The sequence below is a fragment of the Eleutherodactylus coqui genome, chromosome 2 (assembly GCF_035609145.1).
Source record: "Eleutherodactylus coqui strain aEleCoq1 chromosome 2, aEleCoq1.hap1, whole genome shotgun sequence".
Taxonomy (NCBI): domain Eukaryota; kingdom Metazoa; phylum Chordata; class Amphibia; order Anura; family Eleutherodactylidae; genus Eleutherodactylus; species Eleutherodactylus coqui.
In genome coordinates, this window is record NC_089838.1 from 286,893,470 (window position 1) to 286,959,766 (window position 66,297).

General features: G+C 46.5%; 1 protein-coding gene across 1 annotated transcript; it reads left to right on the plus strand.

Moving 5' to 3' along the window:
* The first annotated feature begins 22,104 nt into the window (after positions 1-22,104).
* On the plus strand, positions 22,105-45,766 carry TGOLN2 (trans-golgi network protein 2). Its single transcript, XM_066593170.1, has 4 exons — positions 22,105-22,232; positions 31,918-33,398; positions 35,107-35,190; positions 39,649-45,766. The coding sequence occupies exons 1-4, from the start codon at positions 22,163-22,165 to the stop codon at positions 39,652-39,654; spliced, it is 1,641 nt and encodes a 546-aa protein (XP_066449267.1). The 5' UTR covers positions 22,105-22,162; the 3' UTR covers positions 39,655-45,766.
* The last annotated feature ends 20,531 nt before the right edge of the window (positions 45,767-66,297 follow it).

Below are 66,297 nucleotides of genomic sequence, written 5' to 3' on the forward strand. Positions count from 1 at the left end.
TTATATGAATGAACAAAGGTGTCAATAATACTGTATAGAGGCACAAAGGAAACACTAATACAGTATGGGGGACCAAAGAAGACACTATGATTTTATGAGGGCACAGTTATTGCATAGTTGGGGCACAATGACAACAATATTACTACTTGGGGCTCAAGGAGGGCACTAATATTATATCACGACAAAAGCACAGCACTATCAATATATAGGGTCACAAAGTTGGAACTATATGGGGGCACAATTGGGCTAGTACTTTTAGGGTGAATGCACACGGGCGGATTTGAATTGCGGAATCTGAAGCGGGCGACCGCCTCTGTATTCCTCATCAGATACCGCCCATAGCATGCTGTGCAAAAGCGATTCTTCATGCACACGAGCGGAGACCAATTGTGGTTTCTGCTTGCAGATGAAAAATCGCAGCATGCTCCATTTTCCTGCAGGTCTCATGCCAACGGCTTCCATTGATGTCAATGAAAGCCGCTGACTTGCTGTCCACAATGTTAATTGACATTGTGGGTGGGCTGCGAATTCTGTGGGAAAAGCAGGAGCTTAAAAGAAAAAAATCTGTACTGCGCGTGTCTGACGGCGAGCCATGCGGATCATCCGCAGTACAGAAAAGAAGAAGAAAATACAGGTACATGCGGACCCTGGCCGGGCACATGGCGGGATTCTGTGTGGGTTCCCACATGTGGAATCTGACCCGCCGGTGTGCATGCGGCCTTACTGTGTGGGACACCAAGGGAGGCATTATTACCAGCTGTGGATGTTTGTGTAGAGGTGGGAATGTGCTGGAAAAGAGAGGAAACAAAAATGTCTATGCATTAAACTATACGGAGATAAGCCATGGCTGGAAGAAATCATCATGGGGGCTATGTTGGATGGAGAAGAAAAATGAAAGTGGATGACCACAATCAGAGAAGATGGAGATAACTGTACTATAATTACTTATACATTCTGTAGACTCTATATATGTAGGTATAAATTGTATTACTTTATTGGGGGGCAGACATATACCTTTATAGACCATAGCAGTACCATTGGGACCCTTACATCCAAAAACTGGGGCGGACTAGGTCTTACGTTTGCCCTGGGGACCATAGGACTGTAATGATGCCCTCTAGGGGATCTGACATGACCTGTAGCCATATATGTTATTCTAGTCATAATCCCCAATCATTCTATGATGATATGGCATTGTTATTTGTGTGATTTCCTCATATATAATTTAAGGATGGAGCTTTGCTTTGAGATGCGTGCTGGATGTAGAACAAAGTATGTATTGTGCAGAAGGAAGCTGCGCGGTGCCTAACCCCCTCAGTGCACACGTATGATTCCGTCATGTATGACTGTCAGTCACAGCGCACTGAAGTGCCATTGTGCGGAGACAGCTCAGCTGCACCATTCATTATTTATGGGCGCATGTGCTCTTCATACCGTGCTTGGGTGAGTCGGAGTTTGTACACTGCCTGTATGTCTACAGCAGCGGGGTAGCATCAAATGCAGACACTTGTTTTTCAGGGACTGTTTTCTTAAGCGTATTAACCATTTATATTCTGGGTGGCTAGAGACTATTTTCCAATTTTTGATTTGTATCTCGCATTTAAGGTAGTTTTCCCGTAGAAGAAAAAAAAAAATCACCAGCCAATAAAGTTCCGGGCAGGTCTTAAGGGGACGTTCTGGAACGAATCGCTTCTTCAGACAACCGTATTTTCACGTGTTTTTGCGTGCGTAAAATATATGCAAGCAATGTGCAGGGAATAGAATATATTTATGTCAATGGGTTCGTTGTCATGAGCGTGTTTTGCATGCGCAAAAAAAAGAAGACCTGCTCTATCTATCTGAGGATTACACAGTGAAGGCTCCCATGGAAGTCTATGGGAGGTGCACAAATGCGCAATACGCTGTGCAATTCTATGAAAAAATGAACACATCTGGACCTCATTGGGCTAGAGAGCCTTTTAGATAGGAGCGGTGGTGTTCTGCGTGCGCATATGAACAGGCCTTGTGAACACAAAAAGTACAGTACGATGCGCCAGTCTACCTTGTTGACTGCGCAAATACATTGCGCTGAGGTCAGCGTATTTGGTCTGGAGAAGCCCTAAGGGTCCTTCGAACAAGCGGAACGAGTGGACAAGCGAGTGACGTCACCGCTAGCTCATCAGCTCTTGTGCAGCCTGTTTAGACCAGCAGATACATCGTTGGCTCGCTCGTACGAGACTCGCTCAGTCATTCACATTCAATGTATAAGTAAATGAGAAGGACTGAATGAGCCATGTTCAAACAGAACGATAAGCGAATGAGCGAACAATGATTTTTAATGATTACCAGCATAAAATGAATGAACAACGAAAAATGAACAATTATCGTTGGCGCGTTTAGATCGAAAAATTATTGTTCCCTTTTGCTCTTGTGAACCATTTTTTGAATGATAACCGTTCCATCTAAAAGCACCGATAGATGCTGATGACCTATCAATATCAGATTGGTGAGAGTCTACCAACCAGGATCTATGCTGAACAGCTGATTGAAGGGGCAGGGCACTCCAGTGAGTACTATGGCCTCTTCTCTGACCTGTGTAGTCACATTCACTAGTCACATGACCTAAGAGTAGTTCAGTGAATGAGACTGAGCTGCTATACCAGGCACCACCACTATGAAACATACAGCACTGTGCCTGGAATGCAGTGAAGTCACCGTGGCGTTACTGTAAAATTTAAAGGGGTTTTCCGTGGACAATACTGTTGATGACTTATCCTCAGGACCCCATCCGATCAACTATTGATGACCTATCCTAAGGATAGGTCATCAATAGTATTTTCCATGGAAAACCCCTTTAAGGTTAAAAGCATATTCCCATCTTGGATTTTCATAGCTGAGAAGGGAAACCGCTTCCATAGTTACTGGCCAGTCGGAAAGAGCTGAGCCCTTAGTGTGAACTGACATGAATGGGAAGTAGCGCTCGGCTCCTTCTGATGGGTGGTCGTCACCAAGCCGGATTTTCCCATTTTGGCCCTGAAAAGCCGAGATGGAAGTACGTCTTTAATGCTGAGCCGCAAGGAGGAGGAAATAGCAAAGGACAAGAGGAATCCAAGCACAAATGGCCGGGTCATAAAAACAGGATACAAAGCAGAAAGCCCGCAGTCAGGGGTTTGGTCAGAAGACGAGACATCCACCCCATGATAGGATAACAAGATCATTCACTTTCCTAGCGGAGATCTCGTTAAGAAGCAATCAGTGAACTTGAAGACGTCACATTCTTGTGGCGGTTTATAAGGCTTGTGGTTGTAGGAATACAAGATCCCGTTGACTGCAGAACTATGAAGCCAGCTCATGGTAATCAGCCTCGTTAGGAATGTCCGCCCGTAGTGTTTGTCTTGTGTGTTTTCCACCACAGATATAAGCGCAAAAACTATGAAGCGTATCACCGTACAGGGACCGTGCATGAGGCTTCAGGACCTTTCATCTACTCCCTGGGCAAAAAACCTGCATCAAGCCAAGTTACGTCACGGTTTCGTTGTGCAGATTACACTTCAGATGAGGGGATGAAATCTGCGACAAATCCGCACCAAAATCTACAGCTGATATTCCACAACATGTGGCTGTGCCTTTAACTCATTAACCCCTTAACGCTCCAGGACGTAAATTTACGTCATGGAGGTTCCGGAGTTTGTGTGGAAGAGGGTTGGGGTCGGGGTCAATCCCGCTCCATACAATGCAAGTGCTGGCTGTTTCTTACAGCCGCCACCTGCACATAACAGCTCCGACTAGCAGATGATCACAGCTGTTAACCCTTTAATTGCCCCAATCGATGTTCAGGGTTACTGAACCGCCCACCCACCGCAATGAGATCAAGTTGACATGACAGCCGGGGTCTTCTGAAAGCCTCCAGGGCTGCCATTGCAGATTACCTGTCAAGTCATGCCTATGGAGTGGCTTGAAAAATTGCCTGTCAGATCGCGGTATAATGTAATACTATGGTATTGCATCATACTGTGCGAGAGGATCGGAATTTCACAGATGTGATGCAAGTTTTTGACTGAAAATCGCCTCACATCAGCGAGTAAATCAAGCACTCATGAACACGATATCAAGTCGAGTTTCTTGCCCGTGTGTAGGTAGCCTCAGACAGCTATGTGGATGTGGAGGAGAAAAAACGAATATGAAAAAAAGGAGGGGGCATATCCTTAAGGGGTAAACCAAGAGCCGTAAATATACAGTGCTTGGTCTTGGGCTTCAATCTCGGCTGATAGTAAATATACGGTGCGGGATCAAAGCTCTTGCAGTTCACAGGAGCAGGTCAGGATCTGGGCTGTCAAACACAGCCAAGGACCCGGAGGAGAAGCGTTGTTAACAGCTTCTGCCTTCTCGTTTACAGGCTACATAGGGCTCAGTGAGCGCTTTGTAGACAATGCAAGAAGCAGCAATGCCAATTCTTGCATGGGACCCAGCAATTGTCGATCCCCAGCATGTCAGAGCTGCAGGGTCCTAGCAGACACAGATCAGCTCTGTTAGTGACTACTGTCACACTGGGGGGGGATGTTTTCCCCTACATCAGAGGCTCCTATGAATGCTCTAGTTACACAGGAAAAGTGTGAAATAGAAAAAAAAAGATACCTTTGTCCTCAGAGGTCTTATATAATGTCATGGGGAACATAGATGTTTAAAAAATAAGTTACTAAAATTACCAAATAAAATAAAAATATGTCTGAGAACTTATTTAGACGACCGTATATCGGCCGGATATTCACTATTAGGAATGGGAGGGGTGGGCGGGGGCGGAGCCAAGTCTCAGAATTTAGCTCCCCCCCCCTCTCATTGCAAATAGTGCCGAACCGCGGATAGGGGGTGGGAGCTCAGTGCACTGCTCTTCCAGACTCCTCCCCCTGCAGAGAGGAATGCTATATATCGGCCATCGTGAATACCCGACCGATATATGGTCATCTGAATAAGCCCTTAAAAAGAGAATGATCAACTGCCGACGCCAAGCACAACCATTCACCCTGTAATCAGAGATTATACAAATTATATATCAAAATGTCCGAAACAAAAGGGTGAACCCATTCCTGTACTTTATTTTAAAGTAAATATAACAATTTAAAAAATAAAGAACTGAAAATTTAAAATATTTTTTTTTTGTACACATCACCCCAATTAAAATTAAAAAAAAAAACGGAAAACAATTTCAGTTAAAAAAAGGTATTAAAAAAACACAGTAAAAATAGTTTTGGTAGGCCAGGAAAAAATATAGGGTCATAAAACCAGAAGATGGGTAGTCTGTAAGGCCGCTCTCACACAGGTGGTTTTTACAGCGTTTTAGCGGGTATTTGAAATGGCTGTTAAAAACGCTGTACTGAACCTCAGTTGATTTCATTGGAGCTTCTTCGACGAGCATTTTAGCGCAGCGTGTTTAAATGAATGCTGTCTGTTCTGTTTCAGTGCATTGCAGCGCTTTTTAACGCACCACATCACCCATTGTAAAGATGGGGTGCGATAAATCCGCTGTTGAATACTTTTTAAAACGCTGTAAAACGCGCCCTTTTTACAAACGCCATATACATTCAGAAACGCCATCATAAAGTCAGCACGGCCAGCTGCATAGCTCTGCGCTACGGCACCGCAGACTCTACTGGATTGTCAATCAAATCTGACATGGCCCATTGAGAGTGATGGAGGCCGCCCACTTCACAGAGTCACAGCACCAGGTGCCAGATCTAAGAAGAGCTTGTATGGTTAAACGGGGGTTTAGTATGAAAAAAAGAAGAGTGGCGACAGAATCAGTGGAGCCGTGTGCAAAGCTATGTTAAGGTGACCAGATTTTCCCAAGGTCAAAGCGGGACAGAGGGGTGTGGTCAGGGGCGGGGCTTATCACAATGTATGATTTTACCTCCGTCGTTATAAAAACTATAGGGCCTGTTCAAAAAAGACAGGGAGCAAATTCTGCATCTAAAAAACTGCCCAAATCCGTACTATTGGTGTGGATTTTGACTAGAAATACTATGCAGTGCTCTCCCTCATCTTCTCCAAAGGCTTCCCGCTCTCAGCTCACCCCGGCTTCTGGTTGTCAGCGACCTGTAGTGGCCTCACCTGACCAGTGGTGCCGCACCTGACGAGCTGTACCAAACCCGAGAGAGAGCACAGACAGCAATAAGCCTTCAGAGGAGGCGAGGGGGAGCACCGCATACTATGAAATCAACTGCGGATACGCACCAGGGGTATGTAAACATACTCTAAATCCTCTTGAGGTATGCTGCCACGTGCAGAGTGGCCCTAGTAGTTATAGTGTCCCCCAAAGTGTCCCCAGTAGTAATAATGAGCCCCACGGAGGCCCCAGTAGTAATAGTGTGCCCTATATCAGCCCCAGTAGTAATAGTGACCCCCGCAGTGGCCTCAGTCATAATAGGGTCCCCTATATTGGGCTCAGTAGTAACAATGACCCCCACAGTGGCCTCAGTAGAAATAGTGACTCCCACAGTGGTCTCAGTAGTAATTCTATTAATACTGGGGCTGATATAGGGGACACTAATACTGTCCCCTATATTAGCCCCAGTATTAATAGTGACTCCTACAGTAGCCCTAGTAGTAATAGTGCCCCCCTGAGACCAATATACTTACCTCCTCGTCTTCAAATCGCAGCTGCTCCCCTGCTCGGTGCTGCTGTGGGCAAAAGTGTGTGCGGCCGTACGCCTCCTTCCTTTTCTCCTGCAGAACCAAGTTGGAGAGGTCAGAGGAGGAAAATCCCGGGTGCACACACTGCCATGAGTGTGTGCATCTCACAGCAATGCTGCTGAGTGATTACCAGCTAGGCACACCGGCTGGTAATCAGCTTCATGGTAACCAGATGTCCCGAAATCCGGACAAAAGGCTGTCCCGCTTAGGGACCCTGGGGAAATTGGAACACTGGGTCCCAAAGCAGGACTTTTCCGCCTAAATTGGGACGTCTGGTCACCTTAGCTATGTAACCAGCCCCACTGCCTTTACAATGTGACAGAAGTTTTCTGGTTTTATGTTAAAATGACCTTCTGGTTTTTGGACAACATTCTGTCCCTGAGAAGGAAGGCGTGAATATGTTCTTCTCTGCAATACTTACGATCCGCTAGTTCCGGGTCATGTTTTAGCTCTCCAAGATGACCAATACAAGCTTCAGACTACCTAATCCCCACAGTGGCAGAGTTAGGCCGCTCTCACACAGCCCGTTTTTTACATCGTTTGGCACGGCATTTCAAATTCTGCGCTAAATACTGTAAAATGTCTCCAATTATGTCAATGTAACTTCTCAGATGAGTATTTCTGGCAAACACGTTTAAAAAAAACACATTTCAAAAACTTTGTAAAACACATTGTTTTTTTTACAGAAGCCAGTGTGAGAGTGGCCTTAGACTACTGATACACTATATCTGCTCTGTGATTGGCCAGAGCTGCTCAGGTGATCAGTACAGGCCAATCACTAAAAAATTGAAATTGCTGCAGCCATCTTGGACAGCCAAAAATGGCTCCTAAAACTGGTTGATAGGAGGGGCGGTAGAGAAAATCAACAATACAGTCAAATATTGATAAGTTCTGGAGCTTTTTAATATACTTTTGTTTTAAATTCTTCCCAATTTTTTAATATCTCTGCTTGTTGTCATTGAGTCAAGACTGAAAACCTATACAGGCCTAATGTGAGAGTCTGCTTCAGATTCATTCCGTCTCACGCGAGATTCGTGCATTGTGAGACTCACAAATCTCGCAAGATAATAGACCCTATTCTTTTGAATGGGGTCATACACATGAGCGATTTCTTCCTGCATCACTTGGCGGTGTGGGAAGGAGAGCGCGGCATTTCCTATCTTGCTCTTGCATCGCATCTACCAATGGGGTTGGCGACAGCATCGTGCCGCATGCGGGGTACACGCGAGTGCAGTGCAAGGCGAGGTTTCCCACTGAAAACAATGGGGAACACTCAGCAATTCTCTGAGGATCGCTACTTCCCCGAAGTGATGCAATGCGGTTTTGATAAAAAAACGCCTGGCATCGGCGGTGAAATATCTTGTTGGCAAGCACGATATTGGGCCATGTTTCATGATCTGATATCGCACTCACTCGTGTAAAATGAGCTTTAGGGTGCTCTCACATCTGTGCTGGGGGTTCTGTATTCCTGCTCTGTTATAGGACCATAAAAGGGAAATCCCCTGGCCGAACGGATCCATCCTATGACTGAACCGACCAGTGCCGAAATGACCCCATTCACTATAATGTATAATTGCTATCCTGCTATCAATTCCCGAGCTTAATTAGTGGTGAAATTGCCCATTCACACGATTGGGAGCTGCGTGTTGCAGAAAAAAAAGTGCTGCTGCTGCGGCAGGAGAGAGAGATGAAGAAGAGCTTCTCTTCATTGCTGGGGACTCCCTTAATCTCAGCGGGGAGAGAGGGGTTCCCCTGCAGGGGAAAAAGAGGAACTACGCATAGTGGGGAGAGAGGAATTCCCCTGCAGGGGAGAACGAGTGATATCCCTGCTATCCCTCCAGCTTCCCTGCAGGGGAATCCCTCTCTTCCTGCTGCAGGGAAATCCCTCCAGCTCCCTTTGCCATCCGACTCGCATAGTCTTCGCTTTTTCAAAAAAAATCCACTAGCAGAATCCATTAGAGATCTGAAAAATGGTGCTAAACGCCAAGTACATTATAAAGCTCTAGAGCATTATCATGCTGCACGCAGGAGATCCTGTTGTAGACCTGCGACAACTTCACTGTAGAAGGGTCTGTAAAGGGCAGGACATATCCATTTCCGCACCATTTTTGCGACTTTGGCGTCATTTTCCTGATTAAAACCATTTGACAAAATTCCACCGAGCGCCCGGTGCTAAGGATTGTGGGAAATGATTGAATGCTAAAGAATACAATGAGCTCCAGACATCAACCCATTTATTTCAATCAAATCAGCGAGCAATTTGGTTACCCGTATCAAATACCCCTGAACCTCGCCCAATGTCTGTCTTCATTATGAGGTCAAAGACTGACCCCAGAAATGCGCTGTGATGGTGGCCATGGGTCATCGCTTGACCCAGTTTTCTACAATAGTGGATTAAATCCAGACTAATGAGAAGAGACTGTAACCAAATATGTTGAGCCCACGGAGTAGCGGGTCGCTTTGCCTTAATTAACTCAACTGATAGCAAAAATATTACCATGTGTGGAGAGTCTTATCTTCAGCGTAGAGGCCCGGCCCCACTGGCGGAGGGGTTCTGGAGACTTACGGAGACACGTGCTTGGAAGTAGTAGGAATATACTACATAGTATCACAATGTCCTCAGTGACAGGAAGGGATAAGTACGACACGTAGGAACATGAAAAGTATGTTGATTTCTCAAAGGGTTCTTTCACTTACAGCTCTTTTCTATATGTCCTCTTATGCTATATGGATATCATGGGGGAGGGTCCCGCTTTTGGACTAGTAGCACTATGGCGGACGCAGCTTGTCCGTATATTTACACAGGCGGCCAGTCATCTGAATAGCCACACAATATTCTGTTCGTGTACTTGGCGGCTCCTCTATCGTAGCTCCTTACCACATCGCTATGTAAGCGCTCATTCACACGGGCGTATGCAGTTTTCAGTCCAAGGACCAAGTAATAACAGCGTAATTCATACATGCAAAAAGAAAAACGCAAGCGGGACCGTTGATGTCATGTCTAGATAGGTGCGTCATGCGTAATAACTACATATTGCATTTATTTCAATGGGCTATTTCAGTCCATAAGGGCGGACTTACATGGATGTATTTGCGTGTGCAATATGCAGAGGATAGAGCTCATTGCTTTCAATGGGTTCATCCTCATTTTCACTTCTGCGCGCAAAAAAAAATCCAACTGCAGCGTGCTCTATTTTTGTGCGCATCTACGCACCATAGGAATCTATCGGGGGGTGCGCGAAAGCACATCCAATCCCCGCGTAATTGCACAATACGCTGCGCAATTTCATGGGGAAAAGAACACACCGGGGACTAATTTGGCTAAATAGTCTGTTGACTCTAAGCATGGTTGTGTCCCGCACCCATATGAACGGTCAGCGCAAAAAGTACAGTCAAATGCGCAGACACACGCGCGATTTTGGCCTAAAATAGGTCATACTGCGATTTTTAAAAATATTTTGTACACGCAAATTCAATTCGCATAAAAAATGCACATTGAATACATCGATATACATCAGCGGGTCCGTGTGTGGTCCGTTTTCAGTTACAAAAAAATACGGACAGCACAAAGACAGAAAATACCGCCATGTGAATGCACCCTAATAATATGCACAACTTCTTATTACATGCATGACATCATCATTTCAGGTCGGATACAGCCCGCAGACATTTAGCTCTACTATATACAGTATATTATCTTGATTGTGCAGCACCCCCTAGTGGACAAATAGGCCATGACACAAGGACTATATACCAGGGCTTGTACAATGTCATTAGTGTTGATAGTATAACACATTAGCTAAAGGAGATATAAAGGGTTTTAGAATTGAGCAATATCTCATTGGTCGGGATCTGACTCTGCTGATCAGCTGATTGAAAGAGCCGCGACGCTCATATGGGCACTGTGCCCTCTTCTATGTTTACATCTGTGTGACAAAATGCTGTTACTGAAAATGCTGTACTTTTAGTTGTCGTTGTTCCGAGTATTGCAGTGTACGTTTAGCAGCAGTTCTGAGTATTGCAGTGGACTCCCATTCACTTCTATGGGACAAGGCTGCAGTACTCACAGTGGCCGCTACTAAAATACTCGTGGCATATTTTTGGCACTGGCGGAATGATACATGAACCCCTTAGATGTATTTATTAGCAGCCTATGTGTTTATCATTTACATTATAGGTCCAGTACCTGCATCCCCTCTGCTCCTGTGACCTCGTGACAACACTTCCTCCTCTTCTCTGAGGTTTTAGGCTTGTCACAGAGATTTTTAGACCTTGTGTATCAAAAGTGGTGGCAGTGACGTCCAGAGAAAAGAGGGACCCATAGCAAAAATAAAAATGGGCCCCTTATTAAGGTGCTAGGCTTTGGCACCCAGGACAGAAGGGTCCGGTGTTTCTTTTTCCTTTGGCTCCCTTTTAAGAATTTCTCAACCCCCTTGTTTTTGAGCAAATCAGTTACTTGGAGAGAGGGGTCCTGCGCTGGTTCCAGCCACCCAGTACAAAAGGGACTGGGGACAAACATTCTGGGCTCTCTCTCTTCATGGGACCCATAGAAGCCCCATGGTATGCCTCTGTGGCACGTATGCCCTTGAGTGGGGGGTCTTGTGGTTCCTAGTAACTACTCAGAAGCTAGCAGGATTGGCAAACTATCACATGCTTGGAACTCACCAGACTTTCCCCCCGGACTTCTGTACGTAGATTTCAACATACCGGATCCTTTGTTTGCACAGGACATAAGCCGCTGCCTGGCTCCTTAGAAGGACTCTAGTACTGAAATGGTGCATGAAATGACACACAGAATTATATTTGGCATGTAACACTTAGGGTATATCTCCGTTACAATCCCTTTCAGCCGGGCCGCAACAAGTCACCTTCGGACTATTACTGCACGTGTCCGATGTTGACTTTACTAGGAGTATCGTAGACCTTTACCATCCCATTGGGGACATGTCTTTGACATAAAATGCCCAATGTCATAGACATCACATTACCAGTTTACCTGTGATATCTCCCCGTCTATTTCATCACCAGGTGTTTGTTGTGCCCTCATATTCGCCATACCCATTAGCATTTGGTGCATCACATCTGTAATTCCTTCATTTATAGTGGCAACAAGACATCCATACTTTGGGCCTTTACAACCTGCGCCTGCTATCTTCATCAATTCCGGTACTCACCTTCTTAGGACATACCGACCTTTTGCGTACCACAGGGGCGATGTCCTTATACTAGGATGCACAACGTCATAGACGTAACCCTACTGCTGGAGGTTTCACAAACTATATTTTAGTTTGCTCTCCTTTCACATCCAGTGTCTTGCAGCAATATAATATTTCTCATGCATATATGTGAACTGCTAACGATACTCACGGACAGACATAAACCAATGACTGACAAATGCTCAAGACACTCACCATACCTACCTGCACACATAACGGATGGAATTGCTATAGAATGTACGAGGTATTAGTTCATGGATTGGCCAAGTCACTTAAGCCCACGAGCCTACATCAAGGGCCTTTTCTTGTCTTGCGGGTCTCTACCATGGGCGTAACTATAGAGGATGCAGGGGATGCGGTTGCACCCAGGCCCAGGAGCCTTATGGGGCCCATAAGGCCTAACTTCTCCATATAGTAAGCCTAATAGTATGAATAAAGCTTTATAGTTGGGGGCCCCGTTACAGCTTTTGCATTGGGGCCCAGAAGCTTCAAGTTACACCTCTGGTCCCTACACTAACAAGACAACTTCCACATGACAACTACCTGCATGCGGAGCAATTGTCTCGACAGACGGCCCCATGCTGGAACCAAGAGACCTACCTTGTCCTAGATAGCAAACAATCCATAGCAGGACAGGATGCAGATCACATCAACACGCCAAGAATTTGCACGCAAGACAGAACAGGACTGTTCATACAGCTAGTCTGGTCACCTGCACAGACCCAACAAACACATCACTATTCACACCTCATGTCTGGCCACCTGCGCAGACATACAGAACATGGCACTGTTCACACAAACACGGAGCAAACACCAAGGTGTTGGGAAACCAGCTTCCTCTAGCAGTGTCCCACACCTGTGAAGCTGTGCTACTGGAAATCCATAGAACAACAGATCCCAGCAGCATAACCTAACACATAGCTCTTGTATTCTCTATGCATTATACTATCAGCTATAAAAAGGTTAAACATCACTCATAAGTAACACTTTGCTCCCCACATTACAATAGCTCAGGAGTAACTCTTAGCAGCCCTGCTGACTTACTAGTGTCCCATTATGCTGTGCACACTGGTTGAGCCTCACTTACAAGTCCTCTCGCCAAGTAGGGTGTCCACCACTGGCCCATGAAAGTCCAGATAGACATCCTGCCATTGGTTCCACAGTGATGCTCATTGTTCCTTTGACCCTTGGTCACCAGGGCCCTTTCACTATGCACCTTCGGTCCTCTAGTCATTAATGCCCTTGCCTTATCTCTTTGGCCCCAAGCCATTGGGCCTTCTCGCTGTCTTGTTGCGGTGCTGGTCATCAAGCTCACTGGCTGTGTCTCCATATTTGCACTGCTCCCCAGCATGGGTATAATGTAGCTCCTTCAGCCACTTCACTAGTCTCTCATGCTGGCCTGCTCTCTGTGCTGCATCAAACTAAAAGTATGTAGCTCCCTGCATCCAGAAGCTACTACCCCACACACTGCACAAGGCTGTCTATCTCTGTCCTAAAAGGTCTGCTGGCTCTTCCCCACAGTGTCATATGGGATCACACATCTGTGGGCACCCATGACTTTGTCACTAGTTCACCTGCTGCCCTTACTTGCACCACTTTGGTAGGTACTGACCACTGCAAACGAAGAACACCCCACAAGACCTGCCATTTTGAAGATGCACTTACCCAGTCTAGTCATCAAAATTTGGCACTTATCAAAATGTCTCAGATCCTTACACGTTTTCATTTTTCCTGCTTCCAACACTGCAACTTGAAGAACTGACTGATCACTTGCTGCTTAATATAGCCCACCTCTGAGAGGCGCCACTGTCATATTGTTATTCCCCACATCTGTCAGTAGGTTTAATGTTATGGCTTATTGGTGTACAGTAAATTCTGAGGATCACTAGTAATGAGTATGTATTGGATCTCCATCAGCTAAGGCAAAGTAGCTGGCAGCCACACACAATGTTGTGATTTCTGGTGGCCCAGTAAATAAGCAACCATATAATACTGTACATGGTCGTGCCATAGCTGGGGGGTAATGTGTAAGCGGGGTGAGCAGTGCCCTGCTCCCCTCCTGTGGATTATAACAGTTATGCTGCCATGTATTGAGTAGCCCACTGCTACTGTCAGCCACTCTGTGGCATCCAAGACAGGTTACAGGCTGAATTATTGAAGTTGGCCAAAAGAGGAAGCCCAAAGCTCATAAAAAAACTGTGATATTAGAACTAATTTGAAATATACTAGAAACTTACAGAACAGGACTCTGATTGGCCGTGTGAACCCAGGAAACACCTTTTTTAGGGGTCATTGCTGCATTCAAAGCCCCCAAGTTCTGTATTTTTCATTCTACTCAGCTGTTTGTGGGCTTGTTTTTTGCGTGATGAGCGCTAGTTTTTATTGGTACTACTCTGGTGTCCATAAGAGGTATTATATAACTTTTATTAAAGTTTTTGGTGCGGATGTAGCGAAAGAATATTACCGTTTGTGATTATTCGTTCTTACAGCGTTCACAGTGCGGTATGAACGACGTGACACATTTCTTCTAAGGCCCTTCAACAATTCTGATGATACATTTGTTTGGGTTCCTTTTTGGTTTTCCCACTTTGGGATTTTTTGAAAATGGTTTTTGGAAACACCATCTTTTTTTTTCAGGGTTCATTGCTGCATTCAAAGCCCCCTAGGGCCTCATGTCCACGAGCGGGTCAGATTCGGCATGCGGGAGCCTGCAGCGGGATCTGACCTTGCCCACGACAGAGGCAGTACTTATCTGTCTGGGTCTTCACCGCGGAAGCGCCGGACAGCGCGAATGCGCAGTAGAGATTTTTGTTTTAAAGTTTCCTGCTGTTCTGTGGAATCCGCGTCCTGTCCGCAATTCAATTGCGGATGTGCCGCGAGTCGGACGGCTTCCATTGACTTCAATGGAAGCCATCCGTGCGGCTTGAATTGCGGATCGTCCGCACGGTTTCAGTTTTGCCTGTGGATACTAACCTCTTTATTCTTCATTCGGCGCGGCCGTTTGTTGGCTTGGTTTTGCGGCCACAGATGGTGCGTTCCCGTGACGTCAGTGGCCATCTTATAGACACAGTGATTAGCCACTAATAGAGCAGTGTGTCTCCTCAGTAATGGGTAAACAGAAGGATTACATGGCTGACTGGCTTGTCTTTATTGCTTGTTGAGTTAGCTTTAATCTGTTTTAAAAGGTAACAAATAAACATGCTTCACTGGGGAGCGGCGCAAATAAGAGCTTTGTTAGCAAAATTAATTTCTGTGAATAATTACATATTTCCAAAGGGTTTAACTCACCTGCTACTCGGTGCATCAGTAATGTGGCTGCGCGCCGCGCCGTGAATCCCTACACAAAAGCCCCCAACGTTCGGGTGGAGATTAGTAACAAGTCACTGTCTTGTCTCTATAACCCTTTCCTTCCCACAAGGGCCACAGATAGACATTACATAGAGACCCCCGGTTAGGCCGGCCTCACACGGACATATTTGCGTGTGCAATACGCAGAGAATAGAACCCATTGATCGCAATGGATTTGTAGATAGTTCCGTATTTTGCACACGCATTTTGGCTGCGCCTGAAAAATAGAACATGTTCTAATTTTCTGCAGATTTGCACAGCAAAGGTCCCCATAGAAATCAATGGAGGGTGCACAAAAGAGCGTGCAATGCGAAAGGAGATGCGTGAAACACTGTGAACACATCTGGAACTCATTAAGACTAATTAGCCATTTCAAAAGTAGAGTAAAATACGCTGATACGTGCACAAAAAAGCTTTGTTTAGTGTTTAAATACGTTACGCTGAAGTGCACAGAATTGCGCATATTTTCGTGTGAAGCCGGCCTTGCATATATGAACATCACACAACTCTGATATCCCCAGTATAAACCACATCTGCCCCCATAACAGTGTGCCAGCCTTATATGCCCCATCATACTGTCCTATGCCCGCATATAAATGTGTCAGCCTCAGATGTCACCATAGCAGAGTGTTAGCTACACATGGGGGCCCCGGATCCAGCAGGGCCGCCCCAGTTTTGAATTGGCATCCCGCCATCCTGAGTGGTCTCTTGTTTGTCCTGGCTGCTCCTTCTACCTGCGCCCAGCACGGTCCTTTCATCATGCCTTCCTGGCTCCATTGCCTTCTATATGACAAAGGTGGTGCAATGATCTTATTGCGTTGCCTGCGTTGTTTTGTGGAATATTAGCCGGAACAGGCCAGAAAGAACCGTGGAGGAGGTGAATATGTTTATAATTTTACTATAGGGGACGTTATGGCTACAAGGGGACAGTATGGCTGTATATTATTAGAAGGAGACATTATGGCTACATATTATTACAAGGGGACATTATGGCTGTATATTATTACAAGGGAACATTATGGCTACAAGGGGACAGTATGGCTGTATATTATTACAAGGGGACATTATGGCTACAAGGGGACAGTATGGCTGTATATTATTACAAGGGGACATTATGGCTACAAGGGGACAGTATGGCTGTATATTATTACAAGGGGACATTATGGCTACAAGGGGACAGTATGGCTGTATATTATTACAAGGGGACATTATGGCTACAAGGGGACAGTATGGCTGTATATTATTACAAGGGGACATTATGGCTACGAGGGGACATTATGGCTGTATATTATTACAACGGGACATTATGGCTACGAGGGGACATTATGGCTGTATATTATTACAAGGGGACATTATGGCTACAAGGGGACAGTATGGCTGTATATTATTACAAGGGGACATTATGGCTCCCTACTTATTACGGAGGAGAACAGTGCGGCTTGTCATTCATTAGTTGGGGCGCTGTGAGTTGCAGTGTTATACAGTATTTAGGGAAACCACGTGTGGTACTAATAAAAGCTTATCTTCATATAGGAAATATGGATTGTTGTTGTTAGCCGTTTAGTCGTTCACGACCCTAAAGACGAGCTCCCTCCATGTTTTTCGGTTTTGCACCAGGGGACTTTACTTTTACCATCAGCTCTGACAGTATCAGCCATTGTGTCCTTTGGCAGCCGGGTCTTCTTTTGTCACTGATCTGTCCAAGCATTATAGATTTTTCTAGTGACTCTGCTCGCATTACATGGCCAAAATCCGTGAGCCCGAGTCTGGCCATCTTACCCTCCAGTGATATATGGGGTCTTATACGAGTCAGGACTTCTCTGTTTGTTACTCTCGCCATTCACAGGATACGCAGCAGCTTTCACCAGCACCACAGCTTAAACGCATCAATCCTCCTTCTATCAGCTTTTTTCACAGTCCAGCTCTCACATCCATACATGGCTATGGGGAGAACAATGGTTTGCACTATCCTCATTCTCACCCCGGTTTCCAATTCGTCTAGGCCCATTTTCCACATGGTCACTTCCGCATATAGGTTAAACAAGAAGGGTGAGAGCATGCAGCCCTGTTGGACGCCTTTGCCGATCCCAAACCAATCTGTGTTCCCATACTGTGTTCTCACAGTGGCTTCTTGATTGGTATAAAGTGATTTTTCAGCTTGACTAGATGTGCCGATACGCCCGGCTCTTGTAGGGCCTGCCATAGCTTGTCATGGTCTTAATGTAGTCGATGAAACACATCCAGATATTCCTTTTGGTATTATTGAGCTTTTTCCATGGATGTGAGGAAATAAAGAACCAAAGACGTCTGCGTGACAACCTCTAAAGAGACAAGCTGTGTCTGGGAGAAGCTGTCATGTCGATATGGAATGGATGGAGAAGAAAACCACAATGCTAATTAGAAATGTCATTGTTTATTTAGCCACTGCTCAGACCTGTAGTCCTTGTATAGTGTGTTGAGTGATGATGGGTAGTAGCATTCTTCTTTGTAAACTGACAACTCCCACCATACAGGTCATACTAAGGCTAGTTCCACACAGGGGCAATCGCGATTTTGCCGCCCACGATAAAGTCGATAAAATCAATTTTTTTATCACGAAAGTCAAGTTTGTGCGCTGTGATTCGATAAAAAGGAGACTCCATAGGGAAACATGGAAAATAAAAAAATCAGTGAAAACATCGCTAAAGGGAAGAAAACCATTGAAAATCATTGGTTTGATAAATCTCGCTTTCTTACTCTCACATCGCTCAAAAATCGCACAATTTTATTGTCCCATGTGAAACCACCCTAAGGCAACATTTAGGGCTTATTCAGATGACTGTATATCGGCTGAGTTTTCACGCTGAGCCAATATACGGTGTCCCCGTCTGCAGGGGGGGGATGATGGAAAAGCCAGGAGCAGGAGCTGAGCTCCCGCCCCTTCCCTGCCCCTCGCGACTATTAGCGCTGCCCCCGTTTTGCCCCCCCCATTGCAAATAGTGGCAAGGGGTGGAGAGGGGGCGGGAGCTCCGTTCCTGCTCCTGGCTCTTCCATCCCCCCCCCCCAGACAAGGACACCGTATATCGGCTCGCTGTGAAAACCCAGCCGATATACGGTCGTCTGAATAAGCTCTTATCGAGCCGAGAAGCTAGGCTCGATATTGCGCTTGCCAGCGTATGTTTTTCACACTGATGCAAGGCGTTTTTTGATTAAAAAATACCTCACATCAATTCTGTGAAATTGCGATCACCAGGCTTGTGTTTCATGCTCGGCAAAGGATCGCAAGTGTTTCTCATTGACTTTAATGGGAGACATGGCATTGCTCTCGCAAGCACATCGCCTGGAATGCGAGTGCCATGCACTGTTTTTTAAGGTCCCATTAAGAACAATAAGCGAGGCGTTCTGCGGGAATGCCAAAAGATGGACCATGCTGCGAATCTTTTTCCTTGCACGGTGAAGGTCTTCCTGTGACTGATCAAACCCTGCACTATTGCGCGAGAGAAAAAGAAGCAGAAAGATAGAGCAGGACCTATCTTTTCTCGCACGTATAAAAATACCTGTGAGAAATAAAAGGCAAGACCTTCTTTCTGCTTTTTTTTTCTTGTGAGAACAAAGCCATTGCAATCAACGGATTCGCTTTATCGTGTTTTGCGCACGTGATTTTCACGCAAGCAAACAGCTCTGCAAACACAGTTGTCTGTTTACGCCCTGAGGGTGCGTTCACACGAGCGTAGGCGTATTTACGTTCGCACGAGTGCAGCGTATAATCGCCGGAAAGAACGTTTTTCGCCGATCACGACCAGAGCTAGAAAGCGTATTTTCGTTTGTTCCTACTTTGCAAACTATCTTTTCGGCCATCGAATATGCGTTGGCGCGTATTTCGGTCGCATATGTTCCGTTTTTTTTCGGGTTGCCGTTTTTACGCACCGTAAAATCGCCCGTGCGAACGAATACATTGGAAACCAATGCCTCAGATGGTCACGTTTATACGATTGGGCGCAAAAACGCGCCGTTTATGCGCTCGTGTGAACGCACCCTTAAGTAGTAGCGGCTGACTTGATTTTACAATTTATCCCTATATCGGTCTTGGTTCTGGATGTGTTCCTGGGACTTGTGGTTCCCTGGGTTTCCATGAGCACACCGCTGCAGGTGTGGAGTTCTCCAGCCAGCCAATCACTATCAGTCTCTGCACATAAATACCAGCCCCTCTCACTAGAGGGTGCTGCTCATTATACCTCCTAATGAGTGCTGCAGCCTTGTCTGAGCTTCTGTTTTGGTTTATGTCTCATCCCCCATCTGGCTGGTAGTCAGATGCCCAGGCTATGTTTTTTTTGTTCTACTTCTCCATTGGTAGGAGCGTATGCTTTTTTGCGTGTGCATGAGGGTAGTTTTTTTGTGCGTGCAATGGTATTGTTTACTGTACTTTTTGTGTCCACAAGACCTGTTTATTTGTGCTTGGCAAATGCAGACTCTCTGATTGAAATGGCTAATTAGTCTCAGATGTGTTCTTTTACCAGCAGCATTGTATGCAAATTTGTGCAAACACCCCCCTTCCCCATTGACCTCTATGAGGATCTTTGAGTGCAAATGTGCGGGAAAATTGCACACTGCCTCTTTTTGTGTGACTGTAAAGTACGTGAAATCAATGCGTTCTATTCTCTGCTTATTGCGTGCACAAATAGGTCCGTGTATATCTGCCCTTAGTTGATTGACTTTGATTTCACGGATTGCGTGAATTCACTTGTGATAGTTTTATAATTGCCCCGGGATCTGAACGCATCGTTGTGCTAACTCTCCTTAAATTGACTCCCTTCGGCTATTTCAGCGCTGGACAAGCAGCTCCACACCGATCCCTCGTGTAATGCTGGCAGGACCTCTCCTGCCCCTGGAGGGGTAGTTCTGGGTACCCCCGGTATACACCATGGGCCTTTCTCAGTATATACACTAGGGCCGCCAGCACACGGGTGGATTTTTGCTGCAAAATCTGACGCGGGCGTCCGCCCAAGGATTCCGCAGCAAATACCGCCCTGAGCACGCTATGGAAACGTGATGCTTCATGCACACAGGCGGAAAACTGCGGTTTCTGCTCACGGAGAAAAAAATCGTAGCCTGTTCCGTTTTCCTACGATGTCCGCACAGACAGCTTTCATTGAAGTTAATTAAAGCCGTCCAACCCGCAGCCCATCTGCAACTGACATCGTGGACAAGCCGCAGATTCCACGGGAAAAGCATTAATTACAAAAATCTATACTGCGCGCCTCCACAGTACAGATGGAGCGAATTGAAGGAAAATGCGCGGGCGCCACTGCTGCCAGAGCTGGATTATACATGCAGTATCTGACCCAGCTACGTGCTGGCGGCCTGAGACTGGATTCACACGAATGTATTTGCAGTGTAGTGCACACACAAAACTTGCGCACTTGGCCAACGTATTTTACATCTTTTTTTTTTTTCACGCAGTATGTTGTATTTCGCTTCGTACTTGTACAGGGAAGGAGCACATATTGAACTAGCTGCCCGTTTAACACCGCCATAAGCGAGTTTAGGGCAGCTTGACACAGGTGTATGCGCAAAAAATTGCACTATTGCACGTGTTTTACTGTACTTTCAACGCTAGTGAGGACCATTCACATTGGCGCGGGAGGGACAATGGGCGTTGTGTATCTTACTGTACTTTTTGCACGCGCAAATTATGCACATTGCCTAAAAAAAACGTGCGGCCATGCTCCCATTCATTCAATGGGCAATGAGTTCAACATAAAAATGGAGTACGCTGCATGTTTGGTTTTTTTTCCCACATGGTGCGATTAAAAAAATCGCAACATATCTGGGAAGGCATTGCCACCTCTTTTTGATGGGATGGGTAAAAGCATCGCACAGCGTGAGGCACATGGGAGTGCGATACAGGGCTTCCTGTTGAAAGCAATGGGAATCGCTTGCCAAAGGGATGCGCCTTTTGACACACAAGCCTCGCAGCCGCGGGAAAATGACACATTGGCGAGTTCCACAGCCTCATATCGCACTCCCTAGAGTGAAATTAGCCTGAGGCCATCTTTACATGAGCACATGAGTTTGGGCGTGCCTTGGCGCAACTTTTCTGTGTGGTGAATGAGCCTTTTTTTTTTTGCATGCGCATTAGTGTATTTTACAGTAGTTTTTGCGCCCGTGAGGCATGTTCACTTGTGCGCGGCACGCAAAGACGAACCGATGGAGATGGATGATTTAGTTTAGGTTCCAGAGGTGTTCTTTTTCCAACAAGATTCTGTAGAGTATTGCGCATCTCCTTACGTATCGCGTACACCTTTGCGCACCCCCCATATCTTCTACGGAGCCTCTGGTGCGCAGAAAGGTAGCACATGCTTTTCTTTCTGTGTGACCAAAATGCGCAAATGTGAACAAAGCCATTAAAATAACTGGATTTCTACTGTGTGCGCAAATTTGTGCGTGCGAAGCTGACCTAAATGTAGCGTTTTTATAGCGAAATCTGTATCTACTAAAGCTGGGTGATGCCTCCATACGGCCGCGCCGCTGCCCACACTGGGCGACTTGGCCATCTTTCCTAGTAAATGACCTGGTACATACACTGGCGCAGTTCTATGACCACAGCCACTAACCGACCGTGTGGGGAGCCGCCATTGCTGCGCTGTCTATAATGAGGGCCAGCTTGGCTGCCTCCTAGCTTCCCCAAACATTGTCTGCCTGGAATATTAAACTATTTCATCCATGAACTAAAATAATAGTGGAAATAGCTTGTAATAAAATGAATGCTCCACATCTGAAATGGTTTCGTCACATTATTTCCACACATGACCACTAGATGGCGCTGAACACAGCGCGCACAGCGCGGCCATCTTTCTCCACCTCTAAGCCTCCGCCCCCCGGGGTGTACCAACGTGGCGTCTCGTGCTTCACCGGAAGTCCACCAGGAAGTGTCATAAGAGTATTCCACGACGATGGCTGGTCGCTGGTGGTGCTCGCTGCTACTTACCGTCCTGCTGGTGGCTGCCGTGTCTCCTGCTCCGGGTGAGAATTCACACGTTATGCCTGTTATTTTGGGGTCTGACTGAGTAGATAACAGGGGGGTCGCTGAATATCACTTTAAATGTTGCCCCTTTCACAGTTTCGGTCTGGGGGCCCTTTAACCTGTGTCCCCAGGCATGTGGGGCAGGGGCTCTTTAGTTAGATGTCCCATTGATTTTAGGGACATTTTGGTGATTCTGAAGTTACTTTGTAAATAATTGACGGATCGGGTTCTCATGCGAGCGCCTTTTACCGCGTATTACACGAACGGGCCCCCCGCCTCACTAGTCCTCCAAACGTCTGGCTGGGGTATGAATGGCGCGGTGGGCGGGTGCCCTATCACTCCGTGGCGAGTCTGTCGTTTGAAACAAGCCAATTGTCCATTCGGACGCTTCCTAGCCGTAGTTGGGAGGACGGGGGTCCCGGGGGCGGCCCCCCCATACAGTGGATGTGGAGGATGGGGGTCCCGGGGGTGGCTCCCCATACAGTGTATGGGGAGGACGGGGGTCCCGGGGGCGGACCCCCATACAGTGGATGTGGACGAGAACTGTGAGCACTCGGGGCTCCTGCGCACGCGCCAATCGAATCCCCGACACTCCTGGATTTCAATGGGTTCCCTCACGAAAAATCCTGTACCCAGCGGTATAGTTGTGCCCGCGGCTCAGTATGCGCCCGTACCTGGCCTGCACTGAATGGTGCGATTTCGTGGTGTTAATTGATGGCACCAGCGGCTAATTAGGGGCCCCGGACTGTTCAAGCGTGGCCATCGATGTGGCCCGGCAGCGCATAAACGTACAGTAAAGGAACGTCATTACTCATGAGGGGCCTCAATCCACCTTCTGCTGCGGGTAGGACCGTCAATATATGTACCCGTTCGCTGCTCCCATGCCGTCACCTTGGTGCGTGGACAGTGCGATGGGCCCGCGTACAGTACGGTTAGATGTGGGATGGCACGTGCATTCTGCAGGGACGAGACCACCGCACTGCTGCGCCCCGGCCGTCTACGGCTGCCTGTATGTAACGGGCGGTGGTCCCGTGGCTGCCTGTATGTAACGGGCGGTGGTAACCGGGCCGCCTCGCATCTGTCCTATGAGCAGCACAGCTTAGTCTTTAGTGCCTATAGCTGCAGAGTAACTAAAAGTTTAAAGAAGCTGTACCAAGATTGAAAGTTATGGAATAACTTATTGATCAGTGTGCCAATCCTGACCTCTGACCTGTGTTCCCCGTCATCCTGGCTGCGGTTGTCCAGGTGCATCACTGAAATAAACAGTTCCATAAAGCGATATTCCAGGTAAATGTAAGACGTTTATAACTTGTCTTCACAGAGAAAAACACTTCTGTCTCCACTTATCAGCCACGTCTACTCCTGCAGGTACTGATAAGGTCCCGCTGAGTAGTCAGTACACAGACATATCAGATAACGGCTACAGAAGTAGTCTGCACATCAGATAGTGGCTACAGCAGTAGTCTGCACACGGGCACATCAGATAGTGGCTACAGCAGTAGTCTGCACATCAGATAACTGCTACAGAAGTAGTCCACACACAGGCACATCAGATAACTGCTACAGAAGTAGTCCACACACAGGCACATCAGATAACTGTTACAGAAGTAGTCCGCACACGGGCACATCAGATAACGGCTACAGAAGTAGTCCGCACACGGGCACATCAGATAACGGCTACAGAAGTAGTCCGCACGCAGGCACATCAGATAACGTCTACAGAAGTAGTCCGCACGCGGGCACATCAGATAACGTCTACAGAAGTAGTCCGCACGCGGGCACATCAGATAACGTCTACAGAAGTAGTCCGCACGCGGGCACATCAGATAACGTCTACAGAAGTAGTCCGCACGCGGGCACATCAGATAACGTCTACAGAAGTAGTCCGCACGCGGGCACATCAGATAACGGTTACAAAAGTAGCCCGCACGCGGGCACATCACATAACGGCTACAGAATTAGCCCTCACGCGGGCACATCAGATAATGGCTACAGAATTAGCCCGCACGCGGGCACATCAGATAACGGCTACAAAAGTAGCCCGCACGCGGGCACATCAGATAACGGCTACAAAAGTAGCCCGCGCGCGGGCACATCAGATAACGGCTACAGAAGTAGTCCGCGCGCGGGCACATCAGATAACGGCTACAGAAGTAGTCCGCACGCGGGCACATCAGATAACGGCTACAGAAGTAGTCCGCACGCGGGCACATCAGATAACGGCTACAGAAGTAGTCCGCACGCGGGCACATCAGATAACGGCTACAGAAGTAGTCCGCACGCGGGCACATCAGATAACGGCTACAGAAGTAGTCCGCACGCGGGCACATCAGATAATGGCTACAGAAGTAGTCCGCACGCGGGCACATCTGTTCATGCCGTTCAATGTGTGCGTTTTGCCGCGGATCCTCTGCAGACTCCACAACTGGAATCGGTTTGCGTGAGCCGCCTGTAAGTGCTGAGGGAGGGGAGGAGGGAGCTGATGTTTGTGTCTGGGCTCTTGTGTACTATGCGATCACTGCTGCAGGGGGCTGATAAGTGGACAATGGGGGATTCTTCTCTGATTAGATAGAATACAAAGAGTTTTTGTTTTTTGTAAACATAAAAGGGGGTTCTCCAACCTCTACTGCTGAGGCCGGGCCCCTAGGATAGGGGCCACCAATTGTTATGGGGTCAGGCATCATTGTAGCCAAAGCTTGGAGCAGATAACATAGATTAGACCGCTTTACAATCACTGAGTGATAAATCTGTCAATATTAAGATGATCTAATCTGGGATTGTAGACAAACTGTTAGATGCCAACATTTTGACACAATTCATGGCAATTTGGCGCAATTTTTTTAATGCAGTTTAGGCCACGCCCCTTTCTGAAAGTGTCTAAAAGCACCTGATACATGTGATGTATCATGGAGACAGGTTTGTGGTGTAATGTGTGCAGGAAAACTGGTATTGTGGGTAGTGAATAAGCCCCGGCGTGGAGCCGCTCTGCGTGGACTGTACATTGTGTGAGTTCCACGCACGGTGTAAAATCCGTATGACGGCTGCTGCGTGTGATCATCCTCCACATATCACACTGCGCTGAGACCGCGTTCTAGGTAACAATATCCCGTGACGCGGCTCGCAGTTTGTTTCCTTTTCATATAATGTTTGAGAAAAAAATAAACAGTTTATAATGGCGTCGCTCAGCGGGACGCAGAACGGGGATTGTAAGGCTGGGTTCACACGGGGCGGATTTGCCGCAGAAATTCCGTGCGGAATTTCGCCGCAGCAAATGCGCATGCGGCCGCTAATCCCAGAATTATCCATCCATGTGGGCGAGATTTCTCAGAAATCTCGTCCACACGGGACGGCAAATCCACTGCGGCTAAGCCGGCAGAAGCCGCTGCTGCGGCGCGGATTTGCCGACCGCGAGATTTCCGCCGAGGATCCATCCTGTGAGAACCCAGCCTAAGGGGCTTATTTACACAGGCTGTGCGTCTATTTATTTCATGGATCTATTGACTTTAAAGGCATTATATTCACGCACAGGTCAGACCACAATGGCGCTTGCTGTGATTCTTGTTTTCCGCACTGACCATTGGGCGAAGTAGCCCCATTAACTGCTAGGAGTCGGTGTAAAGTCCCTCGGACACACACACGATAAGCCCTAAGGTAATGTACACCGGAAAAAAGGGCGCACAAAAAAACCCTCTGCAGATTAGATGGATGCTAACGCACCGCCACGGCTTCGGTTTTTTTTACACTTACCCATAGATTTAATGGACACTTTTGGTCCATGAGTATGGCACAATTTTTTAAATTTTTTTTCTCCATGTTCGATTGGTCTATTTTTTTTTTCTTCACAACCTAAATCCCCTAGTTTATCTCAGTGGCTCCGTGTGCTGTCTCAATTCATTCGGATTGAATATGAGCAGAAAAATCCGCCCGTGTGAATGGGCTCTTATCTGGCGTTGATGGAAGAAATCTCGTCCACATGGTGCGGAAAAAAATCCACGGCGCAATTGTTAGCATTTCATACTGCTGGTTTTCAATGCAGATTCTCCTTTGTGAAATGCAGTGGTGAAATCTGCACCAAAATCCATGTTACATGCGCATTTTAATGCAAATCTGCACCAAAATCGTCAATATGCTAAGGATATGTTCACATGGTGGAGCTATGTGCGTTAGGTCTGATACGAAGGTCGGGAGGGGTAACCTCACTCCTTAAGGAGAGGGAGGAGACTTATAAGCCATGCATGCCCCTCTGGGAAATATATGCAAATAAGGAAGATGGAACAATACCTCTGCAGCGCCACCTATTGGATGGCAACCTTCTTGGTGCATATTACCCAGAGGAGCATGGATGGCCTTATATAAGTCCTTACCCACCACCTTGGTGCTCTCCCTAAGGAGAGATGTTACCCCTCCTTGACTCGCGTCACAGGCCTCCCACTAGCCTAGCTAGGATCCTACTGCACACTGATGAGGGGAAAACACCCCAAAACAGCTGTCTGTGTATTGACTCTGGCCTGGTTTCCACTTCCCAATCGTTTCTCTAAAGACCTGTCTAAAGGGTCAAAGGAATGCTGCCATCCAATAGGTGGCGCTGCAGAGGTATTGTTCCATCTTCCTGATACAATGTAACAGCTCCTGAATTCGCTGTCCGCTGCCCCCTCCCAACTATTTTGGGGGCCAAATGAGAGAACGTACCATTTTACCTCTGATACAAAGTAGCGCAGCGGCCTACACATGAGGATAGTCCGGAAGAGACAGAGGGCGCAGGCGGTGTTTGTAGGACGTGCTGTATCATATCCACCCATCATGTGGATGTGACATGGGGTAAGGAAGATGTTGCTGCTTCCGCACTCTGCAGCAACGTGGCAAATGCCCTCAGGCTCGCCATTTGCATTTTAAAGAGGATTAAAAGAACAAAACTGGAATTCCTCAAGTTGTTGGGTACTCCTCCCGCTTATGGAGGAGCCTGCATCCAAACTCTGAGTCTGACGTCCGCCACAGGCGCCCCATGTCCCTGCCACTTCATACTACAGGTAGTTCTTCAGATCAACCAAGGAGATTTATCAATGAGCGCTCACATGGGCCGGAATCGGCACCGACTCCCTGCTGCAGAAAGTCCGCATCAGATGGGTTCACATGGCCAGTATTGGGGCAGATTATGACACTGATCCGCAGTAGACTTCACCCCAGCAGCTGAAAGGGGGAAATGTTCTGTGAATCCACAGCGAAATCCATACTAGATCTGCCCCCTAAATTTTCCATGTGTGCCCACACCCCTACATACATAATGCCGAAAGTGTAAGGAAACTTTTAGAAAACTTTTGACATCTCATAGTGACATAACAAAAGTTTTGATCAGTGAAACCCCCAGCGACCAAAATGGGTGAAACGCTCATCTGAGTGGATGGGAGTACCTGTGTGGCCCAGTGGTTCAGTACGGCAACGGGGCCCACAGACCTGTGCAGTCCTGATCTAATGTGTGTGGGGTCCCCGACTCTGACGATGGGGGAGAAGGCTCCGTGACTAGTACCTTGTACGTCGTGGATACATTCACATATTCAGGTCACTTCTTCCACAGAGACAGCTTATGCAAATAATGAGCTGCCGCTCCCACGCCGGCTGCCTGTATATATGGAAATGTCTATGTAAAACCCTGACGTCTGCGCTCCCTCCACGCCCGCTTTACAGGGCCGCTCACTCCCGCAAACTTTCTATATGGGCTGAGAGAATAAAGTAGCTGACTGCTGTCCCGGGACCGCGGCCGCTAATCCTGGGATTGGCCTGCCATGTGGACGAGATTTCTCAGAAATGTAATCCACACGGGTCGGCGAATCCGTCGCGGCAAAGCTGGCGTTGCTGTGCGGATTCGCCATCCGCTGCATGTCTATTCTTTTTTTTTTCTTCCTCTGCGACCGCTCTCTCCTCTATGGGAGCGCCGGCCGCAACGGAAAAGTGTACAGCCAAGCCGCTTCAAAACCCGCGGCTAAGTGACGCCGGTTTTGAAGCAGCATTTTCCCAGCGGAAATCTCCATTTTTCGCGGCTTTAAAAGCGCAAGATTTCCACCAGGAATACACCGAGAGAGAGAGAGAGAGATTTTACGTTGTTCGCCATATGGAATAAATGGCAATGATTTTATGGTGCCGCTCATTCCGAATTCATTGATACCAAATTGTTTTGTTTATTTTTTTTATTATTCCCATTTTTGCAATTATAGCATTTTATTGAAAAAAGTCGTTTTTTAATAGATTTTTTTGTGGGAGGGGTTTACACGTAAAAATATATTCATTTAAGGCCGCCTGCAGACGAGTGGGTCAGATCCGGCGGCGAGAATTCTCGCCGCGAGACCCGACCCGAGCGCCTGCAGAGACGAGCACGTACTCACCCGCGCCCGGCGGCCCCGGCTCTTTCATGTGCCGGCAGCCGGCGCATGCGCATGCGCAGACCGGAGCCGGCGGCCGGGTGAGTGACAAAAACACAAAAAACACACAAAAACAGGACATGCCGCGGTTTGTTTGCCGCACGATATTTCGCGCGGCCAAACCGCGGCCGTCTGCATAGGAGTGCGTATTGTAATGCACTCCTATGCAGGCTTTGAGCGGCGGATATCCCGCGGGAAATCCCGCCGCGGGATTTCCGCCCGTGTGCAGGCGGCCTAATTCTTCTTTTTTTTCCACCACATTCGCTTGTTTCCACAAGGCTCGAAGTACGATTGTTTGGTGGCTTAGATCATACATTGTAGTATCTGTCCTTGTCAGTTGCCCCCGGTAACCAGGGCGGTACATGTACGACACAATATGGGAACTACTGACCTGCTGCGCCATACTGTACGGCGGGTGTCAGGAAGGGGTTATGGGTGGCTTTACATGACGCAACTATTGCCCGAATAGTTGCACAATAGCGCGAACGGAAGCAGCAGTTCTTCTGCGTAAACATGGCCACCAGCAGGGTGACCAGCGAGACTTTATTCTCTAGTTGTGTCCTTTGAGCTCATCTAAACATGGTTACCGGTTGAATATTGTCTGGTGTCTTGTACCAGTTTTTGCTGTGTGGCATTGCCCCATCCATGCACAACTGGGTGGCTGGCATTGCCCGCTGCAGTGACTTAAGGTGCATTTACACCACAAAGATGATCACTCAAAAGATGGCTTTTGAGTGATCATTTTGCATAAACTACTACTTGGTACTAATGCCTATTAGTACCAATTAGTAGCCTGTGAGCTGCTGGGAGCTGTATTCAGAGAACAGACCTCCCACTGTTCCCTGATTACATTCCCTTTGTTCTGCCACATGGCTGACAGCTGAGACAATGTAATCAGTGCTCCCTTGGCAGAACACAGCATGCGGTCCTGCTTATCAGCTCTTCTGCGGAAGGATGAATTTTCATGCAGAGCTGAAATTCATTGTTCGGCAGAAAAGTGAAAGATGGGCACATTTACATGCAACGATTATCGCTCAAAAGATTGTTTTTAAACGATAATCGTTGTGTCCAAATGGGCCTTTAGGGGGGCTTTACAGTTTCTTTCTAACAGTGCCACATGCTGCAGGTTCTGGAATAGGGGCAACACTGGTGTAATTATGGGGTACAGGTGGTAACAACAATTCCCATACAATGTTTCCTCCCAGGAAGGCGGCATTCTGGTGTCCTTCCCTTCATAAGCCCCGATGTATTCTCACACAGCTTGTACATGTTCATGCCATACTGCGCCCTCTACTGGGCAGGTATGGGCAATATAAGCCTCCTTTTGAAATGTACCAGGGACTCTTCTACACAGATGTTTCTCAGGGGTGTATGCTGGGGCAAACATGGCATTAAAATGCTCTATTGGTGTCCTGATTTTTTTTATAAGCGATCATAATTGGGGTGATCACTGGTCCAGCACTGCGTATTGTCATTATAGTGCAGGAATATTATGATCACATCCAAACTCATGCTTGACATCAACATGCTGAACATTGGGGTGTGGCATACAATATCGGTGAGCTCCAGTGGGTCCTAGTGCTCGACTGCTTTACTAGTCCTATACATAATACAATGCCCAATATCTTGTGATTTCTCATGCACCTCTTGGGGTCCACTTGTGGGGTTTTGCAAAATTGGAGTTGGAGCTTTCTTTGATGCAAATCTGGGCATATAAGTAGGCTCGGATAACAGCATGGGCAATAAAATCATCCAAAAAACCCCACCTTAAAGTACCCCCCGCCCTGTTGTATCAAACCGTATCCCTGAGCTCCCAGTAGTCAGGGATCTGGCGTCTGAAAGTGTCTGGGATAATCTACTGAGCATCAGATGAATCGGGGTCTTCTGAATGGGCAGTCCTTGAATGCTTTTTTGGGGGTACGGGGGGTTCGTACTCTGATAAAGAGGATAATGTCAGAAAAGTGGGGTCCTCTTCACTAGCTGACCACGGGACACTGGGTGATCACTGGGATGCAAGTGCCTCACTTACTGCATGGGCAAAAGGTTCAAAGCAATATACACATAAAGGATTTGGTTCTACCCGCTCCCCCAGTAATAACGGCAGCCCATGTAGGGTCTCCACTGCACTCCTCCCATGGTATTCTCCACAGTCCCACCTGTGCTTTCCTCTCCAGATTCCGCCAGTGTCCTCCTTTCTAGTACAGCCTTCAGCAGTGCCCCCGTATTAGTACCTTCCCTGCAGCCCCTGTGGTGTCCTCTTCAGCAGCCATACATTCTCCTTCAGCAACTCTGCAGTCTGCACTGATGAGCCTTGACACGTTGCTTTATACAAGCAGAGCGCTGATTGGCCAAGTCTCAGCCAATCAGTGGTATGCTTAGTTGCAGCATAGTTTCCTGACTTATCTGTGTTCTAGAGACTGCGCCGCTGATCCAGAGTTCAGGCCAGGTAGTGTCCCGCATTTCCCACTGCTACTTCCTCTCAGCCCAATATTGGCTTCGACCACGGGGCGGGACTCATTTCGACTTTCACGATTCAAAGAAAAATCTGAATCATGTGGTCTTAAAGTGTCAAATTAATGAAATTAATTTGATTTAATTGACCATCATTTTATCACTTATTTTTGCATTTTTTTATTTTTTTTTGATTGGCTAGAGGACTTGAACACGTGATCACTTGATTGATTGTAGTACATTATACTGCAGTACTTTTCTATTTTTATTGCACTTTCCATTGTTGGCAGTTAAGCCCTGCCACAGGCAAGGCTTAATAGGCTTGAATGCATGGCAGGTGTGAGAACCTTCACTAGACCTCAGTCTGCCAGGGAAATCCATTGGCACCCCATGATTTCGTTGTGGGGGTGGCCAAGATAAGATAACTGAAGTTCCCCACCGGCTAACAACTTGGATACCACAGTCAACGTCAACAGCGAAGTCTAAGTTGTTAAACAGCCATGATTGGGGCTAGCTGTGCTTCACAAAGCAAGGTATGTTGCGGGCTCCGCTCTATACACCCCAACACCTCTCATGGCAACCAATGGCCTACATGTACATCATAGGTTGTTAAACGGTTAATCCACATATCTTATGCTATTTACTTATGATGGGGCTCGAATTAAAATTGAATGAAAACTACGAAAATGTTCCCAATTGTGTCTTGCAGGTCTTTCCATTATTATTGGTCTTTATAGAGGACATTCTAATGACACAATTAACACTAGGATGGATTTGTTGCTGAGCAGCTTTTTATATTGTTGTTTTTTTCTTTTAATAGTTGTGGAGTCACATGATCAAGATTCTGGGAAGAATGAAAATTCGGGCAAGTCACTAGGGGCGGACCAAGATATGTCCTTAAACGGAAATGTGGAACAGCCAGACAAGCAGGTCGCTAAGCAGTTAGACAATTCCCAACCCAAGAACCAGCCTTTACCGGACAAGGAAATTAAAGAGAAGGACAAAATACAGGAGGAAGCAAATGCTAATGTGGCAAAGACTCAGGATGGGGGTCAGCCTGTAGCACAGACGAACAAGGTAGGGTCACCGCCCGGAGTGACCAAGGAGGAAAAGCCTGCTGTGGAAAAGGACAAGAAACAGCCTGAGAAGTCCCAAGAAGAGAAAGATGAGGACAAAATACACAAGGAAGCAATGTCTAATATGGAGAAGGCCCAGAATGGGGATCAGCCTGAAGGACAAAAGAACAAGGAAGAGAAACCGCCTCAGGGGAAGATAACCCAACCTGGAGTGCAAAAGATGCAGGACGGGAAACAGCCTGAACCTGAGAAGTCACAAAAAGTAGAGAAAGATGAAGACAAAATACATGGGGAAGCAAAGTCTAGTATGGGGAACGCTCAGAGTGAGAGTCAGCCTGAAGTACAGAAGAACAAAGAAGGGGCATCACTTGGAGGGAAGAAGACTACCCCGGAGAAGGTATCGCCCGCAGGGGAAAAGACGACCCCGGAGAAGGTGCCGCCCACAGGGGACAAGACGACCCCGGAGAAGGTGCCGCCCGCAGGGGACAAGACTGCCCCGGAGAAGGTGCCGCCCGCAGGGGACAAGACTGCCCCGGAGAAGGTGCCGCCCGCAGGGGACAAGACTGCCCCGGAGAAGGTGCCGCCCGCAGGGGACAAGACTGCCCCGGAGAAGGTGCCGCCCGCAGGGGACAAGACTGCCCCGGAGAAGGTGCCGCCCGCAGGGGACAAGACTGCCCCGGAGAAGGTGCCGCCCGCAGGGGACAAGACGGCCTCAGAGAAGGTACCGCCCGCAGGGGACGACCTGATCCCGGAGAAGGTGCCGCCCCCAGGGGACGACCTGATCCCGGAGAAGGTGTCGCCCCCAGGGAAGGCCCTGATCCCGGAGAAGGTGCCGCCCGCAGGAGACAAGGCGGCCCCAGAGAAGGTACCGCCCGCAGGGGACGACCTGATCCCGGAGAAGGTACTGCCCGGACAGCACAATTCCCAGAACAGTGAGCAAACTGAAGGAGAGGGGAATCAGAAAGACCTGCCAAATGAGGAGAATGAGGAAGGAGATTTAAAAGATGATGAAGACGACAGTGTGAAACCAGAAGATGAAGGAGATAATGATGGGGAGAATATCGATGTTGACGAACAAGGCCAAGAAGAAAAAAGTCCATCTGGAAATAAAGAGGAGAATACGGTTTTGCAAGACGAGTCAGAAAGCAGCCATTTCTTCGCCTACCTGGTTACCTCAGCCATCCTTGTTGCTGTACTGTACATCGCTTATCACAACAAACGCAAGGTAAATTCTGATGATCTTTCTGTAGCGCCAGTATTTTTCCCAGTATTTTACATTTCAGATGATACATGTACAGACAAAATGAGGCATTACTTAGCGACAAACTAATTCAAACTGGAGGAGTGAGGTCTCTGCTCACAAGAGCTTACAATCTATGAGGAGATAGGGGGGACACAAAAGGTACACGCGCTTGTTCTATACAATGGTCCAGCCATCTCTTGTATAACTAGGCAAGTATACTAAAAGCTGTATGAACTGGTCACCAGCTGGTATCCGTATGCCTACAGATAAATACATTATGGCGTTGGTGGTGTGCCGGACACTGTTGAATGAGGGTAATCTTGTTCTGAGGAATACTATAGAATAGAGGGTGGAGAGAAAAGGAAAGAAGTCAGATTGTGGTATGTGAGAGGCCTGACTGAAAGTGGGTTTTTAGGGCACTTTTAAAACTAGATCTTGGAAATTAACCTGATTTTCTGGGGTAGCGCATTCCAGAGAACTGGTGCAACTCGAGAAAAGACTTGGAGACAGGAGTAGGAGGTTCATGGCTTTTATTGCTCCGGTGCCTGCTGGGCACTTTTTGCCTGACAATCATTCTTAGTAAAACTGCCCTTAGTCTAATATCATTAGCAGAGCAAAGAGGCGTGTGTAGGGCGGTAGACCGAGATGAGGGAGGAGATGTAGGGCAGTAAAGCACTGTTGAGGGCTTATGGAAAAGAGTGATGAGTATAAATTTGTACTTTAGTGGATGAGCAAACGTTGCAGTGACTGGCACAGGGTGGAGGCGTCAGTGTAGTGATTGGCACAGAAAGGAGGTGGTGGTGTAGGAATTGGCACATAGAGGAGGCATCCTAGTAGTGATTGGGATAGGGTGGAGGCATTGGTGTAAGAGTTGGATAGGAAGATGAGCTTGGCTGTTGTATGCAGGTTAGATTGGAGAGCAGAGATTTTGGGGAGGGGAGATCAATTAGTAACAAGTTACAATAAACAAGACAAGAATGGGTAATGTAATTAACGTAATCTGATTGCTAAAAGATAGGAGCCGCTGTCGGACATGCGCAGTACAGATTTCTTTTTCAAAAATTTTTTTTCCCCCCTGACGATGTGGGATCTGCGACCTGTCAATGTCAATTGCAGACGGGCCGTGAGTCGGAAAATTTCCATTGACTTCACTGGAAGCCATCCATGCGGACACCGCACAAAAATAGAGCATGCCGTGATTTTTTTCCTCCGCTCGTGGAAATCGTAATTTGTTTCTGCGAGTGTGCAGGATTAAGTGTTTTTTGTTTTTTTTTCCACAGCATGCTATGAATAGTATTTGCTGCAATTTCGTTTGTGTGCAGGCGGCCTTAAAAAGGTTTTCTGATTTAGGATGACCCGACACATCCACGGATTGCACGGACAGCCTACCAATTTTGCTATTCAAAGCTTCGCATTTCCAGACGAGGTGCTTTAGAGAACACTTGTTATCGGGTTCTGCCGAACGGTAGAGGTCCTTTTCTGAGACCGTACTCGGGAAGAGCCCGTGCAATGCAGTCATTTTTATATGACATGTCTGCACTGTATTTGAGCCTAGTCTCTATATGCTAGTCATTCCCCTATATCACTTTTAGCAATAATCGCTAGCAACATTGAGTGCTGAAATGTTTAATTAATCCGTATCTTATACTCTGAGTAACTGAATGTTTTTTTTTTTCTCTGTCTTTCTTAGATTATCGCTTTTGCACTTGAAGGAAGACGCTCCAAAAATGGTAGACGTCCAAATTCAGGGGAATACCAGAGACTGGACCATAAGGTGAGAGTGAAATGATTGTGAAGGGCAACAGATGATCTTTTCGGCCGGTTTCACATCTGTGTCAGTACCTCCGGCCGATCTGGCTAAAAACGCCATGAAAAAAAGCGCTCCATGCAGCACTTTTTCTTTCGTCCAAAAGCTGAACAGCTGGGTGGAAAGCAAGCGGCCCCCATTGTAGTCAATGAGGTCCGCCCGACGCTGTTCGGTTCAGTTCAGAGGCGGAACCAGTCAGCCGCAGGGATTCTCCTTTGTTGCTCCTCGAATAAAGCAGTAAGGTGAAATTCCCAGCGCAGATATGAAGCCAACCTTATATACGTATAATCACATAGGTGCGGTTGGGTGTAAATGGGTTTGGAAGCTGAGCCCGCTGCAAACATCTGCGATCGCAGTTGTTTAACAGCTTCTATGCGCTGTCAATCCTGAGCATGGCATATGAGTTGTCAGCTGGAATGGGGCGGGGCCCTCTGACTCACCAACGAGCCTCTGAGATGTGATCACAAGGTGCCGAGGGTAGACCTGAGCCTAGTGTAGACTTTAAAATTACAATATACTGCAGTACTGAAGTATTGAATATATTGTAGATCAAACGACTGCAAGTTCAAGTCCCTTCAAGGATTATATGTAAGATTAAGTCAAATAACATTTTTGAAAATTAAAAAGGAAGAACATTCAAAAATCATATATATATATATTTTTTTTAACACCATATGATTTAAAAAAAAACAACAAAAAAAAACATGATTGGCATTGCCACATCTAAAAAAGACTGCATTAATGAAGTATTGCATTACACATCTCATACGGGGAATGCTGTAAAAAAAACAATAAATGAAATATAATTACAATTTTTATTGGGAGATGACCTAAAACACAATAAAAAACAAACAGTGACCAAAAAGTTCTTGTACACTCAAAACTGGTGGTAGTAAAAACTTTAGCTCAACCTGCGAAAACAAGCACTCACACAGTCCCAACAGAAAACTAAAAAAGTTACGGGGTCCTGAATATGAACATAAAAAGTAGTATGACAAAGTTAACGTGTTATTTTTACTGCACTATGGACGTATCATTCGGGGACACAGCTGAAGACCATGGGCTACTGCAACTAGAAGAGGGGCTAAGGAGAAATAGTGTTCGCTCCTTCTACTAGCTATATCCATCCTGCAGGCACTAAGCTAATCATTTTTTACCATAGTGTCCATAGGAGGCAGACCTTTGTCCACATTCGGATAGATCATTAACTACCCCAGGTCTTCACTCTCACTGTCACAATGTTAGGCTCAAGCCTGTTTAATACTACCACTAAAGAAACTACTACTACTCCAGAAGAAGATATGCTCTCTGCAAACTCAGAATCCTGTGACCATTTGCCACTGTATGTGAGAGCTGGGGCTGATGATCTCCTCCCTCAAGGTGATTCTGTTTGGCCAATTTCATGCTCGGCCTCTCCAGTGAACCATCCTCTTGAAGTGGGATTACTCATGGGCTCCCTAGATCGGAAGATCCGAATACCTCTGCAGACACAGTGCTCCCAACGGTGGTCACTGAATTCTCCATGGATCCATCTAGGTTGCTCCTTTCTGACCCTCCAATGGCATGTACTCGCCATGGCCTTCAGCCTCTTTGGCTGGCTGGGGGGCTTAATCTGCAAAATCTCAAAGCGCAAGGCACTCGGACCGAATAGGAATCCACACTACCAATAAATTTATTGGAACTTTGGGCCATTCTACTGTCGCTTTATCACTTTCCACCCCAGCTCAAAGGTCTGCTATTTTGGGTCCAAACCGACAGCCATTGTATCATCAAGGTTGAACCTGCAGCTCAAAGGTCATGGCAGAAGCAGCAAAAATCTTGACCTGGGCCAAAAATCACCTTCCGGCGCTCTCGGCGTCCGACGTACCGAGAGTAGACGTCTAGATAGCTGACTTCCTCAGTAGAGAGACAGTCTACCCGGGAGAGTGTAAGCTACATTTCGAAGTCTTTTGAGCATTTTTTCGAAGGTAGGGCTAACGTGTCGTCGACCTGATGGTATCCAGAATCAGTTGCAAGCTGCCAGCCTTTGTGCCCGGGTCTCAGGATCCTCAAGTTCAAGCAATGGACGGGCTTATAATCCCATGGATGGATTTCCAGTTCCCGTAGGTTTTTCCCTCCCTACCCACTAATCTATCCCAAGACAATCAAGATAGAAGGTCTCTTGGTGACTCTCATCGCCTCAGATTGGCCCTGCTGGGCATGGTACGCGGATCTCGTTGACCTGCGCATCGACTTGCCGTGGCGTCTCCCTCTTTGAGATGATCTTATTTTACAGGGACCCCTCTTCCATCTGAGTTTGTCCATGCTTCGTTTAGCGGCATTGTGGTTAAAGGATCTTGAGAGCCCATGGATTTGCCTAACCTGTCATTCAAACCATGATGAAGGCTAGAAAACCTTCCTCCTCTTGGGTTTATCATCGCAGTGGGCAAAAATGTATTTCTATTGTGCGAACAACACCACCTCCAACCAATGCATTTTTCCTTATTCCACCTCCTGTCCTTCCTACGGGAGAGTCTGGATATGGGCTTGAGCCTTAGTTCCTTGAAAGTTCAGGTATCCGCACTATCCATACTTTTCAAACGCCCACTGGCCTCAAAGTCGGCTGTCCGTACTTTGCTTTTCTACAAAGGAGTCTCTCATGCTGCCCCTCCATAAGGTGCTCCTGTCCCACCTTGGAACCTTAATCTACTACTGGATGCGCTGAAGTGACATCGCTTCGAGCCATTAGGTGAAGTTCCAGCTCGTCTTTTGACCTGTAAGGTGGCCTTCTTGGTAGCGGTCACCTCCATTTGCTTGGTTTCTGAGCTATCAGCTTTGTCGGCCAAAGCTCTGTTCACTGTCTTTCATCAGCACAAAGTGGTACTATGTCCTGTCCTCTCCTTTCTACCTAAGGTGGTTTCGCCTTCCCACCTTAATGAGGACATCGTCCTGCCTTCGTTTTGCTCGACTGCATCTAGTGTATCCGATCAGCGGTGATAGATGCCTACCGTGCAGGAAGGTATAGCTAGTAGGAGGAGCTACTTTTTCTGCTTAGTGGTCGCCGCCTAGTGGCAGTAGCTATACCCAAGGTCTTCAGCTGTGTCCTCCCCAGTGATACGTATTGCGCCATTTTTGGGTGGTTCTGCTTCAATGATGTCATTCAATGAATGGCTATGATTGGTTAATCGAGCGCCGTCTCTCATTCCCTGATGCGTCGCTCGATTAACCAATCAGAGCACTAGCTTCCTGGAGGCGGGGTATTCAAGCCCCGCTACCAGGAAGAACTGCTCTGTTGGCGTGTGGGAGGACACGGAAGCCTGCTGCAGCGACAGAGACCAGCGTGAGGGACCCGAACGCCGGCTGCTAGTATTATAAAACAACCTCTGAAAATAAGACAGTGTGCCTCTTTTGAGGTAAATAAAAAATTATATATAATCTAGGGTCTTATTTTTGGGGAAACACGGTAGATGTGTGTCTGATATAGCTCATTTGTATATGTACGCTCCTGTCCCCATCTTCCTCCGTCCAGCTGCTGATTTACAGTTCCCTTCATGTTACTGTGCACACGGAGGGACTTGTCAATCAGCACCTGGAATGAGGGAGCAGGCGGCCGAGCGGTAAATATATGAATATTAATGAGCTGCATTGGACTTGTCTCCAGCCTCTCGCTGCTCTGTTTAAAATGTAAGTATTAAAAAACTATTTCACTGAAATCGGCATGTCCGTCTCTATATTGTGCTGGCCACAGCTAGGGCAGCTTTACGGACTTGACCGGTACCCTGTAAAGGGGTTGTCCAGGGTTAGAAAAACATGGCTTCTTTCCTCCAAGCACAGCACCAACCTTGTCTGTGGATTGTGTGTGGTATTGCAAATCGGCTCCATTAAAGTGAATGGCAGTTGAGCTGCAATACCAGATGCAACCCACAGACAAGGGTGGCGCTGCGTTTGAAAGAAAGCTGCCATGTTTTTCTAACCCTGGACAACCCTTTTAAGGTTGAAATTGGCTCAGTCCAAAGGTATAAAACAGTTTCTACGGCTGCAGGACTTCTTGGAACCGAGTCTCCGAGTTCATGTCCCAAGAGTATCTAACAGATCCCCATGTGCAAAGGAGCACCGAACAAGAAAAAAAAATCTTCTTAAAGGGATTGTCTACCACAGACCACGTCCCCAATTTGGTCATTTAGAAGCAACACATGTATCCATAACTTATTACATCTGTTAAAAGGGCAAAAGTGGCAATACGCAAATTCCACCTCTAGGTGGAGCTGTATGCTCTGAAATTCATGGAACGCATGTTTTTAAGCCATCAGAAAGCCCGCAGGACGTTTGGTCATCAGCAGCCACATGAAAGCCACCACTAAGCTGCATGCCGCCATGCTGGTCAATTAGTATTCCTTGAGAAGACCATGTCGATGAATCTTAATGCCTTTTACTTTTGTTTTTCAGATTTGATTCATCCGCTGCAGTTAGTACAATCTGTCAAATTAAGAAGTTGTCACTCTGAATCGCCACAGATTTCACCCAACACCCCACTAACGAATGCCAGTGAAGCTAGCACCCTGTGCCACCCTAGTCCTATAGATTGCCCGCTGTGCACTCCTTGCTGTCTGCGGTAGTCCACTCTTAAGCTGTATTTGCACATTCACAAAGTTCTTGTTAGTTCTGTCTCAACTCGGGAGAAATGTGAAGCAGTAAGTGGCGCCAGAAATAATATAGTATGCAAGATACGAGAATGTAAGAACATTTCTTCCGAAGAGGCATGAAATCGCAAGCAAATTTAAGTCATCTTCTGTCACGGGGGTATCACTTTTTTTTTTTTTTTTTACCTGTGCCAGTTCTGAAAAGCCGGGGTGAAGCCTATATGACCACCATTACGACCCCCTTATATCTTGTGATGAGACATTGTTCTAGTTATACCCTGCGGTTGGATTGGAGGATATAGCGTTGTGTAAACGGGCAGATTTTTTTTCCAGTTGTCAGGGTGATTGTCATTCAACCTCCCCACAAAGAGATCTGACCAAGAATTGGCCCTCGTAAATGGCGCTGACAGAAGAGAACAACTTCAGGACTTGTATTTAACTTGTGATTAGACCTTAGCAGGAAATGCTCCGTCTTGTAGAGAAATCTTACCCTATCAGTCAGTTACGGCTTAACTGTGACAAAAGGATGACCCCTATTTCCCCCTTACCCCATGTATACGTCATTTATCTCGCAATGTAGTGTTGGGAATCGCATCTGTTTTACGGCCTCTTTACACCGCGTCCTGGTCTCCGTCTTCGGCCTCTGTCACAAGTTTCCATCTTTATGCCGCAGGTTTGGACGGACCCTTAGGCTTCCATCACTTGAATGGAGACCACTAAAGGGGTATTCCCAAGATGGACTTTCATCACCTATCTAAAGGCTTGGTGATGAAAGTCGGATCGCTGGTGGTCTCGCTGCCAAGACTCCTACCAGTCCTAAGGACAGGGGTCCTGTGTTCATTAGTGAAGAGGAGCTTGAATGTGGCGACGGTTGAGTCGTTCATCTTCAATGGTAGTGAAGGAGGACATTGCCAAGCGCTTGTCCTCGGCTATTGCAGTCAACCCTATTGAAATGAATGGAGGGCGCCACTCAAGCACAGATATCGCTCCGTTCAATCCCCACATCACTGCGAGGAAAACAGGAAGACAAGGGACCCCCGTTTTAGGATCGTGCGGGTTTCGGCAATGAGACCCCCACCAATCAGACTTTTATCTATGGATAGGTGATAAAAGATCTCCGTATGTGCAACTGTTTCCGGCATTTGTGCCAAGAAGAATAGCCTAGCGGACTACATAGTCGGTCACTGACGGAAACCAGTGACAGAATTCGGGGACAGAGGCCTGGATCTGGTGGGCGCAGACCTTTAGCATTCAATCAATTTTAAGCTACATCCCCACACTTTACCACATACTTATCGTGGGGACAGTTTATGGCCATCTTGTCAACATCCCTTTTAAAGGGGTAGCTATATAAGGTCTTGTTGGACATTATACATGTTGGTACTCATAGCATCCAAATTGGATGGCTATGGGCATTCCTATTCCTCGCTCGCTGATGCCCAGCTAACCTGTACTGCTTGCCAGTAGGACCAATTACATGCACCAAATGGGCTCTATGGAAGAAGTATTCATGACCTCCAGTAAGACTAGATGGTCAGTGAATGCTTGGCCGTTTCTATATCTCCCATTTCCCATAAGGCCGTGCAACACCGACTCTTGACCTCAACAGTCGGCCAATCCCTTATCAATATATTTAGGCCATAAATGCTAGTAGCGGGAAGTAGTAAGAGTAGCCCCGGCCTAACGAATGACACACGGCCCTGTGTATCATGCACCTAACTTATGGCAGGTGCACTTTTTAAATTGTGAATAACCGTAAAATATCCCCATTTTGGGTGCAATGTTTCCTCAGGGAGTTGTTTTAACCCTTTATATCGCTTAGGGCAGAGTCCGCCCGTATTGTTCCTTTTGCTTTATACAGTGGGATAGACGTATACGCTGTGTATATGATATTTGAACAACTCAACCTATTACTGAACTATGACCCCTCGTGGTGTTTAACCTGCCTGGCCGAGCATCATGGGAAATGTAGTTCAGCCATAGCTTTGAGTCTTAACTTTAGAAGAATAGAATTTGTGTTTTGCACTATGTAAAAAAAAAAGAGAGAATTCAATATATGCCTGTTCTTTGTGGTAGACTAATGTGTCATAATACAGCAACTTGCACTAAAATGGATTATTTTGCATTTCCCTGATAACAGGGAACAATAGATTTTATTCAGCTGCGTGCAAACGCAGATAAGTATTTTTTTTCTTTTTTTTTTTTTTGTAATGTAACGCCCATCTAATGGAAATCCCTGAATGGTGATACATGATAATAGTAAAATATGTACGACATTTAAAATTTGGTTTTTTATAAAGTTCATCACAACTTTTGGGTCTGAACGGTTATTCTTCGTCGGCCCTGATATCGCTGTTCTGATCTTGAGTAGATATTGTGTCGTAGCCTATATTGTATATGTAAGGGATGCATCTCCCTAGTTCTAGTATAAAGTGCAGTCAGAACAATGTGATTGGACGAATCGATGGTACAATTAATATATACATATTTATTAGAAGTATTTCTTTCCGTTGGCCTATTGCTTTAAAGGGGCTTTCTAGTTGACGGACGAATTGTTTAAAAATGGCGGCAAATGTGCTAAAATAATAAAAATAACCATACCGACCCGTTCGTTCTCTTGGTGGTCCCACGGTCCTCCCAGTCTTTGAACATGAACAGCTACCGCCGGACCACTAGGCTGTAGTAGTCATGTGCTTTTCTCCTGGCATCGTGACACCCATCATCTGAGTTGTGATGTCAGGAGAATGGCACATGACCGCTGCGGCCTCTGATTGGCCACAGCAGTTGGGTGGTAGGCATTCCTAGACAAAAAAATGGGAGGACCATGCTGGATTACGGGGGGAGCCAATGAGTGACTGTGTTTTAACACATTTGCAGACAGTTTTTTTAAAAAAAATGGTCCGCACACACCTGGACAACCCCTTTAAATGGGATAGCTGAGATAAATTAATTTTTTTTCTAAAAGCTAGTGAAAGTGCTAATATATTAAAAAAAACCTCACTGGTTCAGCCCTCCAGTCCTCCCTAATGGGCTTCGTTTACATGGCTGCAGTGATGATGAGCCCATGCATCCACATGACCGCTGCAGCCAATCAGTGGCCTCAATGCTACGCGGCACAAGACTGCTAAGGCCAATGATTGCCACCGTATAAGCAATGCTCAGCAGCAACCACAGGAGATGGCGGGGACCAAACCGTTGCAATTTTTAATTATTTTACCACTTTCCCTACATTTTTACGGAAAAAGAATAATCTCGGACAATCTCTCTTTTCAGGCTGATAGTTTATAGTTAGTAAGACGGCACAGAAGCGTAGCGACCACACAACCACGTCTTGCTGTTTCTTAGTTATGGCTGCTATATATTGCACAATGTCATTTTTTTATCGTACCTGTATAATGCCTGGTGTAAAGCTCACTCTTCAGAGCATAGCAATCTACATAGTGTGCAGACACCGAACCAGTAGGGGCTGTCGGGAGATGTGAAGTCAGAGCTGTGGTGGTACCACAGTCAGAATTTTCCATACTAGCAGTATTAGGAACATTTCCTAGAGCCACTTCTTTATGGAAAAAAAACTGTGCCGCCATTGTGGTAAAACAGCTGCTGCCCCCTACTGGGCCACTTCCTCAGTGTGGTAGCACATTTGCTGCAGTACATTGTGTGAGCTCATAGAATCCTAGAATGGTAGAGTTGGAAGGGACCTCCAGGGTCATCGGGTCCAAGTCCCTGCTCAGTCAGCTGGGGAAATCTTATTTAGAACTCCCTTTGAAAAGTTTTCCAAACCCCCATCACCCCCCAAACTTTAGACTCTAGTCTCTGCGCTATTTTCTAGCTATTGTTTTGTCAAATCGGTAAAAACAATGTGTTTTTTTTATAAGCAGTTCGTGGCATCCAGTTTAATGCTAAGCTGTCCCAAAATTATTATTTTCCGTATAATATATGATTTTTGTGTTTTTTGTTTTTTTTTAAAGGATTTGTGATTTATTGAAGGTGTTTTATCCATATACAGCAATGATAGTTAATATGTGGGATTATATGGTAGATTTGTGGATAACGCATGGGTGGGTACACAATATCCACCTTCCTCTCTGTTTAGGTGAAAGGCTAGTACCGCATGTAGGGTCACGATCAGTGACTGGACTCAGGGACCGTTAAAGCACCAGTTCATGCGAAGAATATGATGTGTCAGCAATTAAAGCCGTTGGTAATGAGAACTTAAAGTGACCCTCTAGCCCTGGACACACAAAGATGGTGGCATGCCTTCTCTGACTACCCGCTGCACACTGGGTATTAGTATACATCGTTAGTTGCTGCACGCTGCTTTGATTGGCCATGCGACCTACTGGTGCATACTGTCAGTGGTTGGAGACGCGGTGCGGCCATCTTTAATTATCCAGAAATGGAGGGTCCAAAAAGTTGCCCCTGGGCCGGATGTGGGTGTAATATTACCTGCTGCCCACAGTTTGCACCCATCTGCTGTTTCATGGATGCCCGTTTGGTCTTCCGAGATGGCTGCTGCACTTCTATGGCTTCCATATGCACATACGTTTTTAGTGCATCAGTAGTTTAAGATATTCCCCTTTGCTCTCTGTTAGCAGCACTCGCTAATCCGAAAGCAAGATGATGTGTCTCCACCTACCGATGCAAAAGTGTGCAGAGAGGAGCGCTATGGCCATCTCTATAGACAACAGAGGGACTCTGGAGGCAAACAGAGGGTTAATATGGTGCAGCCCTTCCGGTCCTGGGACTGGAGGGTCACTTTAATCTGATTACAATGTTACAAGGATTACTATATACAGTTATGGCGCCTTAAATAGTAAACTTAAAGGGAAGCTGGCACCGGGTGCCCAAACCACAGGCAGCAGGTACCCCGGACAGGTATGCTCAGTGCCCGGTGGTAAGTGATCTGAAACGCTGGGGTGTTTCAAAGTACACTTTGATGTTTGACTCAGAACGGAGGCGGGCTGCGCCATTCTCTCCTCCCTGTCCGCAGCGTGTAGACTGACTGCTCTCCCCCTGCTTGTGTATGGTCAGATGGCAGTCAGTCTACATGTTGCAGGCAAGGAGAGGTTGGCGCGGCCCGCCATTGATTTGGAGCTTCATGCCAAGTCAGAATTCAAAGTGTACCAAATTTATTCGGTAGCGCCACAGCGTTTCAGAGTAGCCCATACATGGGGCAATGGGCATGGCTGTACCGGGTTCATGCTGCCCCTGGTTTGGGAAGCATGCACCTAGTGACAGGTTCCCTTTAAAGGCTCTGTCATCTTTCCTGATCCGTTTTAGTGAATACTTCTATTCCCTATTAAGTAACCATTTTGGAGCATCTTGGATCTCTGAGGTGTGCCATTCCTCTGTTGCGCCTCTTGGAAATGTTTGAATAAATTTGCTAACTGGGTGTTACCATAATGCCTTTTCACTGGAACGTGTACTTACACACGCAGTCTGCCAGTGTTTACTGTGTACGGGCACATCCTGTTAGCAGTGGTCATACATAGATGGTTGTCTGTTTCCAGGAGGAATAACAGAGGAACAGTACAATTCAGAAATCTACAAAAAAAAGAGGCTTGAGAATAGTTATGTAATGAGAGTTACAGGTGTTTACTGACACAAGCGGGAGAGCTTTAATAAATAGCTGACGGAAGAACTTACATTTACTAGTGTGTTTTGTTTTTTTGTTACTTTTTTAAAATTTTTCGTGAGTTTTTTTTTTTTGTATTTTACTATCTGGGAAATGCTGTTTAAATGATTAATAATTTTTTTCACGCATAACATTTAACCCTTCTAGCTGTTCTGTGCCACGTCAGGCCATGGGGGGGCTTCAATCAGGGATAAGAGAGGGAATATGGTGCTTTATAAAATTACAGATAGATGAAATGGTTAATGTTATTCTGGTTGATTTTAAATAAACCTGAGGAATTTGCACCTTTCATGACTTGGCGTCCAGTTATTTCTGTACATTCATGTAACAGTCTCCATCTTGTTGTCTGTTAGGTCGCTTTTACATGGCCAAGAAAATCACGCAAGACTTGTGCGTTGCACAAATATGGACCTCATTCTTTAGAATGGGGTTATCATACACGTCAGTGATTTATTTATTTATTTTTTTAAACCCCCCCCCCCTCCCCCCCGCATCACGGTGCAGGAAGAAATTGCGGCACATCCAGGCATTGTGGTTTCTGATGCCAGGCTTCCCATTGAAAATAATGGGAAACATTCCACTAAAAGTCGCGGCAGAGGATCATTACTTCCCTACCTCGCATCCAAGGGGACATCGCATGTTGCCAAGTGTGAGTTTCATGGCCCGATCTCGCACTCACCCCCATGTGAAATTAGCCTTCTAGTGAAGCTTGTATTGTCTTATCGGACACGCCAAGCCTTATGGCCGCAGTGTGAACGCTCATAAACTGAGCAGCCGGAGTGGATTGTTTCAGGACAGCTTGGTTTTATGGTTTGCTTCCTTTTCAGTGTTTCTGAATTACAGCCATCTGTGTTTTTCCCTACAATTATGAGCATTTACAATGCATTTAGAAAGTCCAGAATCTTCACTTTTGTGATGTGGTGGCCTTGTGCAAAAGTTTTAAAAAAATCAAGTTTTCCCCCATCATTCTGCACTCAACACCCCATAATGACAAAGTGACAACAGAATGTTAGAAATCTTTGTACATTTTTTAAAAATGAAAAACTAACATTTTGCATCGACCTAAATATTCCCATCCTGTACTCAGTACTTAGTTGAAGCACCTTTGGCAGAGATTCCAGCCTCCAGTCTTCTTGGGTCTGATGCCACAAGGTTTACACACCCGGATTTGGGGATTTTCTCCCATTCTTCTCTACAGATCTTCTCAGGCTCTGTCAGGTTGGATGAGGGCCGTCTATGGACAGCTGTTATCAGGTCTCTCCAGAGATGTTCAATTGGGTTCAAGTCAGGGCTCTGGTTGGGCCACTCCTGGACATTCGAAGAGTTGTCACTAAGCCCCTCTTGTGTTGTCTTGGCTGTGTGCTTAGGAGCATTGTCTTGTTGGACGTTGAACCTTCTGCCCGGTCTGAGGTCCCTTGTGCTCTGGAGCAGGTTTACACTAAGTAGTGTTTTATGAAACATTACCTGTACCACGTGCCACACCAGAAAGATTATAGGGGTAAACAAGTGGATCGAGAGTTGATATAAGGAGTAGCTGTTTGGGTTCCTGGAGAATTGGGCCAACTTTGGCTACAGGTTCTCCTATAGGAATGCCCTGCATCTCAGGGGAGGGTGCAGCTGTACTGGGGGAGAAGATTGCTAGAAGGTTAGAGGAGGCCAACCAGAGAGATAGAGAGGTAGATAGTGTAGATAGACATCCGTGACTCCAGGTTCTTTCACATGAGCGTATATCGTCCGCGGTTTTCATGGCCGGATGATATACACTGCAAACTCGTGAACGGGCGCACAAATCTAACCGGCATGGGCTGGTGCAAATATACAGCGGCCACCATGCCGTTGCCCCTTCCCTTCTCGCCAGCTCACCTCCCTCCCCGCCTCCGGCTGTTTTCAATGGGCAGGGGTGGAGCTAAGCTCCCGTCCCTTGTCTGCAGCCAGCATTGCGAGGAATCAGGGCAGGGCAGCGCTTAGCTCCACCCATTTCTATTGCAAACAACCAGAGGGGAGGAAAGAAGGCGGAGGGAGTTTAGCAGTCATGCTGCTAATCTACCTCCCTTCTCTAGCCGCTGTCATTGGCTCTCGTAGGAGCCCATGTAGCGGCTGACTTATTCCGCGCCAAAAGATAGTTCCAGGACAAAGACCCGTTTTGTTTAGGGTCGAAACGTCGCTATTTTTATGGCTATGAGGTGTTTATAATTGATGCTTATGCATTAAAATCTTTAAGCACCTAACCTGCTGCCTGACCCTGCTTCTTTTTGGACTTGACACATTGGGATCTTTGTGGATTCAATCCCTTTTTCAGGCGAGCAGCTATTTCCTTTGGAAGGGTCCCCCTATATGGTTGGTGAGTGCTGCTGTACCCCTCAGTCTTCACGTGTATATTTTTGGCCCGGCATCAAAGCTCCCGGCGCTATATTGGCCGGACGCAGGAATATGGTCATGTGATGTGGTGCATTTAAATCTAATGCATCAGATTGTAGCGTATATCGGCCAACCGTGATAACGGCGGCTGATATACGCTCGTGTGAAAGAGCCCTAAGGGTGCTTTTAGATGGAGCAAGTTATCGTTCGCACGAGTGAACAATGACAGTTGGCTTGTGCAGCCCGTTGATACAGGCAGATACATCGTTCAGTCGCTGACATTCGCTGTAGCAGTGAATGAGAATGACTGGACGGTCATTTAAGCCGAACGATTAGTGAACGAGCTAATGATGATTTTCATACTTGCATAAAGTGAATGATACGCGAATAACTATTGATGACCCATCCTGAGAGTAGCTTATTAATAGGATTTGCCCAGAAAACTCTTTTAAATGTTTCTAAGTGGGGTGAGATGGCACAAAAAAAACCACAGTTATGGTGCCATGTCACAATTACGGTTCTAGTTTGTAAAAGTTTACAATTATTCTCTACAGGTAACACACATATGACAAATGATAAGACCTAAAACACACTTTACAATACAAAAGACTTAATTACAAACTACATCTGTTAGTAGGAGCCTTCCTTAACCCTTTCCAATCCAATTTGTATCTTGGCTTTCCTAGGGGGCTTACTCTTATAAAACTGGGCAATCTGCTGGCTAAAGCCAGTACTGCATGAGGTGACACGTTGGATAGGCTCCGACAGCAGAGAGGCTGGCAATATACAGTAAGAGAACCCCGACGGACGTCTTCTAACATCGGAGCTGTACAGCCTTAAATCTTAATGTCCTTAGACGTCAGACAGTGGATTGGAAAGGGTTAACACTTCTGCCTGGAGTTCATCTTTTCACTGGAGAAGCCACAGTGAGAAGCAGACAGGTTTCATGGAGGGATCGTCTTCTCCCCCAGGTACAAGATGCTTCTGACCTATTACAATTTCTGTCCTATTTAATACACTAACCTTGCTTAGTCATAGGCCATATGCTCCAAGCTTTGCATCAATGATATTGGCAAACTCTCGAATTGACCAGTTTCTATAGAGTGATAAGATCTAGTCAGACATGGTCTACCTCTTAGACAATAGATATGTATATGGCGGGCTCCTACAAAGACAGACTGGTGTTATAACAAACATCAAAGCCATTCTCCTACTTACACATGATGAACAGGTCTGGGGTTAGTCCCTTAGAATGCGGGGCCTAGTGGATATATTAAAGCCTGTTCAGATTTATATGCATATAGAATCAAGCCATAAAAATATTTCCATTACAGGTACAGAAGTGATTTGTCTGATAGGTGAAGTAAAAAATATCTGAACTAGGATTCTAAAGCGTTGTCCCTTATGCCCATGACGGCACCGGAGAGAGACCGCTTCCCATCCAGACAGGAAACGGGAACATCACAGATCTTTTGAAAGGCAGGCACACTCTTCACTACCTCAGTTCCCATTTCCTGTCCATAAGACGGATTGGAGGAGGTAGCTGCTGGCTCTGCTCTCAAGGATTCTTTAAGATCTCGAAAGGTGGCGGACTGCAAGGCCTCGCTCCCAAACTCTAGCATGAGGGGTTACCTTCCCCGGTGTAAGGCCGAATTGGAAACCACTGGGTAAGCCTGGAATCATCCCCTGGTCCCCTGCAGCAGATGCTGGGCTCCTCTGTCTCTGTAGGGAAGTCCCTTTCTCTACCTCATGGGATTCTCCTGCAGTTGTGGGAAAACTTCCGTGGCGGTGGGGAATTCTTTCTGTTGTTGCACCTGCCCAGAGGTTTGTGGTGCATCAGATGGGGTTCAGGTACTACTCTGGGCAGTGCCTAGTATCACTGATAGGACCTGGTAGAAGAAATCAGTGATTTCTGAGAGGATCTTCAGACCGTCCAACAAGTAGAATGTCCCTGCATAAGGGATTGAATTCTGCCTTTACATTAACACTTCATGAATGAAATATGCGTGTAGCCTGTTAGTCTTTATGGCTCTGCCTATAGCCTTGGGGCTCTGGTTGTAGCATTACGGCTCAGCCTGTTGCCTGTTATCCTTTATGGCTTTGCCTATATCCTTACAGGTCTGTCTGTAGCATGATAGCCTTTATGGTTTTGCCTATAGCCTTACGACTCTGCCTATAGCGTGGCGACCTTTATGGCTTTTCCGATACTTCAGGGTTACTGAAGTTAACCTCAGAGTCAGTTTTGGAGTTTCACTGGTACTTTACTGGTGGATTCTCCAATCCAATGAGTTATTAGTCATCAGTAGAATATTACTTCCAGCCATCAACCCTCCCTAGTCATTAATCTAGTTAATCTTTCACTGCAGCTGGCACGGGCTCATAGGAAACTCATTACCGGTAAGTAATCGTGTTGTTTTAGGGCATACAACTGATTTGTCTGATATCTGAAATAAAAAAAATATCTGAACCAGGATTATAAATTGTTTTCTGAGTACATATTAGGAGTAGGGAAAATAATTAGTATACAAAGTCCAGGCTATTCTAGCACGACAGGTTATTTTCTGTCATGTGAATGTAGTAATTGCAACACAGGCAATAGGCACCCAGAATCCCAGTGGTGAAAGTCATACATTTCTAAGAAAAAGTAAGTAAACCTTTGGAACTACCTAGATTTCTGCATTGATTTCTAATAAAATGGAGTTTGTGTATAATTATGCCTTAGATTGCACTCTAATAAGTAAGTGACCCTCTGTGTTAATGACCTGCAAGAGCTAGTTGGCAAAAGGTGTTTTAATTAAGGCGAAGAGATCAGCAGTGCGGGTTTCACAGGTGCTTTTCACATTAAATAAAGCCATGCAAAGCCTGGTTACTGACAAGTCTGTTTTTTTGTGTGTGTGTGTGTGTGTCTTGATAGAAATAACTGTCTAAAGACCTCAGAAGATGTATTAAAGAGACCCAAGAAGCTCGAAAAGGGTTCAACAGCATTGCTAAAGACCTGGATATACATCAGGCCAGCGGTAGACAAATTATCTACAAATGGGGAGAATTCAGGATTGTTGCTACTCTGCCCAGTAGTGGGTGTCCTGTGAAGATCCCTGCAAGAGCACAATGGGCAATCCTAAAAAGATGAAGAACCTAAGACAACAAGTCCCAATATCCCCTCCTGTGGTGCTGCAGGGAAGATAAAGGGAAGCATTGCTTTCAGGAAAGAATACTGTGCTTCATGGAGATATCATACACAAAGTGCCTATGGGTCTGTGACAGGACTCTGTGCTACCATACAAGGTCTATGCCTTCCACATCGGGAACTGAAAGCTATTACCTGTACCTGAGTGTTCAGTTACTGATACATGCTTGTACTGGTGACACATAGATGTCATAATTCTGGATATTACAGTCTATCCTTTTGTAACTCACTTCCTACATCACAGATCATTAGATTCAGCTACTGTATTTCCTAGAAACTACCTAAATAATTTATTACACCATAAAAAAGTACTCTTGCCTAAACTGAAGCCCTAGTTAAAGTGTATATATGAGGGAACTATTCCAAAATACACCGTATAGACAAAAGTATATGGACAGCTGACACACTTATATGGGCTTGTTGAACCTCCCATTCCAAGTCCATGGGTGATAATATGGAGGTGGGCCTCCTTTTCAGTAATGACATTCCGTTCTTCAGGGAAGACTTTCCCCATGATTTTGGGATGTGTCTGTGGGAATCTGTGTCCATTCAAGAACATTTGTGAGGGCAGGACTGATGTTGGATGCAAAGATCAGGCTCACAATCGGTGGCCTACTTCATGCCGAAGACAGATGGTGGAGTTGAGGTCAGAGCTTAGTGCAGCCAATCAGGTTCTTCCACAACACATTCATCACACTAGGACTTTATGGAGCTTACTTTGGACATCGGGGCAGAGTCATGTTGGAACAGGAAAGGTCCTTCCACAAATAGCAACAAAGTTTGGCTTTTTTTTTGTTTTTTTACACATGGATCCCTGGTCCACATGAAGAAACTCTGGGCATGTCCTATTTCTGTCTATTTCATGGATGAGAAACAGGACATGGTAATGCATGTGAATGTGCTATCTCCATGTATATTGGACAATCTCTCTGACGTAACTCGCAGTTAGGACTAGTCTGCACCTAGCCGTAGTTGTATTTTTTAAAGTACTTTTTAAATGAGTTGTCAAAGATTGGACAAACATGGCTTCTTTCATCTAGAAGTAGCCCCAAACCTAACCTTTGTTTTTTTTTTGTAGTTCAGCTCCACTGAAGTGAATGGGTCTAAAGCCCCTTTTACCTTGTACAACTGTCGGGCACTGAAGTGCAGTCGACCCAGCGAGATTGCCCCTATGTGAAAGGAGCTCAGTGAATGGAGGTGGAGCAGACAAGGGATTACCTAGGCCCACTCGACTCCATTCACGGTAAACAGACAGTCGTATTAAGGATTGCCTCTTTACACAGGCAGATGCAGTGGCAGACCAACCATGATCTTCTGGTTGGTATGAAAGATCCAATTTATCTCCGATCGCTTCCGGACGCCTACCCGCACCCCCATTCATAATAAAACACGCAGTCGTTCACAGGTGATTTATGCTATAATATGATTATATAACATCTACCAGGTGCCATCTAGAAAGATGGAATAGGAGTACTGAACTGTAAACAAGGCAACAGGTCTGCAAAGAGATGGTCATGTGATTGCAACTTCGATAAGAATGAACATTGCACCTTAGCTATGGAAATTGATAAGAGAAGCCTGATTACCCTCAGCCGCTCCTTCCTCACCTACTAAGAAACGAAAGCCGGATTACTTCGCACATGACCAGTGACTAACCAGGATAGGGTGTGGGAAAACACAGTCATGGGACTGCCTAGGAAGTGCTTACGGGAAATTCTTTAGGACTTTCTGGTTGAGAATCTAAGCCAAGATAAGTGATCAATATTTATTGGATTTGGTACCGCAGCTCAAGTGAATGGGACAAACTGCAATAGCGGGTATAAGCCCCCCTTATATAGTAATGAGGAACCAACATTATCGCAAAATTTTCATGATGGGGTAAAAGTTGGACCAATTTTTGTAGGTTATATTTGTCAACCTCCCATATTCCTTATTAGTTCATAATAAGCAGAGCATGGTCATTAACAGACGGGGGAAGTATGGGCCCACCAGAAGAATTATTTCCTAGGACCCTTTTCCTACATATATGCAAACTATCTACACCCCCATTACTTTACACAAAAAAAACGTCCCTCGTGGCAAGAAATCTCCTCCAAAGTTCGATGCAGATGGGGTTTAATCTAGCTGAAAGTTATGGCCTGAGGTGGCGGAGCCCCATAATTGGATTAGAACCTTAGATCACTGGATGATCCTTTGCTTCACTAGACCAATTTTAACCAGATTGAAAGGAGGAAGGCCTCATGTCCATGGGGAAAATCAGGCCCGCCGCGGATTTTTCATGCAGAATCCCGCAGCGGTTTCCTCCTTTTGCCGCGGACATGAGGCCTAAAAAGAAGAATTACTTACCTGTCCGGATGCTGCGGATCTGCCCTCTGTCGCGGCCAGATCTTCTTTCTTCGGCCCATCTTCTTTTTGGAACTCCTGCTCTCCCACGCTCCCGCGCCGGAGAGCAGAAACTCAGCTGCGGGTGGGTCGCGGATCCGGACGGCTTCCATAGGCTCAAACAGAAGCCTGCGGGAGCCCCGCACTAAAATGGAGCATGCTGCAGGCGTTTTCCCGCACACGCAATCTGCGCCTCAGGGGAAAATGACATCCGCAGGTATTTAATTACCAGCAGGTGTCCAATGCATCCCTATGGGGCGCGGATTACGCGTGCGGGTGAAACACTGCGGATTCTAAATGTATTTTAGCCGTGGACATGAGGCCTAATAGCTATAGCACCAAGTTTTAGCCATCTTTTAAACAAATTACGATTGTACAAGTTGACCTCATACTGGCCAAAGTAAGATTCAATTTGGCAGGTATTTTATATATCCCAACCCAAATTTGGCAATCTTGTGACAGCTGACTTAGCATATGGTCATCATCACACACCTGTGTCTGATAACAGTAATATTAGGGGGGGGGGGGGCTGCGGCCTGGAGGACCTTCTGCCCAAAGGTCAGCCCTCTACCAGAACGCAGATCCTAGCCATAATGCTAAGAAAATGTGAGAATGCTAGACTACATTGCGGCTTTTACAAATTTGTTCTGTCAAGGCTTCACTGTGTTTTGCCCATGAGGAGGCGAGTCTCCTTGTAGAGTGGGTTCTTATCCCCACAGTGGAAAGCAGGCCTCTGGCTTTCTATGCCTCCTAAATTGATGTTTTGATCCATCTAGCGATGGTATCTTTCAAAGCCGCGTTTTCCTTATTTTGGCCCTGAATTTGAAAAAATAAGTTATCCGATCTTCTAAATGTCTGCGAGACTTGTAAGTTGGTTAAGACTGCATGTCTGAGGTCTAGGTTATGTAGGCACCATCCCTTGTCATTTTTATAATCCAGACAGAAGGAAGGCAGAATTATTTACTGTTCCATGTGGAACTCCGATACCACTCTGGGAAATAAGGAGGGATCCAGTCTCATGACTATCCTATTGGCAAGCACCTCTAAGTAGGGTTCTCTACAGGATAATGCCCGTATCTCACCAATCCATCTAGCGGTTGTAATTGCTACCAAAAAGGCTACATTGATTATTAGGGTTTTAAGTGATACCGATTGTATGGATTCAAAGGGAGGTTTGCAGAGGCCGTCTAATACCAACTTAAGATCCCAGGAGGAAACTGACTTTTAACGAAGGATTTGAGCCTATCTGTTCCATGTAAAAAGCTGTGCACCCACCTGTTTTCTATTAGTTGGGTGCCAAATAAGGAACTAAGGGCCACCACCTGTACCCACAGGGTTCTAGGGCTGAGACCCTTATCTAGGCCCTCTTGTAGGAAATCTGAAATCTTAGTAAGTTTTGGGCTACTCAGGTCCAGACTATTTGATCTGCGCCAGCTACGGAATTCCCCCCCATACCCTAGAGCGGTGATGGGCAACCTTTTTGGCTTGGTGTGTCAAAATTCGCCGAAAAACCGAGCATAACTTCGGTGGTGTGTCACTTCGAAAAAAAACCCCAAAATTAGTGATATTAATAGTTTAAATAAGAAAAATGTATACTTGTAACATAACTGTATTGAATAAACCAAAAACTAATTATTTTAACTTACCTGCTTAGTGAATTCTTTGTTCATCCGTCAGTCGGTTTCTTCTGTTGGTCTTAATATTATTTAACAGTCCAATATTAAACTTTAACTTGTGTGGAGTGCCGTGAACTGAGATAAGTGAGGGGAGGGGGAATTCTTTAACTAACCTGCCTATGAGTGACTTTTTTGTTGCTGAGTTTCATTGGCTAAAATTAAATCTTCAATTGAAGGTTGGTATTTTGCACACTTCAAGCCCAAGCAAGCGCTACTAACTTCATCTGTCAGGATCTGCCATTTTTTTCTATAATGCCATACATCAGTCCATGTCTCTTGAAAGGGTCGGCTACTGCTACTACAACTTTCTTTACTTAACCTTGTTTTTTTATTTTTTGGGTTCTCCATCAGACTGCTGGTAATGGTGCTGGTGCTTGCCGCTATTTAAAATGGCTGCTGCACAGGCCATCCCCTCACTTATCTCAGTAATGGTGCCTGGTGGTAATGGCGCTTTTTTAAATGGCTGCTGCACAGGCCCTCCCCTCACTTATCTCAGTAATGGTGCCTGGTGGTAATGGCGCTGGTAATGGTGCTTTTTTAAAATGGCTGCTGCACAGGCCTTTCCCTCACTTCTCAGAAATGGTGCCTGGTGGTAATGGCGCTGGTAATGGGGTTTTTAAAATGGCTGCTGCACAGGCCCTCCCCTCACTTATCTCAGTAATGGTGCTGGTAATGGTGCTGCACAGGCGCTCCCTGGTGATGCTGCTCACGGTCGATGCTGCTAAGATGGCTCCCAGATCCCTTCCCCTGCGCACTCCGCGGCTAAAAGGTCCGCCGGGCGGAAGTGAGGTCAGTGGCCTAACCGGAAGTCCCGGCACTACTAGACGCTCTGTGCCGGAGGACTGTGATTTTGGCTTACAGACTTCCGGCGCAAAGCGTCTACCCACCGCAATGTTTTATCCTCGGCTACTGCACCTGGTTGTGCAGGAGCCGAGGGTGAAACATCCCGATTCTCCGCGTGCGGCCGCATAATCCTCTGTATGCGGCCGCGTGTCAGCGAACATGGCCACGCGTGTCATAGGTTCGCCATCACGGCCCTAGATTATATGGCAGAGGTAGAGCTCTTCTGACTCTTTAAGAGAGTGTTTATTACCTTGGAAGATAGTCCTTGGATTCTCAATCTCTGCCGCTTAGCAGCCAAGCCATCAACTTCATCCAGTGGATTCCACGGCAGAACACCGGGCCTGCCTGAGAGACAGTCTGAATCGTCAGAGAGGGCAACAACAGGAACAAGGGCAATAAAGATAACCCTGATCCGACAGTTCTGGATTTTTTGCAGGGATCAGGAGATTAAGGGAAAGTGGTGAAAAGCATACGCCACGTCCATGTCTCATCCCTGGGAGAGTGTGTCCAGTGCCAGGGGATTGTCCGCTGGGCTTAGCGAAAAGCACTTGCGGCACTTTGAATTTGTCACTGTCTATCTGGGGATGACCGAAGATCGAATACTTCCAAATTCAGAGACCATTCTCCTGGATCTAATTTTTTTCCGGCTTAGAAAGTCTGCTATAGTGTTTTGGGAGCCTTTTAGGTGAATGGCCAATAAGGACTTTATTTTTGAACCCATTTTAACAGCAAATCTGGGATAGTTTTGGTATGAAAGATAAATGGGAATATGGTAGTAGACGTCTTTAAGATCGATTGTACACATGACACTAGCCTGACTGATTAGGGGAAATGTGGACCTAATCGTCTCTATTTTAAATTGAAAATTAGATATATACTGATTAAGGGATTTTAAATTAAGTATTGTTCTGAAGAAATAGTGTAATAAGAGTAATTATTAAAAAAACTGTTCCTCTACAGGAACTGGGATAATTGCTCCCAACTGTATTAAATCCCAAACCCTTTGCTCCAATCTTTCTTGGAGAAGAGGGATCTGGTTTGGAGTAACTAAAAATTTTCTTCAATATTTTGGTTGGAAAAAGACCAGAATTATTTCTTACTGATAATTCCTTTTCCATGAGTCCATCATGATGGCACACATGGAGGTTGCCCCGCCTGTGTTCCTTGGGACAGGAAGGAGAGCTCTTTAAAAGGCCACCTCCCACCGCTTGACTCCAGTGACTTCCAAATCATCACAACGGATACGAGGTCCAACAGTTTTATTAACACTGAAAGACATATTATATGTACATGTATTACAAAACGTACAAGGATGGGAAAGTATGTGCTGTCATGATGGACTCATGGAAAAGGAGTTATCGGTAAGAAATAATTCTAATCTTTCCATCACGACCATCCTGACAGCACACATGGAGCTATACCAAATCATCAGATGTTTTAGGGTGGGGGGAAACCTACTGCCTGGAGCACTTTCCGCCCAAAGGCCAGATCCCTACTTGAACGAAGGTCTAACCTGCAGTGTTTTGCAAAGGTATTAATATTAGACCAAGTTGCTGCCCTGCAAATTTGATCTATCGAGGCCCCCATGCGTTCAGCCCAAGAGGTGGTGGAGCCCTGGTAGAGTGGGCCCTCGTCCCTTCCGGAGCCACCAAACCTCTGGTTTTGTAAGTCTCCTGGATCGCTAACCTGATCCATCTGGCTATTGCATCTTTAGAGGCCACCCTGAAATTGGAGAAAATTTTTTTTCTAACTTCTGAAAGGACTGAGAAACTTGTAAGTAGGCTTTAACTACTCTACAGCCATCCAGACTATGTAGTCGCTGCTCCTTATCATTACTGAAATTTTGACAGAAGGAAGGTAGCACTATCTCCTGACCCATATGGAAAGGGGACACGACTTTTGGTTGAAAATCTGGAGTAGTTCTAAATATTACACAGTCATCTAAAACCATTAAATAAGGCTCTATGCACGACAAAGCCTGTAATTCGCTGACTCTTCTAGCAGATGTAATAGCAATCAAAAAAAGCGACTTTAATAGATACATTTCTGACGGAAATTTGTTGAATGGGTTCAAACGGGGAATCGCAAAGGCCCTCGAGAACCACAATAAGATCCCATGCGGGTGTCAACCCCCTCACGAAATGTTTCACCTGTCTGCTCCTTTTAGAAACCTTTTTATTCACCTATTTTCCATTAGCCTGACATCAAACAGGACACTAAGGGCTGCCGTCTGCACCCATAATGTTCTAGGGCTGAGACCTTTATCTAGTCAAGCTTGCAAAAAATCTAGAATTTTAACATAATCCGGGCGAACCAGGTCCGGACTGTCTGATTTATACCAGGCACAAAATTTTCCCCATACTTTATAATAGATTTTTGAGGTAACTACTTTTATCTAGTCAAGCTTGCAAAAAATCTAGAATTTTAACATAATCCGGGCGAACCAGGTCCGGACTGTCTGATTTATACCAGGCACAAAATTTTCCCCATACTTTATAATAGATTTTTGAGGTAACTACTTTGCGACTCCTGAATAAAGTATCAATCCCATTATCAGAAAGTCCTTGTTTCTTTAGCCTCTGCCTTTCAGCAGCCAGGCCGTCAATTTTAACCAGCGATCTTTCTGAAAAACCACTGGGCCCCGGGTGTACAGATCCTCCCTGAGGGGTAGCGCTATCGGGGATTGTATCGCTAGAGAGTTCAGCATCGGATACCATGGTCTTTTCGGCCAGGCCGATGAAGATTATAGTAATCCGACTGTTCAGAATTTTTTGCAGACAGCTGGATATTAGTGGGAGAGGAGAAAACGCATATGCCAGAGACATCTCCCATTCCTGGGACAGCGCATCTAGTGCTAACGGGTGGTCTGCAGGGTCTAGCGAAAAGAAGTCCCGGAACTTGGAATTTTTCCTTGTTGCAAATAAGTCTATTTGAGGTTGGCCCCACCGGTCCATGAGATAGTGGAAGACTTCTAGGTTGAGAGCCCAATTTCCGGGATCCAATCTCTCTGCGCTCAGGAAATCCGCTACTTAATTTAGCGACCCTTTTTAGATGGACTGCCGAAAGGGATGCGGTGTTCTCCCCATGATAGGATTCTTCTCGCCATATGCTGCAAGCGGAGGTGCTGGGTGCCTCCCTGATGACTGAGAAAGGAAACTGTAGTCATGTTATCCAATAACACCTTTACGTGTTTTCCTTGGAATAAGTCTCCTGATCTAATTAGGGCTTCCCAGACCGCCCTCAACTCTCTAAAATTCGAGGAACAGGCACTAGTGAACCTTGGCCAGGAACCCTGCAAGGCATCGCCTGCTACCTGGGCCCCTCAGCCCGAACTGCTGGCGGCTCTGGTCACCGTGACACAAGGAGATAAGGACCACTGAACCCCTCTCCTTAGATTTAAGGGTGAGAGCCACCAATCTAGGGATTTTTTTACCCACTTAGGTAACTCAAATTTTGAATCCAGGGAACTCTGGGATCAATCCCATGATGACAAAAGTTTCTCCTGCAGGGGTCTAGAATGAAATTAGGACCATGGTACTGCTGGAAGGCAAGCTGTCATTAGACCTAGGATGTGCATCGCTTCCCTCACTGATACAAATTATTTCTTTTTAAACTTCCGAATCGCCCCCATAATATGGGAAATTGTAATCTCCGGTAACAATGACCGACTTCTTTCTGAAGCCAGAAGGAACCCCAGAAATATCTTTTTAGTCTCTGGAATAAGACTAGATTTCTCCTGATTGACAATCCAGCCCAAATCCTTGAGAAGATTTAGAGTCTATTCTAGATGGGACCTCATGATGTTTGCATTGTTCGCAATTAGTAACAGATCGTCCAGATATGGAATGATCCTGATTTTTTTCCCTCAGGGTGCGTTCACACGAACGTATATCGGCTCGGTTTTCACGCCGAGCCGATATACGTTGTCCTCATGTGCAGGGGGGGGGGGAGGATAGAAGAGCCCAGGAGCAGGAACTGAGCTCCCGCCCCCTCTCTGCCTCCTCTCCGCCCCTCTGCACTATTTGCAATGAGAGGAGGCAGGACGGGGGCGGGGCTAAAGTCCGGAAATTCACCCCACCCCCGTTCCGCCTCTCCCCATTGCAAATAGTGCAGAGGGGCGGAGAGGAGGCAGAGAGGGGGCGGGAGCACAGTTCCTGGCCCTGGCTCTTCCATCCTCCCCCCCCTGCACACGAGGACAACGTATATCGGCTCGGCGTGAAACCCGAGCCGATATACGTTCGTGTGACTTCACCCTAAGGGATCTAATTGGCTTTATCATTACTTTCGTGAATACTCTTGGAGTTGAGAAGATACCGAATGGCAAACAAATGAACTGAAAATGCTAAACACCCTTTATACGAAGAGCGATTCTCAAAAACTTCTGAGATGTGAAAATATGCTTCCCTAAATCTATCGTACACATGACATGAGCGGGACCTATTAAGGGGACTGTAGAACGTATCGTTTCCTTTTTAAATGTATGGTTATTCACGTACGGATTCAATGATTTAAGATTCAAAATAACTCTAAGGCCTCCTTCCCACGAACGGATTTACGCCGCGTAAATTCGCGGCAAAAATCCGCTGCGTGGCCCCCTGCTATTAGGTTCTATTCCACCGCGGAATTACGCACCGCGATTTCTCCCATCCTCACCCGCAGCATGCTCTATTTTCTGCGGGTGAGGACGGGCTGTACGCGCCGACGGCTTCCATTGCAGTCAATGGAAGCCGTCCGTTCACGCTATCTCCCGCTGTAACCAGCGGGAGATAGCGTGAAAAAACGCTTTCCCGCCCACCGCCGCGCGTCATATGACGCCATATGACGTGGCCGGCCGCGTCACGTGACACGGCCGGCCGTGCACGTGACACGGCCGGTGACGCGGCGGCGGTGGGCGGTGACGGGCGGTGACGCGGCGGCGGTGGGCGGGGAAGCGATTTCACGCTATCTCCCGCAGGTAAGTATAGGGGCTCTGGGGGGCGCCGTGACGGGCTTCACAGCGTAATATTACGCGGCGGAGCCCGTCACGCTCGTGGGAAGGAGGCCTTAAGGAACCGTTTGGTTAGGAAACTAAAAATAAACGAGAATAATAACCTTGGCCTTGTTCTAGCTACGATAGCTCCTAATTTAATTAAATTAAGGACACCCTCCTCCAATCGTTCTTGGACACCGGGAGGCTGAACAGGTGTTACGCAAAAATTTTCCGGCGGGTGTAGAGGCTAGTTCTATCTTGTAACCTGACGAGACTACACTCAATATCCAGGGACTTTCAGAAATCCAATGCCAATTCCCTGAATATCGAAGGAGTCTACCCCCATGGTACCCTCTTTATCTGGGATCAGGTCTTGAAGGGAAAACCAGGTTTTTCCCTCTACCCCCTTTCGGGCACGACCACCTACCCGATTTTCCCTTGTTCTTTCCCCTTGGATAGTAATCCCTCCTGAAGGGTACCGATTTCTTCGGAAGATAATCGATCGGAAACCCCAACTTCTTGTCTGACGCCTTCTAAAGAATCTTGTCCAGGGTAGGACCAAAAAGATACTCGCCCTGGAAGGGGATTGTGCATAGTTTACCCTTTGTTGTCGGGTCCCCCACCCATGATCTGAGCCACAAAGCTCTCCTGGCGGAGTTCCACAGCCCTGCACTTCTCACTGCTAACCTGACTGATTCCCCCGACGCATCAGCTAAGAAAACCGTAGCATTTTTAATTAGCGGCAGGCACTTGAGGATTTCTTCCCTAGGGGCTCTTCAAGTGGAGGTGGGACTCTAATTGGTCGACCCATAAATATAGAGATCTCGCTACGGATGTGGCAGCTATATTAGCTTCACCGACTGTGGTAGCGGATTTCCACAGCCCCTTTAGGAAGCCCTCCATTTTTTGCTCCATCGGATCCTTAAGTTGAGAGCTACCCTCGAAAGGGAGCGATGTTTTTTCCGTTAACTTAGCCACCTCTACATCCACCTTTGGGATCGTACGCCAAAGAGACGCATCCTCCATAGCAAAGGAAAGTCTCTTTGAATTCCTTCTGAACAATGGAACCCCGTTTGGGTCTATGCCACTCATCTCAAATCATATTCAGAAGATTCTCATTAATGGGAACACACTTGTTGCGACGGGTTCTAAGACCGCCGAACATCTTGTCTTTTACCGATCTAATTTGCGGTACATCCATAACTTTCATGGTATTTCGTACAGCAGAAATAAGCTTGTCTAGATCCAGGTTAGAGAAGTAATATTTTTTCTCTCCCTCGGGCGCAGGAGCTGAAACCTCAGATGAATCGTCTAAATCTTCAGAGTGTTCAGGTGAAGAGACCTCATAATCCCTAGTGCGGGCTCTTTTCCTGGACGGCCCCGGCTGGGAGTCAAAGGATTGTTCCTTCAGAACCTGAACTTCCTCTCGGACCATCTCCCGAATTCCTTGTAACAAATTTTGTTGCTCGTCCTTCACAATTTTAGATGTACATTTCGAGCAAATCGGTCTCTTAATGTTATCATCCAACTTTTTGGAGCCTAACGCGCACCTCTTAATCCTCTTTATCTTGTTTGGCTTTTAATGCTTCCTCCTACAAGCGAGAAGCCATTACCAATACCAGATAAAATAACTGCTCTGCCATACCGCAAACTTTTTGTCCAAGTGGACTATTTACAGCTGGCACAATCCCCTTTTCTCCTTCTGTGCTGTCCATGGCACCTGCCCGATGGAAAAGGAGCATGTGGATCATGGACGAACATCCAGGATTTGAATTTGGCGCTTTAAGCGCCGCCGCTACAACCCCGGAAGCCAGACACCGCTAGATGCCGGGAAACAGGAGCACAGAGCAGATGCACCTGCCGCTCCGTCCCCTCCACTGGTGCCGATTGGGAAATGGAGCCGCCGCAAGACTGCCTTAACCTGACCGGATTCCCCGCGCCCCGGTGAGTAGCACCCAAAACCCGCAGCCGCCTCCATCCACAGCACGGAGAACTTCCCTCCTGTGTCTGATTGGGACAGGAAGACACTGGGAGTTGGCCTTTTAAAGAACTCTCCTTCCTGTCCCAAGTAACATAGGCAAGGCAACCTCCATGTGTGCCATCATGATAGACGTGATGGAATTATTATTTCTTATCGTCATCTACAATTATGGGGGTTGTTAACTCGGAAAGTTTCCCCCCTGACTATTCTAATTCAGATATCTCAGATGTGGAGGATACAGTCAATACAAATAAGTTTCTTTGCATTGTCATCTAATTCTTTAGAACACAATGCACATCTTTTAAAGGGGTTGTCCCGCGGCAGCAAGTGGGTCTATACACTTCTGTATGGCCATAATAATGCACTTTGTAATATACATTGTGCATTAATTATGAGCCATACAGAAGTTATAAAAAGTTTTATACTTACCTGTTCCGTTGCTGGCGTCCTCGTCTCCATGGTGCCGACTAATTTTCGCCCTCCGATGGCCAAATTAGCCGCGCTTGCGCAGTCCAGGTCTTCTCCTGTTCTCTATGGGGCTCCGTGTAGCTCCGCCCCGTCACGTGCCGATTCCAGCCAATCAGGAGGCTGGAATCGGCAATGGACCGCACAGAAGAGCTGCGGTCCACGGAGGCAGAGGATCCCGGCGGCCATCTTCACAGGTAAGTATAGAAGTCACCGGAGCGCGGGGATTAAGGTAAGCGCTCCGGTGAGCTTTCTGTACGTCCCTGCATCGGGGTTGTCTCGCGCCGAACGGGGGGGGGGGGGGGGGGGTTGAAAAAAAAAAAAAACCCGTTTCGGCGCGGGACAACCCCTTTAATCCTCTTCATCAGGCTTTGGTTTTGACACTTCGTCCTGCAATAACAGGAGAAGCTACTATACCAAACACCACAGCCTGTAACTGAGCATTTTTGTCCAAGTGGACTATTCACAGTTTGTGGGTTTCCCCTGTCACCTTCCCTGCTGTCCATAGCGTTAGGAGGTGCACCAGAGCTGTAACCCCGCACTGTGAGCTCCAGGTAATTCAAAACTGACGCCTTTTTTTTTTATTTGGTGGCGTTGATGCCATCAAGTGCGATGCAGCATCATTCCGCGCCTGCCACCGCCCTGCTCACCAGACACCGCCCTCATACGAAAGGATGCCGCGGTTTTTGAAGATAGGTCGGCGATACAGAGACCTCCACAGCTCGCTGAGCGGACACATGATCCAGGCTCTTCATCGCTAGGTAAGCAATCTTTTTCCGTCCTTCCTCCAGCACTCCATGGAGGACTCTCCTCCGTATCTGTTTGGGACAGCAAGGACACTAGAGAATGGTGGTGGGAGGTGGCCTTTTAAACTTTCCTCTTCCTGTCCCAACGAGGTCAAGAGGGCGACTTCGACATGTAGTGCCAGGATGGAGGGAATGGTAGAAATTAGATCTGTAAAGATTTCCACTACAGTCAGGGAATATATATAGCTAGCATATACATTCTTTTATACTGTTCTATGGGGTCCGACTACTGGGATTCACACCAATCTTCAGGATCAGAAGCTAGTCAGTTTCTCAGGGTGATGTTGTTACATGGACGTACCACAGAAACTGCCTAGACGGGACAAGAGACACTCCTGTCACAGTTACTGATAGTGATCACACAGTTATAATAGAGGAGATCACAGCTCATCCTCCTGACTGTATACGATAAGCATCAGACAGGGGCTGCACTGCATTGAAGTTGCTGCAATACACAGAGGAAACATCCAGAGTGTGACAGGCAATCAGGCGAGAGGGGAAGCGATGTGTTTTTGCTGGAGTGGCCCTTTAAATTTAACAATCTGCAAGGTCCTTTTTAGCATAAAAATGAATGCGGTGGTCTTTCCTACACATTTTAAAATGAACTTTTTTTTTCCGTATAGAGTTATACCTCCCATCTAAGGCCACTGTAGGTAGCCTAAGTGTTTACGAGTTCTGGATGTCGGCAGTCTTCTAATAACATGGGAGTGGAAGTTTCTCCAAGTCCCATTTATGTCAATATAAAGTGAATGAAAACTGATAAAATAAGGCTGCCTTCACACTGGTGAGAAAATCGTGCGAGATTTGTGCATTGCAAGGCGCACAAATATGAAACACATTCTTTTGCATGCGTTCACTCACATTACAGACATTCCCCTGCATGGCACCGCAGCGATATCACCCATTGGAAAAAGTACAGTAAAACACTTCGATGCACACAAGACCATCGGCCCTTCCACTAATACGCAGCGCTCAGGCGCACACAAATACACATACGCTCGTGCAAAAGGAGACAAAAAAAGAAAAAAACTATCCTTATTGCCCATAACAACCAATCAGAGCTCAGATTTCATTTCTGAAACTTCTCCGGTAAAACTAAAGCCGTGTAATAACTTCTCTCTTTATTGTAAGCGGTCTTACATTCTGCTGATGTTACGTCTTCACTCCCAGACTGTGCTCTTATGGTAAACCAGCTGAATGGTACGGTCACACATAGCGGAAAATCCAGTTGCAAAATCCACAGCATTTCTGAATCAAAAACCCCATTGGCATGGATTGTGACTCTAAATATGAGCCTGCATTGTACTCCTCACCTCCCAATAATGTGCGCCGCTGTACCTAGAGTGCTGAGCCAACTGCTACTGAGCATCAGCGCCAGTCATGTGATGCAGAAGGGGCATCACATGAATGCCGGCGATCGTGCCCAGTAGCACATGCAGTGTGCATTATTGGGAGGTGAGTGCAATGCAGGCTGAAATTAGCGGTGGATTTTGACCCAGTTTTTGATGTGGATATACTATGGATTTGGAGGCGGGATTTTCCACTGTGGAAAGCCTGCAGCATTTCCACTATGTGTGAACATACATGTGAGTGCATCCTTTAGGCCTCATGTCCACAGGGTTAAAATCCACAGCGTTTTTCCTGCACGCGGATCCGCGCCCCATAGGGATGCATTGGACACCCGCAGGTAGTTAAATACCTGCAGATGTCATTTTTCCCTTCAGGCGTGGATCCACGTGCAGGAAAAAAAAATGGACATGCTCCATTTTAGTGCGGGTCTCCTGTGGGGACGGCTCCCGCAGGCTTCTATTGAAGCTTATAGAAGCCATCCAGAGCCGTGGAACACCTATGCCAGAGTTAAAACTCACCACTCCGGGCGCTGCAGGTCTCCCTTCCTTCCCGGATGGATCTTCTTTTGTTCGGCCCGGCGGATGTGCCCGGCACACTGCTGGCATGCCGAGCACATTCGCCGGGCCAAAGAAAGAATATGGCCGGGAAGGAAGGAAGAACCGCAGTGTCCGGAGAGGGGAGTTTATTCTTATTTTTTGGCCTTATGTCCGCGGGGCAGGAAGGACCCGCTACGGATTCTCCATGAAGAATCCGCGGCGGGCCTGATTTTCCCCGTGGACATGAGGCCTTAGGGCAACTGATTT

Excerpts from the sequence above, each read along its gene's own strand:
- TGOLN2 (XM_066593170.1), top strand. The coding sequence starts at position 22,163 with ATGGCTGGTCGCTGGTGGTGCTCGCTGCTACTTACCGTCCTGCTGGTG. Across the intron at positions 22,233-31,917 it reads TGCCGTGTCTCCTGCTCCGG|TTGTGGAGTCACATGATCAA; the intron begins GTGAGAATTCAC and ends TTCTTTTAATAG. Across the intron at positions 33,399-35,106 it reads CTTATCACAACAAACGCAAG|ATTATCGCTTTTGCACTTGA; the intron begins GTAAATTCTGAT and ends TGTCTTTCTTAG.